At 37.7% G+C, this 72,089-nt stretch overlaps 1 pseudogene across 1 annotated transcript; it reads right to left on the reverse strand.

Moving 5' to 3' along the window:
• Positions 1-45,346: 45,346 nt before the first annotated feature.
• Positions 45,347-45,698, reverse strand: LOC308430353 (eukaryotic translation initiation factor 4E-binding protein 1-like; annotated as a pseudogene). The gene has a single exon. The product of its transcript is annotated as a eukaryotic translation initiation factor 4E-binding protein 1-like (transcript).
• Positions 45,699-72,089: the final 26,391 nt, after the last annotated feature.

The following is a 72,089-nucleotide window of genomic DNA, read 5'->3' on the forward strand; positions in this document are numbered from 1 at the left end:
CAAGAAAACTTTGACTATTTCCAGTTTGCATCTTGTTTTACATGTACTTTATGATCATTGTAACTAGTAGGATTTTAATGCATACTATCAAACCTTTAAAAAACTCAAGTACTGACAAAAATGTATTCATATACTTCTATGCAAAATGCTTTTAAAATCTGTACACTTATCTTTGTTTTTTAAAATAAAGTTGTTCAATTAAAAAAAGAAGTCTCAGTATAGACAGATACATCCTCTCTTTCAAAGAGGTGTCTGTCCTAAAGTATTAAATGTATGAGTATTTTAACTCACATGATGTTTGTTTACATGGCAGAGAGGAATGGTGGTGGGTATGCAGCCTGAGGGGTGAAATGGTATTGTGGGTTATCTAGGGAACTTCCCATGAAATCAGAATTCTCTGCAAAATGGGATGAAAGCACAGAGTTCGAGAAGGACACAGAGTATGAAAAAAGATTAGCAGGATGCATTATTCCTTGTTCTGAAGGTAGACAATGTGGACAAAGAAAACAAGAAACCAAGGAAATTGACTCCTGCTCCCCAAACCCTTAACCTTCACGAAGAACTGTATTAGTTCTGATGCCTACTCAACTTTAGCTTCATAAGATACATCTCAAGTGTCTAATACCTTAAGTCTTGAGACAATAATCAGTTGAAGTAGCAAAATGTTAACAATACAACAATGAATACGCTGACACCTATAGCCATTCCCAACAAGAAAGCAAACATACTATAATTTTGATTTTCATCTTTGGGGCTCCCCATGTGTCTCTGTGAGTTGAGGCACACCTTTAAATTTTCAGAGAATTATGGGATGTCGTATACTAGACAAAACAAGCAAAACAAGTGGCCTCTTCAAGGAGATTGTCTGAATCCGAAGGTGTTTGTCAAGACTGGATGTAGAAAGAACTGAATGATTTCTGTGTCTCAGTAGATGTGTACAGTATACAACCCTGATGAGAGGACTCACCTGACATTAATGCCATAGGACTTTTTGAAATCCTAGGAACCACTGACTGGAATTTCTAGTGGATAGAATATGAAAGACCTTTTAAAAGGATTCAGGAGGGAATATGCCAAGTTTTTCATGTGGCTTCCTCAAAGGGTCATTATGATTATGTATGTGTATATTCATGCTCTATTATTCTTCAATTTCAGCTTCACATGCATAAAATCTCTCTTTCCAGTGAGTTCTGCCATTAGAATATGAGGAAGAAGCCTTATGTAAAATCTGTGTGTTTATATAAAGCCTGCTTATGGCACATTGACATCCACTCGGATGATTGACAGCCACTATTATCAGAAACAGACAAAGCTGGTGTTTTGAAAAGTAATGAACTTCCTTCCATTGACATAAAGCCAGGAAGAGAAGATCCTGGGAGATCAAACTCTCTGGAAGCTGGACAGAGCTGTGAGTGCTTTCTCTTTTGGAGGCTGCAGTGTGCCTCTAATGATTGAGAGAGCAGCTGCTGGGCTGCTTAATGGCTGCACAGGCTGGGCATGCCTGAAGCAGCCCACACCTCCTTCCAACCTCTAATGAATAGCACTTTGGGCAGGCAAGGTGATTCACTGGGATCCTGCTTCATTAGAATGTCAACCAAGGCTCAGCTGCTGCAAATCCCCTGTGGAAACTGACAGACTGAAATTATAAATAAATACAATAGAAGAAGCTTAGTGTAAATAAACCAGTGTTTCCATATCTGTAAGCATTTGGTTTTGTGCTCTTCAGTACAGCTGTCATTTAGGAACATGTTTAAGTATTCAGTTGCCTCTCAACTTACAATGAGCTCACATCCCAGTAAACCCATAACAAGTTGAAATAAATGTAATGGGAAAAAAAAAAAAAAAAAAACTGGATGTGATCTGCCTAGTCTGCTGAGCATCACAGCTTAGCCTAGCTTACTTTAAATGTGTTCTGAACCTACAGTTGAACAAATTATGTCATTCAAACTTATTTGATCACATAATGTCAAATATCTTCTGCAATTTATGAAGATTGTGCTGAAAGCCAAACCATAGTTTACCTGAAGTCCTGGGTTCAATCCTAGCATACAGAAAAGAGGCAGGGAGAGATAAAAAAAAATGTATAGAATCTATTTGCTTCAAATATATATATATACAGTGGGTGATTATTCCAAATCAGGAGGAGGTTTGGATGAAGAAGAGGCAATATGCATCCAATATGGATACATTGTCATTTCGTGTTGTGGGGAGTATGGGCATAAATAACATCTTGGGGATGAAATAACCTTCCTCTGATGTAGTGTTGAGCTCTAAGTCCTGGCTCTTAGGTGATAAACATGAGAACAAAAGCTTCTTAGACTAATAATCATGAAATATTAAAGAACCTACTAAGACCCTAGGCAAACACAACCAGAGGAACATATGTTTGTATGACCAAAATAGCCTTGACATGACTTCTAGAAAGGGATACTTCCTCAAAGCTCAAAGAACAGGAAGCCAATTTAATGATAAACATTGATAACTGGCTAAGAAAGTAATATAATATTAGATATTGTATCATGTTCCAGAATCCCATCTAACAGTAGCAACCAGGGGTCTCCTTTTTCTAAGCATATAAGTCCCATGCAAATCCTACCCTGAATACCCAGAACAACCTTTAGGTATATCTGTTTCCTATAGAATCCTAAAACAAAAAGACAATCTAGACTTACACCTGGACTGGCGGCCGGCTACCACACAGATCCCTGGGTGCTTGGAAGAGCAGCAGGAACACTTTCCATCCTAAGTGGAAGGGTGAGTCAACTTCTTCTGCCCACATTCTACTGTGGGAAAGGATGTACAGAACTCTCAAGATTCAAGCAGAAGGACTGAATGGGGTTGCACACTTGTGGCCCAAGACCAGACCTGGCCCACTGTACCAGGACAGGCGACTTGCCTGTGCACAGATCCTTGGGAGGTTGGACGAGCAGAAGGAATGCTATTCATCCTATGCTGAAGGAAGACTCAGTAACAGGGTGTACACTGCTAAGCTCTCAGAGATGCCTTGCAAGCTCCCTTTCACCTGAGCCCATGCAAGAGAGCCAGGTTACTGCCATCAAGACTCTATACCCACCCATAGATGTCTGAGACCTCAGAACAGTCACTTTTCTGACTGAGCCCACAGAAAGCTTGCCACACACCCTTCAAACTGTACCTGGAGGGATAGATTGAAGCCCTTGGAGGCCAGCTAGCATGGTGCACTCCTGTATTGATTGGGTCATTTCTGGCCCACCATCAAGTCTCAAGGCCTGCCTGGACATGGCTGAGCTCCCAGAATAGCCATACAAGAGCTCTCCCACCTGAGCCCACAGAAACATAAGAGAGTCACTGCAATCAGAACTCACTGCCTACCTTCAAAGAGCCAAACACCCAGAAATAATTTTCTTCCTGAGGCCATGGATCCTCAGATCCACAGGAGAAATGGGTTCCACTCAGAGACTACAAGATCACCTATAATCACAGATAACAAGATGGCAAGAGGAAAGCAAAAGAACCTAAGTAATGGAAACCAAGAAAATCGGGCAACATCAGAACCCAGCTCTCCCACTACAGCAAGTATTGGATTACCAAATACACCCGAAAAACAAGTCTTAGACTTGAAATCATACTTCAGGATGATGATGGAGATCTTGGAAACGAGCATGAATAACTCCCTTAAACAAGTATGGGAGGACACACATAAACAAATGGAAGCTTCTAAAGAGGAAACACGAAAATCACTCAAGGAACTCAAGGAACTCAAGAAACTACAGAAACACACAACCAAAGAGATGAAGGAATTAAAAATGGAAATAGAAACAATAAAGAAAACACTAAAAGAGACAACCCTGAAGATGGAAAACCTAAAAAAGAAATCAGGAGTCACAGATACAAGCATCTCCAACAGACTAAAAGAGATGGAAGAGAGACTCTCAAAGGCTGAAGACAACATTGAAAACAGACAAAACATTCAGAGAAGATGCAAAACACAAAAACCTCATAACCCAAAATGTCCAGGCGATTCAGGACACAATGAGAAGACCAAAGCTAAGAATAATAGGAATAGAAGAGGGCGAAGAATATCAACTAAGAGGCACAGTAAATATCTCCAACAAAATCGCAGAAGAAAACTTCCTTCCCTACCCGTAAGAGTGAGATGACCATGAGCATAAAAAGAAGGCCACCGAACTCCAAGTAGGTTGGTCCAGGAAAGAAATTCTTCCCAACACATAATAGTGAAAGTGACAAGTGTTCAAAACAAAGAAAGAATACTAAAAGCAGTAAGGGGAAAGGTCATGCAACAAATAAAGGCAGACTAATTAGAATTACACCCAACTTCTCAACAGAGACTATGAAAGCTAGAAGATCCTGGAAAGACTTTATATATAACCTAAGAGAACACAAATGCCAGCCCAAGCTACTATATAGAGCAAAATTCTCAATTATCATAGATGGAGAAACCAAGATATTCCAGGACAAAACCAAAATTACAAAATATCTGCCCACCAATCCTGCCCTACAAAAGATGATAAATGGAAAACTCCAACACAAGGAAGGAAACTGCACCCAAGAAAAAGCAAAAAAAAAAAAAAAAAAAAAAAAAAAAAAAAAAAAAAAAAAAAAATTACGAAAAAAGAAGAAAAAGAAGAAGAATAAGAAGAAAAAGAAGAAGAAGAAGAACAAGAACAAGAAGAAAAGAAGAACAAGAAGAAAAGAAGAACAACAAGAAGAAGAAAAGCACACAACCATAAATCTAACAACAAAAATAACAGGAAACAAAAATTTCTATTTCTCAATATCTGTTAACATAAATGGACTCAATTCCCCAATAAAGAGATATAGAGTATCAGACTGGATATGTAACCAGGATCCAGCATGTTGCTGCCTGCAGGAAACTCATCTCAGAAGCAAGGACAGATACCACCTCAGAATAAAGGCCTAAGAAAAAAACCTTCCAAGCAAATGGGCGCAGGAAACAAGCTGGAGTAGCTCTTCTAATATCAAATAAAATAAATTTTGAACCAAAAGTTATCAAAAAAGATAAGGAAGGACATTTTTACTCACCACAGGAAAAATCAATCAAGTTGAACTTTTAATCTTGAAAACCTATGCTAGAAATGCAAGGGCACACATGTTTATAAAAGAAATCCTACTAAAGTTCAAAGGATAATAAAGTTCAAAGTTCACACACAATAATAGTGGGAGACGTCAACACCACACTCTCATCAATGGACAGATCATGGAGACAGAAACTGACCAGAGACATAGGAAAACTAGCAGATGTTATGAAACAACTAGAATTAACAGATATCTACAGAGGACATTTCATTCCAAAACAATATATATATACTTTCTTCTCAGCACCTCATGGTACCTTCTACAAAATTGACCATATAGTTGATCACAAAACAGGCCTCAACAGATACAAGAAGATTGAAATACTCCCATGCATCCTATCAGATCACCATAGACTAAGGCTTGTATTTAATAACAACAAAAACAATAAAATGCCCACATATACATGGAAGCTGAACAATGCTCTGCTCAATGATAACAAACATGGTCAAGGAAAAAGTAAAGAAAGAAATCAAGAGATTTTTAGAATTTAAAGAAAATGACACAACTACATACCAAAACTTATGGGGTGCAATGAAAACAGTACTGAGATTAAAACTCATAGCTTGAGTGCCTCCAAAAAGAAACTGGAGAGATCATACACTAGCAGCTTGACAGTACAGCTGAAATCACTAGAACAAAAAGAAGCAGATACTCTAAAAGGGAGTACACAGTAGGAAATAATCAAACTCAGAGAAGAAATCAACCAAATAGAGACAAAAAGAGCCATTCAAAGAATCAACAAAACAAAGAGCTGTTTTTTTTTTTTTTTTTTTTTTTTTTTGAGAAAATCAACAAGATTGAAAAGCCCTCAGCCAGACTACCTAGAAGGCACACAGAGAATATCTAAATTACCAAAATCAGAAACGAAAGGGGAAACATAACAACAGAAACTGAGGAAATTCAGGGAATCATCAGATCCTTGTACAAAAGCCTATACTCAACAAAACTGGAAAATCTGGAAGAAATGGATAAATTTCTAGAAAGAAACCAGATACCAAAGTTAAATGAGGACCAGATAAACCATCTAAACAGTCCCATAACACCTAAAGAAATAGATGCAGTCATCAAAAGCCTCCCAACCAAAAAAGCCCAGGACCAGAAGATGGGTTTAATGGAGAAATCTATAAGAGTTTATTGAAGACTAAATACCTATACTCTCCAAACTTTTCCACAAAATAGAAACAGAAGGAATATTACATAACTTGTTTTGCGAAGCAAAAATTATGTTCATACCTAAACCACACATAGATACTAAAACGAAAGAGAACTGTAGACCAATTTCTCTCATGAAAAAAATACTCATTAAAAAAATACTCAATAAAATTTTTGCAACTCAAATCCAAGAACACATTAATACAATCATCCACCATGACCAAGTAGGCTTTATCCCAGTGATGCAGAGATTGTTCAACATATGGAAATCCATCAATGTAATCCACCATATAAACTAACTCAAAGGAAAAAAAAAAACACATTATCCTCTCATTAGATGCTGAGAGAGAGCATTCAACAAAATTCAACACCCCTTCATGATAAAAGTCTTGGAAAGATCAAGAATCCAAGGCCCATACATTAATATAGTACATTAATATAGTAAAAGCAATATACAGCAAACCAGTAGCCAACACCAAACTAAATGGAGAAAAACTTGAAGCAATCACATTAGAAGAATCAGGGACTAGAAAAGGCTGCCAACTGTCTCCCTACCAATTCAATATAGTACTAGAAGTCCTGGCCATAGCAATTAGGCAACAAAAAGAAATCAAAGGGATTCACATTGGAAAGGAAGAAGTCAAAATATCACTATTTGCAGATGATATGATACTTTACTTATGTGACCCCAAAAATTCCATCAAAGAACTTTTACCACTAATAAACAACCTCAGCAAAGTGCCAGGCTATAAAATTAACTCAAACAAAAATCAACCATCTTCCTTTATGCAATGGATAAACAGGCTGAGAAAGAAATTAGGGAATTGACACCCCTGACAATAGTCACAAAGACTGTAAAATACCTTGTGGTGACCCTAACCAATGAAGTGAAGGATCTGTATGACAAGAACTTCAAAACTCTGAAGAAGAAAATTGAAGAACATCTTAGAAGATGGAAAGATCTTTTTATGCTCATGGTTTGGCAAGATCAACATTGTAAAAATGACCATCTTGTAAAAAGTACTCTACAGATTCAATGGAATCCTCATTAAAATACCAACTCAATTCTTTATAGAGTTGGAAAAAGCAATTTGCAAATTCATCTGGAATAACAAAAAACCTAGAATAAATAAATCTATTCTCAAGAATAAAAACACTTCTGGGGGAATCACCATTCCTGACCTCAAGCTATATTACAAAGTAATTGTGATAAAAACTGCTTGGTATTGGTACAGAGATTGACAGGAAGATCAATGGAACAGAATTGAGGACTCAGAAATGAGCCCAAACACCTAAGGTCACTTGGTCTTTTACAGAGGAGCTAAAAACATTCAATGGAAAAAGGACAGCCTCTTCAACAAATGGTGCTTGTTGAACTGGCAGTCAGGATGCAGAAGAATGCAAATTGGTCCTTTCTTATCTCCTTGTACAAAGCTCAAGTGCAAGTGGTTTAAAGATCTCCACATAAAACCAAGTTCACTGAAACTATTGGAAGGGAGACCAAAACCCAGGAGGAAATGCAAGGTCAAATAGAGGAACAGGAATTGAAGAAAAGTTCACTCAAAAGCTGCTTCACTTGGGGATCCATCACATATGCAGTCACCAAATCCAAGCACTAAAACTGATTTCAAAAACCACTTACTGGCAGGAACCAGACAGAGATGCCCCCTCAGGGACTATGCTAGAATAATATAGATACACCTGAGCATGCTTGCAGCTAACCATCGGTCTGAACTCAGGGATCCCAAGGAGGTTACTAAAGGAAGGACCTAGGGAGCTGAAAGGGGTTTCAACCTCATGGGAAGAACAACATTATCAAACAACCAAACCCTCCAAAACTCCCATGGTGTAAAACACCAACCTTTGTGCTCACTTTGAGAGACCTATTGATCTAGTTGCGTATGTAGCTGAAGATAGCAGTGTCTGGCTGCAATGTGAGAAGAGGCTTTTGTTCCAGAGAGGGCAGTTTTTCCAATGTAGGGGAATGACAAAGCAATGAGGTAGAGAGAGGGATCAGAAGGGAGTGCACTTCTGTGAAGGCAAATGGAGGGGGAGGAAGGATGGGAGTGGGGCAGGCAGGGTAAAGGGATAACATCTCAAATGTAAATAGAGAGTATCTAATTTAAAGATGATCTGATATCTGATATCTGATATCTGAATAGAAAATAAAAAGAATGCTGAGAGCAATACAGATGATGGAGACCTGACTGGTGAAGCTTCAGAGGTAAGCAAAGACTCTATGGGGTTGTTAGCCTGATATATTTGAGTTACAGCTTTGTGAATACAGAGAATATCCAATAAAGGTGATAAAAAGGAAAAAAAAAGGACAATTTAGCTAAGAAAAGCAAACAATTTTTTCTGCTTAAATTTATAAACAGAATATTAATGTATCTTACATTAATTATAAAATTAAAATTATAAGCAGTAAATCATTACATTGATATTAATCATTAACTCCTAAGGGTTATAAGGTTGTCTTAGGGTTTCACTGCTGGTAACAGGTACCAAGATTAAGGCAACTTTTATACAGACAACATTCCATTGGGGCTGGCTTATACCTTCAGAAGTTCAGTCCATTTTCGTAAAGGTGGGAGCATGGCAGCATCTAGACCCGCATGGTGCAGGCAGAGCTGCAATTTCTACGTCTTTACTGGAAAAGCCGCTGCTGGAAAACTTGCTTGAGGGTCTTAAATCCTACACCCACAGTAACACACCTATGCCAACAGGCCCACATTTTCTAATAGTGCCATTTCTTGGGCCAAACATACACAAACCATCACGAAACGGTAAATTACAAATCTTACAAAAAGTTAACTAATGAAAGGAAAGTCACAGCTTTGCCCACCTGTTGCCTAGGGAAGGACAGGGTCACAATTCCTGCAATATAATTGTTAATGGGACCCTGTAAGAAATCAGAAGGAAGGAAGAGAAGGCAATTTTCATTATTCAGTGGAAGCCACCTCTGTCCAAAGATGATTGAAGTAAGTGTAGTGTTAAACTGAGGATGTTGCAGGCAGAATACTTCATCACATCGGGGCTGCAAATTAACCTTTACAAATGGGTAGCTTTCTCATTACTATTAAGAAATCCCAGTGAACCCAACGAGAAAAGTGCTGAAGCTGATCTACACCCATATAAGATTGTGACCTTTGAATTCTAATTGTTTGCAGCTATCTTAATGTGACACTTGGAGTTTTTTAACCTTGCACATGGTAAAATAACACATTTGTAGAAAAACACTGTTGAGGGTAATGAGATTAACCCCAACAAAGCTAAATTCCCTCTAGTGGAGTAAAATTATAAACAGATTCTTAGGCTTTCTGTCCTTCATTCTATGTGGATTTCTTCATTGGTGAGTGGTGTGGGCTGTCGAATTGACTTCTTCCTACAATTACACTTATTGCCCATTGCTTAACTTGAGACCACAGTTATAAAAAAGAGTTGCTTAACTGTTTTCTGTCATTTGATGTTTGATATGCTGAAGAGAGTAGTCAGAACTACTGGGGTCTAGTACTGAGCACCATATTTAGCACCTAAGTGCATTCATCTTCTGTGTGATTCAGTTCCTGCTTCTTTAAAACAAAGTGATAATATGCTAAGGACTGAATATGAAATCCACCCCATTCCAGGCTTATGTTTCCAGTGCTTGGTAACCTTGGTCACATATGGCATTGTTATTTTGATTGTGGAAAGTTTAGAAAGTGGATCCTAGTTAGAGGAAGTAGGTTGGTGGATAAGGTGGTTCTAGGGAGCATATTCATCCTTGGCTATTTGCTATCTTACACTGTTGACGGGCAACCAGGAAGTAACCTCAACTCCTTGACTGCATACTACCTTCTTTGTGACAGTCTATCCAAGGACATGGAACCACAGAAACTGAGTCCAAATAAATAACTCTTCCTAATCTTTCCTGTCAACTTGTTTACACCTGGAATTAAATTAATCTAAAACTTCTGGGAACTCATGAGGGATTTTCTTCATTGGATTATTTGAGGTGGGAACTAACACCCTAAATCTGCATACTTTCTGGTAGCAGCCCACATAAAAGGACATGGGGGAAAAAAAGCTTTGGCTTTTTTCCTGCTTATTCTCACTCTTCTTGGAAAGTTAATCTATCCTGTTGCTATGGAATTCATTCACTGGTCACAACTTGTAGGAAGAACAGAAAGGCCCTGCTGGCAGGGAGGTGGCCACTTCAGCATAAATTCTGTAAACAGGCAGTGGGGCCATGCTGCTGGGGAGGCAACTTGCATGAGGGGTGAACTGAAGGTTGCCTGAGAGCCTAAAGACTGTTGAAGCAGACAATGACAGCCACTCAGAAACTGCCACTTGGAGGACAAGCTGGCTTAGGACCAATGGGACCCAGGTGGGGGGTGTAAAAGGTGCTTCCTGAGAATTAATAAATGAGCTTGCTGCCACATTCTTATCTGCCTGAATCTAAGCCATTGATTCTACACCTTTTACCTGCTGTCCCCAAGTGGGTTGCTAGGCAGAATGAAGGACCCAGGCTATAACTGACTTCTTCAGGAGCCTAACATAAACTGAAGAACAGAAGCTCTCCAGGAACCTCAGGGATTCCAATGCCAGATTTGGGATGTTGAGATATTCAACTTTATGGACTGGATAACTACAGGATTCTTGACCCTGTCATGAGGCAGCCATTGTTGTGCTACTTGGAGCTCAGCCGGTAAACCACTTTAATAATATTCCTGTGTTTGTGTGGGCATGCATGTGTGATGTGTATGTGTGTGTGGGGGGGGGTGTGGGTGTGTGTGTGTGTGTGTGATAGGTTCATGTAAGTGTACCTCTCCTTTAGGGAACTCTCTTGAATACTCTCTCCTAACTTGTTTATCTCAAGTGTTTTAGAATGATGAAAAGCAGCTAATCCAGCTTTGTCCAAATCCTCACACACAGTTGCTATAGGAAAAAAAACTAGATTAAAAAAAATGCCTGTAATATTAACTACATAGGGCTTTAACATGAATTTATTTAGAATCCATGGTTCAGAAATAGGAAAATTGGACTAACTAATTCCCTACATTTTAACCTGTCTGGAGCTTTTATAAAATAGGATAGTCATCATTGCATTTTTAGATCTGTTGGTGAATGTTACAGACTGACTGACTTCAGTACACAGGCCTTTGTTGACCAAATGAAGGCATATATATTACGTATATTATATAGCACATATTTCCTGGGATTGACCACATGCAATTTTTGTTGTTTTCCTTGAGGGTCTTCTGTCATGCAAATCTATATGCTTAGGGATTGCCTGAGGAAAGACAAAATTCTCAGGCAAAAACTCTGAAATAGGCACGGCAAATCCAATAAAGAGAACAGTCCTGTAGGGTAAGAGGGTAGTAAGTAATTCTCATACCATTACCGATGCCTTGCTTTTATTTAGGACTTTATATACTTTAAAGTGATTTACAAAGGAAACATACATTATCTATTAAAATGTTTGGTTTGGAAAACTAGGTGGATGTTTTTTTTTTTTTAATCTGCTCCCTCATTAAATTCATTTATTCATTTAATCATTTAGTCATTTTTTATTACAAAACTTACTTCAAGCTTTTGTCTTCTGGTGGAAGAATATATTCTTTGCATTTATTGGGAGGTTGTACATGTAAAAACATTAGGCTGACAACTAGTACAAGTAAGTTAATTTATAAATTAAGAACTTTAAAATAAATCACCAGACGGCTCAGTATCTGGAGTGGAGTACGGGGAGGATCCAGATGAACCACATTACATACAAGAACATTGGCAGAGTCAAGAAGGGGAAATGAAGAAAAAAATAGAAATGCCAGCAGGGTCCTGAAAGAAGATTCAATGGCTGTCCATGAACTATTACAAAAACCCAAACTTTGTATTATGGGCTTTTATGGACAGGATGAACACATTATGTGTCAGGAGGGCTAGAGAACTAAAAGAAGTCTTTCTGATCCTTCTGGCTCCACACTTCACACACTAGTGATTTTCTAAGGGAACAGCAGTGTGATGGCTTTTCTTGGTTATCAACTTGTCTATATATGGATTTAATTAAAACCCAGTGTTTGTGGGTATCTTTGAGGAAGTTTTTTCTTTTAATTAAATCGTTTGAGGTGAAAAGATATAACTTCAGTCCTTGTCCTTTGACATGGAAGATCTACGTTTAATGGCAGTATACACACACACACATACACACACACACACACATATATATATATGGCAGTATATATATATATATATATATATATATATATATATATATATATATATATATATATATATATATATACATATATATATATGTATATATATATAGAGAGAGAGGGGGGGGGGGAGAATAAGTTCTTTCTATACTTCTATTCCTTTAGGGAACCCTGGCTAACACAATAGGACAGTAGGGTGGGATGGTCTTGCAAGAATCAGAACAGTAAAAGAAAAGTTACCAGCAATCCAACAGCTGACAGTTGAGAGGCAAAACATTAAATGATCTCTAGTCTCTTTCTGGTCCTTGATCTCAAGCCTTTGTAGAGAAAAAGTACTGGTCACCCTCCAAAATCACTGAAGATGTGAAAAACTATATTCAACTAAAGTTACAGGAGATCAACTGAGGCTACACAAATAAACTGAAGATTAAACTGGCTTAGCCTAACCCTCTTCCAGAATTTGATGGTATCTTTTTAGGATATTCCCTAGTGTTTATTGAAACAAATGATAATCAAGACTTTAATACACAAAGCGAAGTAAACAATAAAAATTAAAGGATAAGAAAATATGTGCCACAGTCAGGAGACAATCAAGTGGAATATATTGAGAGATTACAACCTGGTGCAGATGTCAGAAAGGGGGCTTCGACTGATAATAAAAGTGTGAAAAATAGAGGACATAATGTGTTACTGAGTTGAGGGGAATGCTGAAACAATATAACATTAAAGGAAATAAATGAAAGTGAAAGCCATGATAAATGTAGAATTTATCTAATGGTAAATTCTAAGTCAAGTCTAAGCAAAGGTACATTTTCATTACTCAGAGACTGATAAATGGAAATAATGCAAACTGAAATGCTGAGATGTTTAAAAAATATAAAACATAGCACAAAAGACATGCAAGACAATATAATATCATCCATACAGGTGCAATTTGAATCACCCCATGAGAAGGGGTGAAGATACTTTTGAAAATGGTCAAAAATTGATTATTTATTAAGAGTAAAAAATAATAAAATCAGAGAAGTTCTGTTAATTGCAGAAATATAATAAAAGCAGAAAACCATATCTTGGTGTATCATAAAATTAAAAACAAAATTTTCTGTTAAAAATCAAAATTAAAGCTTTTTAACATGGCTAGACAAAGGAGCCATATGGGAAGTATGAAGCTTGCTGTACAAATATGCAGAACTGAGTCTCAATCTCAGCATTCATGTAAAAACTTAGCACTGAGATCTTCATTTGTAACCCTAGTGCAGAAGGAAGTGTGTATGGACAGAGATGGGTAAAGCTTGAGAGCCAACGAAGATAGCAAGTTCTTTATTCAGTAAGTAATCCTATCTCAAAAGATAAAGTAGAGACACACAGATACATAATTAAATGATAAACTTTCTCCATAGGATCAAAAAGAAGAGAAAAGATTATGCATAGTAGAGTGTCGAAGACTTATGTAATGCTATCCACAGAGTGCTCAAACAAAGGGTAGAAAAAGCCACACTATAAACAGGTAACAAATAAAAAAAAAAATACTAACATGATTTCATCAAATAGCAAACTTTCTGCACAGCAAGAAAAGCAATTTGTAAAGTGGTAAGCTATAGAATGCAGTAAAATAGTTTCAAAAGTTATCTGACAAGAAGTCCTATTACAAATTCATGGAACTCATAGAACCCAATAGCAAAAACCAAAATAACCTGATTTTAAAATGGGTAATGATAGATCCCCAAAGAAATACTAATGGCCAGTTGGCATTGAATCTCCAGCATCCAAATACAAGTTCAAAATTGTTAATTATTGAATATGTTAAAAGTCCACACTGGGGCAGAAGAAAATGTGTAAGCAAAGAGAATCACTTCTAGAGGCTATTGCTAAGAATGTGAATTACTACAGTCACTATATAAAAAGTTATAGGGTATCTAAAGCTGGAGTCACCTCTCACTGAGCAATCTATTTCTGGGTAAAGATACAAGATCTGGGTATAGATTCACCCTGTTGAAGAGTTATCAGAGCAGTCATAGTCATTGTAGTATTCATTATTAACCACAACCAAGATATGGAATCAGATGGGTCCATCACCAGTTAAATGAAATGTGCTTCTGTCTTAAAAAAAAAAAAAAAAAAAAAAAAAAAAAAAAAAAAAGTGAAAAGTGACCAACTGTATATGATTAAAACTGAAAGATTTATTCTGTTGAAAGAATTTTTTATAAATATCAACTATCTATTTTTTAAAAAGCCAATGGACAATGAGCTGAGGCAGGTGGGACACTGGGAGACAAAGAGAGAATTCTGGGAAATAGGAAGAGCTAAAGGGAGATCTGGAGAGAGAGCATGGGGACAAAGTGATTTGAAAGACAGACCGAGGAGAGGGACATAATCTAGCAGGTAGATGAACTCAGTGAGATGCTCAGAGAGAAAATGAGAAGTGGGCAAGAGTTGCAATAATGAGAGAAGGACTGGGAAAAATAAACAAAATTAAAGTTCTTAAAAACATTATTCCATGTGAAAGGACTGACACACAAAGAGAAATTTGAATAACTTCCATTATACTTCCTATGTTAGGAATCAAGGTCATAGAGGAAAAGGATGGAGTAACAGTTGTTAGGGACTAAGATATGAGTAACATGGAGGCAGAGTTGGTTAAGGACAATTTCTGTTTCCTGGAAGAATTAAATTCTACAGTGTTGATACTCAGCACAAAGAGCAGTGTTAAAAATATTTGAAAATTAAAAATATTTGAAAATTATTAGGGGAGGATCATAAATATTTTCATCTCCACAGGTTCCTATGAAGCTGTGAAAGTGTTAGTTTGATTATAATTTTTTTACAGTCTTCCCTATGTCAAGACATCCTATTTCACATCATAAATTGCACATGCCCTATTTATAAATTATGCTTCAATAACAATGATAGAAAATGAAATTACTAACTTTATATCCAACTAAATTGTATTGAAGTTTGAGGCAAAATAAACATATTAATTCAGATAAACAGTGAGAAAAAACCACATGGCAATCAATGCCAAAACAAATGAAATATTAAAAGATGTATTACGAGGGCACAGAACAGGGCGCAGCCCATCTTCCACTCGGATCAGCAGCTCCTAAAGCTTTAAAGACTGGTGAGTAGGAGATCTGGGCAAAAAGGGAGCAGAGAGATCTCTGCAGAGTTTGCAAAGTAAGCGCACCCCCAAGCCTGCCTGATCCAGGGACCAGGAAGACAACTTTGGAACTTCTGTTTCCACCCAGCGGCGACTTCAGGGCACAGAACAGGAACCAGCTCACCTGACCCCCCTCCCAGCAGCAGCTCCTAAAGGCTTAAAGACTGGGACCAGGAAGACAACTTTGGAACTTCTGTTTCCATCCGGTAGCAACTTCAGGGCTTAGAACAGGGCGCGGCCCATCTGCCACTCGGATCAGTAACTCCTAAAGCTTTAAAGACTGGGCAGCCAGGGAGCAGAGAGATCTCAGTGGAGTGTGCACAGTAAGCGCTCCTCCAGCCCTGCTTGATCCAGGGACCAGGAACACAACATTGGAACTTCTGTTTCCACCCTGTGGTGACCTCAGGGCACAGAACAGGGCTCGGCCAATCTGACACCTGGACCAGTGGAGATCCAGAGACACAGACCAGATACAAGGGAAAGGCAAGAACATATCACTGAAAACAAGATGGTGAGAGGAAAGCGAAAGAGTACTTCCAAAGGAAACCAAGACAACCTGGCAATACCAGAACCCAGCTCTCCCATAACAGAAAACATTGGAATGCCAAACACTCCAGAAAAAGAAGACGAGACCTGAAGTCATATCTCAAGATGCTGAGAGAGATACTTAAAAAAGAACGGGAAGAAAAGCAAAAAGCTTCAGATGCTTTTAAAGAGGAAACAAGAAAAACACTCAAAGAACTCAAAGAACTAGAGGAAAACAGAACCAAAGAGATGAGAGAATTTAAAACAGAAATTGACACAATAAAGAAAACACTAAAAGAGATAACCCTAGAGGTAGAACACCTAAAAAAGAAATCAGGAGTCACAGAAGCAAGCATTTCCAATAGACTACAAGAGATGGAAGAGAGAATCTCGGGGGCAGAAGACAACATTGTAAACATAGACAAAAAAGCCAGAGAAGATTTAAAAAACAAAAAGCTCCTAAGCCAAAATGTCCAGGAAATCCAGGACACAATGAGAAGACCTAACTTAAAAATAATAGAAATAGAAGAGGGAGAAGAGTATCAACTAAGAGGCACAGTAAATATCTTCAACAAAATTGTAGAAGAAAACCTCCCTACACTCAAGAATGAGATGACCACGAGCATAAAAGAAGCCTTCAGAACTCCAAATAGGTTGGACCAGAAAAGAAATACCTCCCGACACATAATAGTCAAAACACCAAGTGCCCAAAGCAAAGAAAGAATATTAAAAGCAGGAAGGGAAAAAGGTCAGGTAACATATAAAGGCAGGCCAATCAGAATCACACCTGATTTCTCAACAGAGACTATGAAAGCTAGAAGAGCCTGGACAGACATCATGCACACCCTAAAAGAGCACAAGTGCCAGCCCAAGCTGCTATACCCAGCAAAACTATCAATCACCATAGATGGAGAGATGAAGATATTTCAAGACAAATCAAAATTTACACAATATCAGAACACAAACCCAGCACTACAACGAATTATAGGTGGAAAACCCAATACAATGAGTGAAAATACAGCCTAGTAAGAACAAGAAAACTCCTAAACAAGAAAACTAAAAGAAGAAAAAAACACAGACACAACTCAACCCAAAAGAGCAATAATGGCAGGAAACAGAAACAACTATTCCTTGATATCTATTAACATAAATGGACTCAACTCCCCAATAAAGAGACATAGGCTATCAGACTGGATACATAAACAAAATCCAGCCTTTTGTTGAATACAGGGAACTCATTTCAGAGACAAAGACAGACACTATCTCAGAGTAAAAGTGTGGGAAAAAATCTTCCATGCAAACAGCCCCAAGAAGCAAGCTGGAGTGGCTATTCTAATATCGAATAAAGTAAATATCCAACCGAAAGTTATCAAAAAAGATAAGAAAGGACATTTTTTACTCATTACCGGGGAAATCTGTCAGGAGGAACTCTTACTTCTTAACATATATGCTCCAAATAAAAAAGTACCCACATTCATAAAAGAAACCCTACTAAAGCTCAAAAAATACATTTCACCCCACACAATAATAGTGGGAGACTTTAATACCCCACTCTCACCGATGGACAGATCATGGAAACAGAAACTGAACAAGGACACTGAAAAACTAGCAGAGATTTGAACCAACTAGAATTAATAGATATATACAGAACATATTATCCTAAAGTAAAAAAATACAACTTCTTCTCACCACCCCATGACACCTTCTCGAAAATTGACCACATAATTGAACACAGAACGAGCTTCAATCGATATAAGAAGATTGAAATACTCCCATGCATCCTATCAGATCACCATGGTCTATGGCTGGTGTTTAACAACATCAAAGACAACAAAAAGCCTACTTACATATACAAACCAAACAACTCTCTATTAAATGAAAGCGGGGCCAAAGAAGAAATAAAGAAAGAAATTAAGGACTTTCTAGAATTCAACGAAAAAGAAAACACAACATACCCACACCTATGGGAGGCAATGAAAGCAGTACTGAGAGGAAATCTCACAGCCCTAAGTGCTTCCAAAAAGAAACTGGAGAGAGCTTACATCAGCAACCTGACAGCACAGCTAAAAGCCCTAGAAGAAAAGGAAGCAGATATACACAAAAAGAGTAGACAGCAAGAAATAATCAAAATTAGGGCAGAAATAGACCAAATAGAAACAAAAAGAAGCATTGAAAAAGCAACAAAACTAAGAGTTGGTTCTTTGAGAAAATCAACAAGATTGATAAATCCTAGCCAGACTAACTAGAGGGCAAAGAGAGAGTATACAAATAAAAAAATCATAAAGGAAAGTGGAGAAATAACAACTGAAACTGAGGAAATTAAAGAAATCATCAGATCCTAATACAAAAACTTATACTCCACAAAATTTGAAAATCTGGAGGAAATGGACAAATATCTACACAGATACAAGACCCCAAAGTTAAACCAGGAACAAGTAAACCATCTAAATAACCCTATAACACCTAAAGAAATAGAAGAAGTCATCAAAAGCCTCCCAACCAAAAAAAGCCCAAGTCCAGACAGATTCAGTGCAGAATTTTATCAGATATTTATTGGGGATATAACACCAATACTCTCCAAACTATTCCAAAATGTAAAATCAGATGGAATACTACCCAATTCATTTTTTGAAGCTACAATAACCCTCGTACCTAAACCACACAAAGACCCTAAAAGGAAAGAGAACTTCAGACCAATCTCACTTATGAACATTGACTCAAAAATACTCAACAAAATCCTTGCAAACCGAATCCAAGAACACATCAAAACGACCATTCATCATGACCAAGTATCCTTCATCCCTGAGATGCAGGGATGGTTTAATATAAGGAAATCTATCAACGTAATCCACCATATAAACAAACTCAAAGAACAAAATCACATGGTCATCTCACTAGATGCTGAGAAAGCTTTTGACAAAATACAACACCCCTGGAAAGTCCAGGGAAAAGTCCTGGAAAGAATAGGAATCCAAGGTCCATACTTAAACATAATAAAAGCAATATACAGCAAACCAACAGCCAACATCAAACTTAATGGCGGGAAACTTGAAGCAATCCCACTAAAATCAGGGACTCGACAAGGCTGCCCACTCTCCCACTACCTATTCACCATAGTACTGGAAGTCCTGGCTGGAGCAATTAGACAGCAAAAGGAAATCAAGGGGATACAAATCCAAAAGGAAGAGATAAAAACATCACTCTTTGCCGATGACATGATAGTATACTTAAGTGACCCCAAAAACTCCACCAGAGAACTCCTACAGCTGATAAACAAGTTCAGCAAAGTGGCTGGATACAAAATCAACTCAAACAAATCAGTAGCCTTCCTATACTCAGAGGAAAACATGTGGAGAAAGAATTTAGGGAAAAGGTACCCTTCACAATTGTTACAAAAACTATGAAATACATTGGTGTGACTCTAACTAAGCAAGTGAAGGACCTGTACAACAAGAACTTCAAACCTCTAAAGAAGAAAATTGAGGAGGATCTCAGAAAATAGAAAGATCTCCCATGCTCATGGCTTGGAAAGATCAACATTTAAAAAATGGCCATTCTACCAAATGCAATCTACAGATTCAATGCAATCCCCATCAAAATTCCAACACAGTTCTTCATGGAATTGGAAAGATCAATGTGCAATTTCATATGGAACAACAAAAGACCTAGAATAGCGAAATCCATCCTCAACCACAAAAAAACATCTGCGGGCATCACTATCCCTGACCTCAAGCTATACTACAAGTCAATTGTGCTGAAAGCTGCATGGTACTGGTACAGAAATAGGCCTGTGAATCAATGGAATAGAATAGAAGATCCAGAAATGAGCCCTCACATATATGGTCACCTGATTTTTGACAAAGGAGCCGTGAACATTCAATGGAAAAAGCACAGCCTATTCAGCAAATGGTGTTGGTCCAACTGTCACTCAACATGCAAAAGAATGAAAATAGACCCTTTCTTATCTCCTTGTACAAAGCTCAAGTGTAAGTGGATCAAATATCTTCACATTAAACCAGATACACTGAAACTATTAGATGAGAAAGTAGGGAAAACTTTAGAACACATAGGCACAGGAGAAAATTTTCTGAACAAAACACCAATGGCTCAAGCTCTAAGGTCAAAGATTAACAAATGGGACTTAATGAGATTGCAAAGTTTCTGTAAGGCTAAGGACATTGTCAAGAAAACAAAATGGCAGCCAACAGAATGGGAAAAGATCTTTACCAACTCCACATCAGATAGAGGCCTAATATCTAAGGTATACAAAGAACTCAAAAAGCTAGACACCAGAGAATCAAATAAAAATGGGGTACAGAGCTAAACAAAACATTTTCAGTTGAGGAACACCGAATGGCTGAGAAATATCTGAGGAAGTGCTCCACATCCTTAGCCATCATGTAAATGCAAATCAAAACAACCCTGAGATTCCTCCTCACACCAGTCAGATTGGCCAAGATCCAAAACTCAGATGACAGCAGATACTGGTGAGGTTGCAGAGAAAGAGGAATCCTTCTCAACTGTTTGTTGGGTTGCAAACTAATACAACCACTCTGGAAATCACTCTGGGGATACCTCAAAAAATTGGACATAATACTACCTGAAGATCCAGCTATTCCACTTCTGGGCATATACCCCAGAGACACCTTAGTACACAACAAAGATATATGCACCACAATGATCATAGCAGCTCTATTTATAATAGCCAGAAGCTGGAAGGAACCCAGATGTCCTTCAGAAGACGAATGGATACAAAAATTGTGGTACATTTATACAATGGAATACTACTCAGCCACCTGAAACAATGACTTGACCAAATTCTTAAGAAAATCGCTGCATCTAGAGAATATCATCCTGAGTGAGATAACCCAGTCACAAAAGAACAGACATAATATGCAGTCACTGATAATGGGATGCTAACCCCAGAGGCTTGCACTCTCCCAGAAACAACTCACAGACTGTATGAAGTCCAAGAAATAAAGAAAACAAAACAAAACAAAACAAAAAATCTTTATACAACAAGAAAACTTTGACTATTTCCATGTTACATTTTGTTTCACATGTACTTTATGCTCATTGTAACTATTAAGTTTTCAATGCATACTATCAAACCTTTAAAAATATCAAGTACTGACTAAAAAATATATTCATACTATTTTAAGTAAAAATTATTTTAAAATCTGAAAAAAAGTACTGACAAAATTGCAACTAGTACGTTTTCAATGCATACTGTCAAGCCCTTGAAAAAAATCAAGTACTGACTAAAAAACATATTCACATGGTTTTATGTAAAATTTATTTTAATGTCTGAAAAAACAGTACTGACAAAAATGTATAATTTTAAGCAAAAAATGTTTAAAATCTTTACATTTATCTTTGTTTTGCAAAATAAAGTCGTTTAAAAAATGTATTGTATAATTTTATGCAAAAAATGCTTAAAATCTGTACATTTATCTTTGTTTTGTAAAATAAAGATGTAAAAAAAAGAAAGATGTATTACATGGGATGGAAATGATACTTAAGCATGGTTAACTTTATACGAAGAAACAGAGAACAACCGTATAGAGCAGATGAAAGAAATAAAATGGAAAATATTTTATAAAAAGCATTTAAAGTTGATAAACTTCATTCTCATGGATGCTCATGTAATCATAAACATGGTTGCAAAGGTTATTAATACTGTAATGCAAAATTTAAAGTGTGTTTTGAGTCTTGGAAAGAACAGGAATCCAAGGCCTATACCTAAACAGAATAAAAGCAATATATACCAAAGCAGTAGCCAACGTCAAACTTAAAGGTGAGAAACTTGAAGCAATCCCACTAAAATCAGGGATTAGACAAGGCTGCCCACTCTCCCCCTACCTATTCAAAATAGTTTTGGAAATCCTGGATGGAGCAATTAGACAGCAAAAGGAAATCAAGGGGATACAAATTAGAAAAGAAGAAGTAAAAACATCACTGTTTGCAGATGACATGATAGTGTGTGTAAGTGACCCCAAAAATTCCACCAGAGAACTTCTACAGCTGATAAACCAGCTCAGCAAAGTGGCTGGATATAAAATTAACTCAAACAAAGCAGTAGCCTTCTTCTACTCAAAGAAAAAACATGCAGAAAAAGAAATTAGGGAAAAGATACCCTTCATAATAGTCACAATTGATATAAAATATCTTCGTGTGACTCTAACTAAGCAAGTGAAGGACCTGTATGACAAGACCTTCAAATCTCTAAAGAAGGAAATCGAAGAATATCTAAGAAAATTGAAAGCTCTGCCATGCTCATGGAAGGATCAACATTTCAAAAATGGCCGTCTTACCTAAAGCAATCTACAGATTCAATGGAATCCCCATAAAAACTCCAACCCAATTCTTCATAGAGTTGGAAAGAGCAATGTACAATTTCACCTGGAATAACAAAAGACCTAGAATAGCGAAATCCATCCTCAACAACAAGAAAACATCTGTGGGAATCACCATCCCTGATCTCAAGCTATATTACAAGGCAATTGTGCTAAAAACTGCATGGTATTGGTACAGAGATAGGCACATTGATCAATGGAATAAAATAGAAGATCCAGAAATGAGCCCTCACATATACTGAAACTTGATTTTTGACAAAGGAGCTGTAAACATTCAATGGAAAAAGGACAGCCTCTTCAACAAATGGTGCTGTTCCAACTGGCAATCAGCATGCAGAAGAATGAAAATAGACCCTTTCTTATCACCTTTCTCAAGTACAAGTGGATCAAATATCTTCACATTAAACCAGACACACTGAAACTATTAGATGAGAAAGTAGGGAAAACCTTAGAACACATAGGCACAGGAGAAAATTTCCTGAACAGAACACCAATGGCTCAAGCTCTCAAGTCAAAGATTGACAAATGGGGCTTAATGAGATTGCAAAGTTTCTGTAAGGCTAAGGACACTTTCAAGAAATCAAAATGGCAGCCAACAAATTGGGAAAAGATCTTTACCAACCCCACATCTGATAGATGACTAATATTCAAGGTATACAAAGAACTTAAGAAGTTAGTCACCAGAGAATCAAACAACCCTATTAAAATGGGGTACAGAGCTAAACAAAAAGTTCTCAATTCAGGAATATCGAATGGCTGAGAAGCATCTAAGGAAGTGCTTGACATCATTTGCCATCAGGGAAATGCAAATCAAACATCCCTGAGATTCCACCTCACACCAATCAGATTGGCCAAGATCAAAAATTCAGATGACAGCAGATGCTGGTGAGGATGCAGAAACAGAGGAACACTTCTCCACTGTTGGTGGGGTTGTAAACTGATACAACCACTCTGGAAATCAGTCTGGAGATTCCTTATAGTACTACCTGAAGACCCAGTTATTCCACTTCTGGGCATATACCCCAGGGTAGCTCCAACATACAACAAAGACACATGCACCACAATGTTTATAGCAGCCCTATTTATAATAGCCAGAATCTGGAAGGAACCCAGATGTCCTTCAGTAGTTGAATGGATACAAAAATTGTGATATATTTACACAATGGAGTATTACTCAGCTATCAGAAACAATGGCCTAACGAAATTCTTAAGAAAATGGATGCATCTAGAGAGTATCATCCTGAGTGAGGTAACCCAATCACAAAAGAACAGACATAATACACAGTCATTGATATTTGGATACTAACCCCAGAAAGCTCTGAACACCCCAGAATCAACTCACAGACTATTGAAGTTCAAAAAAAAAAAAAAAAAAAAAAAAAAAAAAAAAAAAAAAAACAAAGGCCAAAAAAAAAGAAGAAAATGAAAAACCATTATGCTTAATCTTTACACACCAAGAAAACTTTGACTATTTCCAGGTTACATCTAGTTTTACACGTACTTTATGCTCATTTTAACTAGTAAGATTTTAATGCACACTATCAAACCTTTAAAAAATTAAGTACTGACAAAAATGTATTCATATACTTTTATACAAAAATGCTTAAAATCTGTACATTTATCTTTTTTTAAAATAAAGTTGTTCATTTTATAAAAAATAATGTGTGGTTTGAAATAACGTTGAGTTTCTGTGAGAGGAAGCTACTTAAAAATACATGGGCAACAAAGGAAGTAAAACAAACTGTCAGATTCTACATTGGTCATGAAAAGTTGCATTATTAGAAGACAGACTGTAAAGTGATAGGAAAGAGTGTGACTTTTCTCACATCACTAGTACATAAATGAAAGCAGCAGTGTAAAATATAGAAACTCCATAAAATGGGTAAAATGAGATACTTTCAATAATTGGCTGAAAAGAAGGTAGGTACAATGGACGAATTAATGATCAAAGCAAATAAAATCATTTGGGAGGAGAAAACCTAGATTAATTAAATATTTTCATTAGATTGTCCAGTAGGTCAAGCCTTTGGGGCATTTCCTTGATTAATGATTGATGTATGAGGACACAACCTGCAGATGATCATGAATTGTGAAAAAAAAAAAAAGAAGAACAGGTTATGCAGGTCAGTGAGCAGCAATCTAGCAATCTTCCATGGTCTCAGATTGACCTCCTGGTCTGACTTCCTTCTGTGACAGAGTGTGACCTGGAAGTATAAAGTGGAATAAGTCCTTTTCTCCTGTAAGCTAGTACTAAAATTACTGGTGTGTACTACAGTAACAAAAAGCAAACTAGAACATAAAGTAATGGAAATAAAATATATCAGATATATTAATAACTGCATTAAATATAAATGGATCAATTGATGTAGCATTAATCAGTTATAAACTTAACTAAGAAAAAGTTTCCTGAATGTTTTACACATGGTAGACATGCTGCTAATCTAATTAGATTATTTAGCATATTTCATCTTGACAAATACACTATATTCCAAATGTTATTTGTATCTTTATTTATTACATTAGACAATTCAGACTAAGTATCAATTCTCCATTGCCATGCAGCAGTAATGGTGAGATCAGAACTTGAATCCAGGAAGTTGGATCCCTGAGGTTATCTGGAATTGTTATGAATATGATGTTGATTGTAGAGATTATCGTAATGATGACAGTAGCAATAACATTGTAGTTGGTAGTGGTGATGATGGTGGTGGTCGTAGAGCCAGCGATGGTAGTGATGACAATGGCGATGATGGTGACAGAAGTTGGAATAATGAGATGGCTCAGCAGCTTGGGGCCATTATGTATAAGCCTGAGAACTTGAGGTCAATCACTAGAATCTGAATGAAAGTGAAAAGAAAGAACTAACTGTACGAAGTTGTTATTTGACCTCTATACATGTACCATGGCACACAAATGTACACACACACACACACACACACATACACACACACACACACACACACACACACAAACACACACACACACATACAATGATATATTAAACAAGAGGTTAAGTTATTCACCCATGCAATGCAGATATGAGTTAGTGTACTCTGTGAAGTCAGCCGTCATGAAGTCATCTGGAAACACATGTCTCAGAAAGGTCCTTGCTGTATTCAACACCCCCAAATCACAAATTATAATGATGCAACAAACCAGTCACTGCTCCAAAAATGCAAAGGGGAAATGTCGTCCTGCTTTCAGATATCCACATGTTGTGCATCATAGTATAAAAGAGAAACATCATATAATTTTCACAGAGAGATTTGCTTTAATCTGGCTGTCCCAAGAGATAATAAATGCAATTTGTGTTTAGACCCTTAGCAGACAAGCTGGGAGCTGTAGCAGCAAATTAGCTACACTGCTTTGTGCTCCTCATGTGTGCAGCTGCCTAAGAGCTATCTGAATTCATGAATGAAACTCTTTCTCCCCCCCCCACCTCTCTCTCCCTCCCCCTCCCTCTCCCTTTCTCTCTCTCTCTCTGTTTCTCTCTCTCTCTGTCTCTTCCTGCTCACTCTCTCTCTGTCTCTCCCTGCTCACTCTCTCTCTGTCTCTTCCTGTGATCTCTCTCTCTCTCTCTCTCTCTCTCTCTCTCTCTCTCTCACACACACACACACACACACACACACACACACACACACCAGGTAACTTTTAGTATGCCTTGACTATCTCAAAGACTGGGCAGTTCTAATATTTCTGAGGCTATCATATATTTCCCTCCTGTAATCTTGGCCCAATTTCTTCTAATCTATATTTTATCTTTGTTGCCCTAGCTCCTTCTGAGTGGATCCCTAGTCTTTGCTGCCCAAGCTTGTCTGGGTTTACATTCTTTCTCATCTACATTTCAGATGATTTTCCTTCTACAGCTCTAAATCTGATCCATCTATTTCCCAATCTTAATGAATCTCCTCTTCTCCTTCCTGTTCCTAGCCTGTGGAAATCCAAATGGACCACCTCAGTCTACCTGCCCAACCACTGGCCATTGGCTTTTTATTTATCTATAAAAAAAAATTGGGGACAAAGTCCCTCAGCCTCTGGACATGCAAATTCACAATTTTGTGGGCCAGATTAATTCAAAGTATTGGGACCAATCCCCACCAGGAAGCAGCTTCATAGATACCAGCAGCTGATAGCCACCTTTCTCACGATAACTCTGTGGAAAGCTGAAAGTGCCACATAAACTCACTGGTGAGGGTGCCAACCACACATTATCACTGATTTAATCTGATCTCTGTGATCTAGTACTAAATATAAGGTATAAGAATTTGTCTGGCCACAGTCATCACTCTATAATTACTTGAATAGAACTGTTAGACAGAGGAATCTGTGTTTCTTAACCAGAATCTGTTGCCCTTTCTTCTACTTTGCTTTTCTGTTGCTGTGATAACACACTGACCAAAAGCGCAAAAACGCCGGGCAGGAATTTGAGTGCTACTTAATGGCTTACTTGGATAATTTTTAAAAATTATTATTCCTGGTAATCCCTCCCACAATCCCTTGCCCATTCAACCTACCTTCCTAGGATGGCAACATTCACAGTGGGCTTACCCCTCCAACATTAATTAACACAATCAAGAAAATATTCCCAAGGTATGTCCACAGGTTAATTCTGATAGAGCCAATTCTTCCATTGAGAATTCTTTTTCTCAGATGACTCCCATTTGTATCAAATTTACAGTTGAAAGTATCCAGCTTATTTCCCATAAAGCATCAGAAAGCATGAGATCTATCCTTGTGTTAGGTAGCTGTGTATGCAGGATTGTTAGAAGACAGAGGATCCAGCTGTAGATTTGTCTGCCAGGAAAAAGAGACATTTCTTGGGAAAGTCATGGGAAATGGTCATTCGTTCTGTTTCCTATGTGGTTCAAACACATTCTTTCCAGAGCAGATACAGGTGCAGCGTTTGCTGAACCAATGAGTGAGTTCCTTTTTAGGAACTGCAAGAGGACCAGCAGCAGAAATTGGATTTCGCTTACATTTTTCTACAATTATATCTTTAACAAAAATGTAAAGCTGTGGTACTTGAAAAAGACCCAGGAGTTTGACAAAATAGGTTTTCTAAATCACTCTATTTGTCAACAGACACAAAACGTGGACTAATTAAATTGTCTGCTCCATTGATTTTGGGGTCTGCTGAAATTCTCTGGCTCTGAAATGCTTCTATTCTTACAGAATAGCATGTCCTTTCAGCACTGTTATTTTAAGATCATTTTCCCACCCCCATCTCACCTCACAAATACCTCTGAAAGTCACAAGGAGAGGCTGTTTTAGGGAAGGAAAAATAGACCTTTCAATAGCAACAGTATATGGGATTTCTCATGTTTTTATGTTTAGAGCAGAATTTTGAAAAAATGAAACTTTGAAAATGCACATGAACGACTTAATTGAAATTATCCCTAAAATGAACAGGGAAGTCAAGAACCAGAGTGTTTATCAGTTGTCCTTTGCTGTATAACATCCATCTTCAAGTTTTGTGGCATTTTTTGGGTGCTGAAGCACACAGACAGTACTTTAGGCTGAACTCAGCTGGGTAGATCTGGTCTGAACCTGGCTTGATTATTCTTGCTGAGCTTCCTTGGTGGAGATTGATAGTTCATTTAGAGCTGGCTGGTAGATAATTCCTTCTGAATGATGAGCTCGCTAGAAGAATGAGGTCTGCTCTCACTGTGGTCTCTCATTTCTAAGCAGTCTGTAGAGGAGTCATGGAGTCTTAAAAGCAGTAAGCAAATCTCCTCATCTCAGGTCACTCTGAGAGTCAGCACACAATGTGCAGAGATGTGATGGGGGGGGGCTGTGATTGTATCAGGCTCTATTATCATACATCTCGTATTTTAAACTATGGTATAGGATATATGAAGATCCAGACGGCCCAGGCATGTCACTGTAAAGATCCCATGTTGGACACTGAATTCTAACTAGGACTAAATTATTCCTAGTGTTTGAGGTGCCTGGCTCTTTACTTCCACCTACCTCCCCTTTTCTACCCTCTGTTACTGGCAAAGTCTGCATAATGTTGTTGACACTGCTTGCTTTGAAACACTTTCTTCTCAGGAAGCCCTTCAAGATCCTGGCATAGATGGTACACAAGATTGAGTACTCTAGAGACATGACTGTCTATGGACAACCCAGTACAGCAGATTCCAAGGTACAGTGCAAACATTGGATCACGCTGAGGAGTCAGACAGAGGTCATGGGAGCGGTAACATGTATTTCCAGGATAAAGACAAGTTTGCTTACTTAGCAAAGAGGTATGTATCCAAGGAGTGGTGTCTGGATCATTTCAGCAGAGAAATATGTATAATAAAAGAGATTGTGCACAACTAAATAATTTCACTGTGATCTGGCCCTCTGGTTTAGTTCACTCAAATTATACATAAGCCATCAAAGAATCCCGCAGTAAATCCAAAGCATGGGTTGCCATTATAAATCTGATAAATGTCTTTGATCAGGAAAAGCTTTTTTCCCAGGCAGGCTTTGAGCTTCTGATTATGTATAGATATATTTGCTAGAGGAAAATGGGACTACATTAGCCTCAATTACTATCTTTCGAAATAAAAAGATCAACTAATCAGTGAATCATGCTGGCAGAGTTCAGTAAATAAGATGATGTAGACTTTGAGAGCTGATGTATAAGTAATGTGTGCTGGTATAAACAAAGCAATAATATGAAAATACTATATTTGACACTGAGTTCAATAGAGCTCCCTAGTCTAATTAGGGCTGCTCCAGGTACTTTACACAAATTATTTAGCTTAATTCTTAAAGCTAATAAGAAGTTTTCATTACTACTTTGATTTTGAAGGGTTGGGGTACCAATTAGGTCTCTAATAAAATCTCCAAATATGCAGAGTCACAAAGTGAAAACTGTTTTGTGCTGGAATAAAACTCAGGATTCCCAACTCTAATCATTTCAGTGTGATAGCCTTTCCCTTGTGAAGCAGAAGGCAAGGCAGACAAGTCTTCAACACCCTTTCAGTCCAAATGACTTGAGCCCTGCATAGGGCCATGAACAAAGTCAGTCCTTAGGTTGCAGAGTCCAGAGGGGAAGGCAGGCAGGTACTCAGAGTAGCACTCAGTTTGTTATGTATGGCTACACATACTGAAGTAACACAGAACAAGAAAAATGGCACAGAGCAAAGGGTATTTCCTGTAGCTCAGGTTCTCAACATCCCTAATACTTTAACTCCTTAATATAATTCTTCATTCTGTAGCAACCCCAAACAGAAAACTAAAATCATTGCTACCTCATAACTGTAATTTTGATACTATTATGAATTATAGTGTAAATATTTTATATGCAAGATTTCTGATATATGACTTCTTAAAGGGATTGCAACCCACAGGTTGAGAACCACTGCTCTCTTTCTCTAGCACAGACATAACCTTTCCTTCTGAACAAAGCCTTAAGATTGTCAAATGTGTCACAAGTATATTAAATAAGATCAACCTCACAGATTTTCCAGCATTAAAATCTAAATAAATACACTAGAGAAACCAAAAACAACTACTGTGACTATTTTAAAATATTCCCTGGTTATAAATGGATTTTATTTTGAAATAATTTTAATGATTTTTTTTACCTTGTTTGGTTCTTTGCCCATCTAAGTTGTCATACATGTACAGATGAAAGAACGAACATAATAAAATTATTAAAGTAGCTGTGTTGGGTTACTAGGGGTATCTTATTTAGAGATTCGATTACAGTAATGAAAACACCATGACCAGAAAGCAAGTTGATATGGAAAGAAAGTGGTTTCTTTTCTTACAATTCCAGATCATAGTCCATCATTGGAAGAAGTAAGGAGGTAAATCATGGAGGTAAATATGGATGCCATGGCCATTGAGGGATGTTGCTCACTGGCCTACTTTCTATGGCTTGCTTAGCCTGCTTTTTTAAAAGAATTATTAATCAATTAATTTGCGTTCTGATCCCAGTTTCTGCTCCCTTCCATCCTCCCTGACTGACATTCTCCCCATTCACTGCCCCTTCCTTTTCGTTCAGAAGAAGGGAGTTCTGCCATGGATATCCAACAGCCTTGGCATAGCAAGTTGCAGTAAGAGTAAGATTCTCTTCTTGAGGATAGATGAGGCAGCACAGAAGGGAAAAAGGGTTCCAACAGCAGGCAATGTAGTCAGATAGCCCCTGCTCCTGCTGTTAGGACTTCATCATGAATACTAAGCTACACAACTGTTACAGATGTGCAAAGGACCTGGGTCAGTCCCATGCATACTCCCTGGTTGGTGGTTCACTCTGTGAGCACTCATGAACCCACTTTAGTTGATTCTGTAGGTTTTCTTGTGGTATCCTTGAACCACAAGGCTCCTAGAATCCTTCCTCCCCCTCTTCTGCATCAGCCCATTTTTCTTATAAAACCTAGGACTATTAACCCAGAGATGTCACCACCTATAATAGGCTGGGCCCTCTCTCATTGACGGTTTAATGAGAAAACGCCTTATAGCTGTATCTATTGGAGACATGTCCTCAATAAAGGCTTCTTTCTCTATGACGACTCTAGCTTGTATCAAGTTGATACACAAAACCAGCCAATACAGGGCACATGCATTAAAACAGCACATTGGAAGTCTTCAAAGCCGTATGGATATTTCTCTTCTATTCTGCAGACAAGAGTTTCAAGGTCAAGGTGTTGGCAAGTTAGATTTCTGCTGTATACCTCCATCCATGTCTTTTACAGATCACCTTCTGGAATGTCTCTTCATGGGTTCTGTTGCTTTCCTTCTTAATTATTTTGGTGTCTTTTTCAATGTTCCCTAATCTTATTATTCAAAACACCAGTATAGGGCCCACACTAACAGCTGTGTACTAAGGCAATCAGCTTGCTAAAGCTCTCTAAACATAATCAAAATTTTAAAAAAACTTATCCAATATATATATGGTTGATTTGCCTGCATGTGTGTATATGTACCATGTTTGTACCTAGTTTGTACCTACAAATACCAAAAAAAAATGCATTGGATCCCATTTAACTGGAGGTAAAATGGTTCTGAGCAGTCATTTTAGTGCTGAAAATGGAACCCAGGTTCTCCGGAAGTGTTAAGACAGCGTGCTTAACTGCTGAGCTATCTCTCTAGCTCCCATGATTACATTCTAAAGCATTTAAGGTTTCAGCATATGAATAGAAGGGTTCACAAGAGAGTTTATCACATGTACATCACAGTACATGTGTTAGAACCATTTTAGACTCTATCTGAAGTTTTTCATTCTAATCTGCGTAAAAAGAAAAAAGCTCTTTCCATGGTGAAATTGAAATGATACTTTTGATAATGTCATCTAATTTTAGCTGCAACTTGTCTTCTCCAGTAGGAATCATCACCAGCAATTTCACTTTCTTCTGTGTTTTATAGAAAAAACTCATATTTTATTTCTTGATCTAAACAAGTGGGTTCTCAATTGTATCAACTCATTCATTTTTGAGTTTGCAATTTGAAGAAAGATTAGTTCTAGGTACTAACAAGAACCAGATAAGAAAAAACATTTTGTTTATTTGTTTTCTAGAACTTATATTTTAATTTACATATATGTAATATGCAAGTCAGTAACCATATCAAATAGACCTCTCTCTTTCTCTTTCTTCTCCCTCTCCCTAACTCTCTCCTTGCACTGTGTGTGTGTGTGTGTGTGTGTGTGTTTATACAGATCAAATTCAAGTTACCACTATGGCATCCAAGATTCTACCACAAAATTATATTCTCACCCCATCCCCAAAACTATATGACGTTTAAGTAGTGTCAATTCCTAAGGTGAAAAGAATACAGAAGGGAGTCTTGAAAAATTTTAGTAGATGTATGTGCTGAATTTCACAAAATCTCTTTTCTGTTTAAGGACAGAAATGATGTGTCTATTTATAAAACAAATAAGAAAACAGATGCAAAGATAGTCCCTAACATTTAGGTTAGTCCTGGTAATCAGGCTGATGGCAATTATTTATTAATATGAGGTATCTCTCCAGTGCTATTTACTAAATATCTTCAAATATTAATTAAGTTAAGCCTTTCAGGATTTGATGGCTCTGATAATTTGAGTAAATGAATCAACATGAAAACAGGGATCATGGCTAATAACACCGCACAGCCTTTGCACCAATTACAAACTAGATTTTTTACTCAGTTGCAAGACTCTAGATCAAACGATTCCCCATACCTTTGATAAAGAGTCTTATTTTGTTATTGTTGAGTGAGGTAACATCATTAAAGTTTTACTGATTAGCTGAAGGCTTTAAGATAGCACTATTTTAAAATATTAATCCTCATGATAATAGTTAAATGCCTCCTAAATACCTGATGGGCAACATCCAGGATTCCTCTCCAGCACAAGATTTCAGAGCTTGATTTCACAAAAACAAAACAAAGAAAATAAAAACAGGAAGAAATTAAAACAAAAACCAAAGCAGCACACACACACACACACACACACACACACACACACACACACATACACACACACACACACATACTTTCTGGTGACTGCAACAGCCTATTTGATTATCCATCTCAGAACTGAAATATCTTTGGTACTTGGCATGACCTTCATTTCAGGATGGCTATAATTTTGTTAGGGAAGGCAATGTGAATGCAGAAGGGTTATTGGGAGAAATAAATCACAACAACCTCTATTCTCCTCAGCACGAGAGAAAATATACCATAGAGCAGACATTAAGTCTCTTCTGTATGTGGGTGCAGCTGGAAAAACAAAGGCATAGTTTCCACATTCCAAGTCATACAGCTTCTTTACTCTTTTCCATAACCCTACAGAAGTGTCCATAGAAGATCCCTCACAGGCAGAGCTGCAGGGTTAGTGATGCTGAGATCCTCAGGAAGAAGCACAGGTTTAGAGAACGTCTTTATGCATCTACTTCACCCAAAGAGAGAAGTTTGTACATTGTCTCATTTTCTCTAATTTATCTTTCTAATCACAAAAATAATTTTTCCCTCATCATGACAATTTTGCAACCAACCAATCATTTAGATTTTAAGAGGCATTTCGTGTGTAGATGTCATTAAAAATGAAGATAATAAAAAAACACAAAATAAAGCATTTTATCTTTATATGCTTTCATCCAATTACACCTACTTAACCAGACAATTTTTACAAGTCTGTTTACATGCTACAGAGGAAAAACAGTGTGAGCCTTTCTTGTGGTCAAGAATAACAAATTAACCAGTCCCCATTCAAGTGTAGGGCTTCTTCAGTAAGTGAAGTTTGTTTTTCATAAATAAGATGAAAAAAGAAAATTAGGCTATTGCAAAAATATTAAATCAGAGTTACAAATTAAGTACAAATGAAGTGGGCACAGATAGTGATCTTTTTAGTTTCTATTTTATATACTTTGCTAAATTTTTTCTATAAATATATATATATTTTTTATATATGTTTTTACTACAAGAATGTACAGCATGGCAAGATATCCACAGATGTGAAATAAGTCCAACTCATGTCAGTGGCAACCCACAGCTGCCTAATTGGACTGAAGGCCCACTCAACAGGAAGACACTCATGCCTGGTACTAGAAACATAGGTAGATTCCCAGGGATTGTGTGGTCATGGACCTTAGAAAAAAAATCTATTATCCCTGTAGTGGGTGGTTGAGAATTTGATTTGTACTTACAGGGGATTCACATGCAGGTCTCTTTCAACAGTTGATTTTTTGACTGGTCAATAAATAGGCAGCAGTCAATGGCTGGGCAGGGGGACAGATGTGGGACTTTGAGAATTCCTGGAGAGGAAAGGCAAGAAGACAGGGAGAAGGAATAGCCAGGGAAAAAGGAAGAGGATGCAAACATGAGAGCTGTGGAAGACAGAGAACCAACCATGTAAGAATCAGGGAAAAACAGCTCCTAGGGTCACTCTTTTAATTGGACCTGGGGTGGCAAAGATAAGGTATAGATTTTATAAAATATAAACTTAAGAATATTGGTTGAAAGTGTGTTAGCCACAGGGAGATTCAGGAGTCGCCTAACCATTGAGCTAGTTAAGGCACATTAAAAATGATGCTATACATGTGTCATTCATGGACTCCAGAGCGTTGGGGCAAGTGGAATCATTCTACCCTAGACAGGAAATAAAGAGCAAATTAACAATTTACCTCTACAGTGGGTTGGCCTGAAGCTGTTTGCATCCTAATGCTAATGCTGGTTCTTTAAGAACTGGTTGCCCCAGAGACTAGAGAGTCCACTTGTTGACACAAGCATGTCTATGTGACCTTACCCCCAAGTTATTTCTGATTGGAAAATAAAGATGCCAACAGTCAGTAGATTGGCAGAAGAGGACACAGGCTGGGTTTCAGATTCCCTGGGCTAGAAGTTCAGGTTGAACCAGGAGGGGGAGCTGCTGAATAAAGGGTGATGCCAAGATTTAACAGTCAAGAAAGAATGTCCCTGAGTGCTGGTCAATTGGACATAAGAGCATCTTAGATGAAACATAGTAAATAATAATTCAGGGATATTGGTAGGAAATAAATTTTAATAGCATAAAAGGCAGGTGTCTGCTCAGCTTTAGTGTTGATTAAGGCTTATTGTAAATAATAAAAGTTGTATTCTCTTTATCTAGGAACTGGATGATCAAAGGCAGGGTAGAAACCAAGATTGGGATTAAAAATTTCTACAACATAATCCAGTATAATTTTTCTAAATCAATATATTTCTTGCTATATTAAATTTTACCATTATACCAACAGAGAAGTGAAGCGACCACCCCTTATCAAAGAAGCTTCTCTGCAAAAGCAGATTATCACAGAAAACTACAAATGGACAAAAAAAAAGGTGCCAAATGGATCATGAAGAGTTCAGACCCAATGAGTACATCTGCATCACAATCTCTGCATTTATGGTTCAGCAAATATCAAAGAAGAAGGGAAAGACTCTACGAACCAGAATTCTAAGAAGTTCTGATGTGAAATATTTTTTTTCTAGAAGTGATTGCAAATAAGATTTGAACTGTGGTAATATCAGTAGACATACTAATGGAGAATGGAGAATTCTCACAGAGTCCCACCCCTAGGTGAAGAATTACAGGCAATTAGTAGTTTCTGAGAGAGTGAGAATTAGTTCTCTCAGTGATGGGCACCCTTACTGGTTACCCAATAATACAAAGTAGTTACTCTTGATAAAATTTTTAATAAACCTTGCCCAGTGATGACTAATCTTCAATATTTCTCCCATGTACAAATCACTGTGTTTCTTGTGCCACCTAGTTTCAATTTGTCTGCATCTATGTCTTAGGGTTTTACTGCTGTGAACAGACATCATGACCAAGGCAACTCATAGACAATGTTTAATTGTGGTTATCTTGGAGGTTCAGAGGTTCAGTCCATTATCATCAAGGCAGGAGCATGGCAGTTTCCATGCAGGCATGATAGAGGCAGAGCTGAGAATTCTGCAACTTCATTGGAAGGCTGCTAGTGGAAGACTGGCTTCCAGGCAGCTAGGATGAGGGTCTTAAAGCCTACATCCACAGTGACACACCTACTCCAAAAATGCCACACCAACTCTAAAAGGGTCACACCTCCTAATAATGCCATTTCCTGGGGAGAGCAAATATAGACATTGCAATCTACAAATCCTTACTGCATAGACCCTTCCTACCAGTGTATATGCCAGCCCATGAGAAGTCATTGTGCATAGAAAAAATGTTGAAGTGCAAACAATAAAAGCAAAGATCAAAGATTCTTGCTTCTCAAAGCCCACTCAGGTTTTAACAATGGACCTGATGTGAGTTTGACAGGAGCCCAATACTCAGTCCACCATTTCATCACCATACCATCACTGCAACACCTTCAGTGAATTAATTGCAATGAGAATGTGAAACTAGTTCAAGAAGCATAGAAAGAGTTTGGGCAGATACTGTATTGTTATGATTTTTTTCATAATAGACCAGCAGTGTGATTTTAACCTCACTAGCATGGCAAATGTGAAATCTCACTTGAAATTTAAAAAATAATCTTTTACATTCATTAAATAATGTACCTAAAAGCATTTAAAGTTCATATATAGATGTGTGTATGTGTGTTTTATTGGACATATAGATGTAAATATGGAAAAGGGTGAAATTAAAACAATTTGAAACATTTCAGAACATTGAGTGCAAACTGAGAAAGAAAAATATCATAGAATGATATACAAAAGGAACAGAAGGTTAGAGCTTTCTTGGACAAAAGGATTGAAAAACTATAACAAAGCGTAAGAAAAAAATTCTTTCCATATATTCCTGTCCAGTAGCATAAAAAGCTAAGAGTCACTGCTCAGATTGCTTTGGGCAAGAATAAATTTTATTTATGCTTAAAAAGAAAAGAAAAGAAAAGAACCACAGGCCTTGAGTTTATATCATGTAACCACATAAAGAATGTTACTGCTGTTACTTTTAAGGAAAGATAGACAGACAGATATCAAACTATATCTTAATCTGTAAGTGTTAACGCCACTTCTATATTATATAAAATTAATTAGCTAAATGATTGTGATGACTTTTTAAGGACTGAGCAGAATTTCTGGAAATTTAAATTTGTGGTGGAGATACATATTACTTTTCTCCAAATAAATATCTTGGGTTGACATTTGTCTTTTTAACTTAAGAGGGATAATTAAATTGTAAGAAGTTGAAGATGGTCAAATAATTAAAATTCTTTCATCCTTTTGGCTCCATGCCAGCCAATGAGTGTGCAATTGATGGGAGTAGGAAGGACAGAGAGCTGAGGGAGCAAGAAACCTCGGAGCTTCTTGGAAGTGTGTTCCCACTTCCACCCCGTCTGTGCCTGGAGTTCACTTCTCCCTGTGTCATAGAGATTCCGAGATCCATGCAGCAGAGGAGCATGATGGGAGAGTGCAGAATCTACATATTCAGAAGAGATGGGTATAAAGTAACTTGAGGACACTCAAGATGACTCTTCAAGTTCAAGTGCAGTAAGAATACTTCCTGGCTGAAGAAACTGTAAGATGATTGCTAGAATTATGCCAGCACTTGGCTTCGGGGACTGGGAAAGGACAAATTATTCTAATGGCTTCCAGATATCCACATATATTATATATTCAAGAACCTGGTGAGTTCTGAAAAGGTTCTCAATAGGCAAATAGTTTGGATCTTTCTCAAGTGCATCAGATTTAACAATTTGATATGCATATTTGTATATACACAAATAGTGTATACAAGTACATACTTATGCTAAGTGTGTCCTTAGGGAATTGCTATTATTCAGTTGCCATAGCTTGTTCAACGTTTATGAGACCTGTTTATCGTGTTTGCTTTCACTACCTTTCTACCAAATGTAAAATGTTGTACCTGACCCCTTGCCTAAAACCAAGCAGTTTGCTCTGATCCCTTCCCCAAAATGATTGCTGACCCAAAGTCATTTCCCTTCACCTGTGTACCCATTGAGAATTAGACATGAAAGGTGATAGCAGGCAGATGATGGGACCTACCAAGCTCACTGTAGTCTTTGTCTTTTTTTAGGCAGATAGATAAACACACACACACACACACACACACACACACACCACACACACACACACACACACACACACACACACACACACACACACACACACACAAGAGGAACAGGCATCCTTCACCATGAACACAGAACACTAAGGGGTCAGGTTAAATTCCAAACTGGTCATCACTTCTTGCTTGGTTCTCAAGATAGAAATCAGTCTTAGTTCAAACCTAGTTAACTCCAACATAGCTCATTCTGCTCACTTTTCCTCCAAGAGCCTTTAAGTTTACCATGAGTCAAAATCTAAATAGAAGGACTAAGTTTCTCTACCCTCCTTGGCCACAATATTGACAATCTGGATTCATTTCACTTCAATTTTTCTATAAAAATACTTGCTATTTTCTTCTTTGTTTCTGAATTGTTCCCAGGAAACTGATCCTCAAAAGAATACTGGAGTAATTTCCATAAACTTGGGATAATCTATATGTTCCTAAATTTCTTGCTTGTGTTTTATATATATATATATATATATTTTCCCTTGTCTTTGACTATAAATTTATGCATTTAGTATGAAGTGGAATCCTAAGGGTTCTTTAGAAAGTCAGTTAAATGCTTTGTTCTTAGGGCAAACATGTGAAGAAACATTTAGCTGAAACAGACACAGGTAAAAGGATGTTCTGTAAAGTAAGCACATGAAAGAACACATAATGAGGGATTTTTTGCTGATGACACACATGTATTGGTCCACCTTACATTCCATAATTGAACTACATTTGTCAAGACTCCATAGAGAGAAATGCACAAAAAAAGAAAAAGAAAAAGAAAAGAAAACTTCTGGTGGTGTGCTGCAGTTTCTTGCTGCTTCCAAACACTCAGACTGAGTGGCAGAGAGATGTCAGTTGAGAAGACACATTTGCTGAGGTAAGACCCATGGAGAACACATGATGTTTGAAGGGTATAAATAGGACTTGACAGACAGTGATGAAGACTGAACTTTGCTGGCACAGCTAGCTGTGAAATTGTGTATGGGTCTCGAGTCTCAGCTGATCTTTGCTTTGCTGAAAGAGGTAGAGAACTTCTCCCCCTGGTACCTCCTGCTGACTCATGTAAGGGCTGAGACATGTTTGCCTATTTGTAATAAGTAGTGCCACAGCTTTTGTTTCATATTTGCTATCCTGAGTCTACTGAACTGCACTGCTGGTGTATCCATGAAGTGTTTGTGAGTGGACAGAGCTGCTACTGCTGACCTGTGAACCGAACTACTAATTTCCAGACATCACAGACGGGAGTTGCTCTATAGAACCTTTCTAAGGAGGTCTGCTCCCCAACCTATCCTTTCTTTCCCAATACCTCTGGTAGGAAGTGGGCCTAGATTTTCCTTCTGTCTTCTCACTTTGAAATGAGTATGGACAGATGGAAGAGGACTGAAGTAGAGATATGGAGACCATAGATCATGAAGAAAGGTAGAGCTGGTCAACGTTGCCATAGATCGAGCCTTGGCTCACTGGGTCTCTGCAAATACCTTCTCTTCAGAACAAGACAGAGTCAATCCAGCCAAGTTGAGCTTTGAGAATTTTTCTTATGAGACCTCCTATAGTATTACTTCACTAGGCTATTGGTGAATGTGATCTCTCCTGTGAAATGTGTATTCTTATTAAAGATCAAGTGGAAGCCAGAAGCTAGTGAGTCAATCAGAATGTTGCTAATTATGACCTGTATGACTTTGCAGAAACTAATGAGGGAAGGTTTCTTTCTACAGAGACTGTTTATTCTTTCTCTACCATTGTGCTCTATTAAATCAGAACCTTGCACTCCATTAAAGCAGAACTCAAGGATATAATAATTAATCCTTCAAAGACAAGGGACCTTGAGTCAGTTCTTTTGTACATAATTCATTCCTGAAAGTGTGTAAGAATGCTACATATAAAACATATTCTGTGATGAGTAGAGTCTTCATGCTTATAACTTTAAAAATAATGAAAATTTCTAAATAGCATATGGTGCCACAGGATTATTTGAAATAATAATAAATTGTATTTGACCATCATATATGAACATCACCAATACAAATTTATCACCTAAGAGAATGTCTTATTTCAATAAGAATTAGTATTTAGAAGACACATAAATCCCTACACTAATTTTATGAAAAGAATAAAGTGTCTGTTGCTTTAATTGATCAATTAACAATATATTTTTCTTATGTTGAAAATATCAATTAAAAAAGACTTTAATCCTTATAGGAAACAGTCATATAGCACCTGAATTTAGAATTTTTTTTGTCTGTAGTTTGGTTTAAAGCTTAATATTTCATTTGTTATTATTTTCATTTTTGCCACATGGTCTTATTGTGTATCCCAGTCTATTTTGGAACTTGTCATGTAGATTAAACAGGCCTCAAACTCAGAGAAATCTTTTGGCATTTTATCTTGAATACTGGGGTTAGAGGTATAAACTTCTGTGCTCAACCTCAGTTTACAACCTTAAATTTTTATGACCTTGAATAATGTTTCTAAAAGACCCACATACACACATGCCTTTTATATTTGCCTCTTTTCCTTCACTAGTAAACAACAAATTGTCTTTTTTTGCATCAAAGTTTGATAGATGCCAGACTGTGGTGTTTTGAGTGAGAAATGCCCATAAGTTTAGGCACTTAACATGAGATCACCAGTAGATGGTCATGTTTGAAGAAATAATGGAACTTTTATGAGGTACTGCCTTAAAGAAAAAAGCACTTTATTTGGAGTAGGTTTTGTATATTTTTATTTTTGTGAATGTGTGTGTGTGTGTATGCATGAATTATTTGTGCTCTATATGTGACTGAAACCAGCTCAGTCAAACATCAGATTCCCCAGGGCAGGAGTGAGGATTAAAAAAAAAAAAAAAGACAATTAGACAAAACATGACTCCAGCCAGTTCTGAGGCTGAAGCAAAATTTTTATATTTCAGTTCTCTTTTAAATCACTTCAATTATATGCAGAAAGATAAGATCAGTTCTGAGTCAAGGAACAAGTAAGTCAATAAACAAAAATCCTGTAAACATCTTTCTGGGGGCTAGAGTGAAACAAAAGGGACTTCCAAGAGACAAGGGGGCTACCACATCTACATTCCCTGAACCTACCCCAAGAGCTTCAGTTCTAAAGTTCTGCTCTGAGCTTCAAATGTAAATGTTCTTAATCTGGGCCAGTTTCCTGAACCCAGGGCCAGAGTCAAATTCTTGCCTTGACATACTCCTAATTGTCCTGGTGATGTCAAAATTCCTGCCACCAACTGTGCAGTGGAGCAAAATTCCTTTTCACATATATGTGTTTAGGTGTCAATGGACACTAGTGGTGTCAGATACCCTGGAACTGGGGTTGCAGGCATGAAACAGCTGATAAGAGTTGTGAGAACCAATTCTACATATTCTTGAGGAACAATAAGAATTTTTAATTATTGAAACATCTTTGCGGTCCACTTATAGTATTTAGAGGTGGGGCTTTGGTGAAAGTGATTGGCATTATGTAAGATTATATTAGAGTGGGGTCCTGTGGTGGTTTCAATAGAATAGCCCGCCATAGAATCATGTGTGTATAAGGACATATGGTCTTGCTGGAGGAAGTGTGTCACTGAGGAGGCAGCAGTTGAGGTCTTTTATATGGTCAAACTGTGCCCTGTATAGTTCACAGAGTAACACAGTCCCCTTGTACTGCCTGAGGACCAAGATGTGGAGATCTCTGCTCCTCCAGAAACATGTCTGCCTGCTTTTGGCCTTGTTTCTCATCCTGACAATAATGGATTAAATCTCTGCCAGCCCCAGGTTAGAAGAGTTGCTGTGGTCATGGTATCTCTTGGCAGTAATAAAACTCTAAACAAGACATAAGTTAATACCAGGGACTACACTATTACTATGATAGGCATGACAATGCTTATGTTTGGAGGAATGTGGGCTTTGGTTCAGAAAAGCAGTTGAACATGTTAAGTGTGACTTAGTGGACCAGCCTAGCAGAAGCATGGACGAGAGTGATGCTGAGGGTTATCTAACTGTAGGGGTCTAACTCAAGAGGTTTCAGGGAATAATAATGGTATTATGTTACCTAAAGAGTATTCCTATTTATTTTGGTGAAGATTGTGGTTTGTTCTTTGCCATTGTCCAAAAAGTCTGGGTGAGGTGAAAATGACAAGTTGTGGATTAGCAGCTTTAGCAGAGGATGTCTTGAGACAATCTAGTGCAGGCTCTGTTGCACAAATGATCTAGTGCAGGCTCTGTGGCACGGATGTTAGTGTTCATTCTTGAAAGCCTAGAAAGGAGCAAGATGAACAAAAATAAACACTAAATATAATTAGTGGAGAGAAGGGACACCAGGAAGTGGAATGGAACTAAACCCTGTGTTCAAAGAGATTAACAGATTAAAGAAATGCTTGATGTTAAATGGAAAAAAGGGAGTGGTGACCTCAGGGTAAGATCCCTTTCTGGTAATATTCCAACTTATAAAAAGGAATTAAAGAAAACTGCGAGCCAGCTGTGGTGCTGCTCTTTCGTCCAGCACTTCAGAGGCAGAAGCAGGAGCATCTCTGAGTTTTATAAAGTAAATTCCAGGAAATCCAAGCTTAGGCAATGAAGGAAACCATGAAAAACAGAAAGCTGGTGAAGATGTAATTAAATGAGGAGGCCATTTTCCAACTCCAACAAGCAGCAGAACTTGGCAGTGTCAGCCCAGCTTTAGAGTCAAAGATAGAAAAAGGGGGTTATGAATTCTCCCTCCACAACTACAGACGGCTACTGGGGCCAAACATATGGCAGTGGAAGCCCGGAGAGACCATTGTGTGAAGCTATAAAGGTGAAGTCTAGATTTCCCTGGAGACCCCAAAATGTTGGAGATGATAAAAGTGTGCAACAGCTGCTAGAAAGAGCTGCCTCAGGGAGTGTTACTAGCCCAAGAGGAAAAAAAGTGTGTGGATATCAACTAAGCTGAAAGGAACTGGAGATCTGAAGAGCAGTTTGACATCATACATGGAGATGTCATTTGGAGTTTTCCAGCTAGTTATTGGTTTTGCTTTAGTTCAGTATTTCCTCACTCTCCTCCATTCCCCAGCTGTTGGAACAGTAATGTATACCCTATGCCATTATATGTTGTAAGTATGTGATCTGCTTTTTCACTATGGTGACTTTTGAAATTTTACTGAGTGCATTTCCACATTAAGGTTTGGCTACAAGCCTATAGGGACCAGACACTAAAATGCAGTGGTTTGAATATGAACCCCATAGATTCATGTAGGAATGATTGGTCCATGGCAAGTGGCATCATTAGGAGGCATGGCCTTGTTGCTCTAGGTGTAGGGTGTTGGATTACCTTTAAACATTCAATTGTCACCTGAAAGTTGATGCATACCAAAGACACTGTACCTCTTCCAATTTAAAAATTTTGGCATTTTAACAAGGCAAAATTTTCTTTTCTACATGTGAAAACTACTTCTCTATGATTGGATAAATAATGGCCATTATGCCTATTTTAGTTCTCTTTATAAAAATTCAGTCTTTAATGTCCTGGGACATTTTAATGCTGCATGTCAAGATAATGTGCAAAATGCAAACCCATTATTACCTATTTACTTGAATTATTGTTCTGGCTAAAGTGTAATTTTCCACCAGCTATTTGTTTAGAAATTTGGCAGTACACTGAGAACATTTCCATACTCAAAAAGCATCCAGAATTTAGAATGACACCCAATGATATTAAGCAATAGTAGATAATTCTCTCAAACTTCATCAAATATTCATGCTTAATTATGGTCACAATATTAATGTTACTGGGAAAATTAAGGTTGGGAACCTCTTGCACACAGACTAAAAATACAACCTAACAGAACATGCTGTTGCTTATGTATTTCACTATGAAATTTTCTCATTGTCATTGACTCAAGAGGCATGTGTGGTATGGTGTTCCTTGAATCTCTAATCCACACTGCAAATTTGATCCTGCCCTCCATAAAGTAACATGTGCAATAAGCCAGCCAGTCATCACCACAGGAGGAACATGTGATTAAAAATACATTAGCCATATTTTGTAAAGCAACCCCTAGCACACATGGAATGGTAATTCCAGAATGTGTTGGGAAGCCAAACACAGACTCTTTTCAACTCAAGGATTCATAGGAGGTATGAAACACGTTGTCCCCAATATGAAGTGAAATAGAGTTCCATGCCTCAAATCATTTCATCTTCTTTCATCTCTTTCTTTTAACTCTTGTTGGGCAATAAAGTGTAACTGTAAAATCATTAAGATGGTTGTTGGAAACATTTGCAAATGTGTATCTTATGCCTGTCTCTAGAGACTATCAATCAAATAAGGAAAGGTGCTACCAGAAAAACTTACTTTCTTTCCTGGCTCATCTCCTAATCTCTGCCATGCATCTGACAGATCATTCAAAACAATTATGACTCTCAGTCTGTCACCTCTTAACCTTAAAATTTTTCTTCCTTCCTTCCTTCCTTCCTTCCTTCCTTCCTTCCTTCCATTCTTCCTTCTGTCTCTTCTTTCCTTCCTTTCTTTCTTTTTTCCTTTCTTCTTCTTTTCATCCTTCCTTCCTTCCTTTCTTTCTTCCTTCCATTCTTCCTTCTGTCTCTTCTTTCCTTCCTTTCTTTCTTTTTTCCTTTCTACTTCTTTTCATCCTTCCCTTTCTTTCTTTCTTCCTTCCTTCCTTCCTTCCTTCCTTCCTTCCTTCTCTCTCTTACTTTCTTCATTTTTTCCTTTCTTCTTTTTTCATCCCTCCCTCCCTCCCTCCATCTCTCTCTTTCCTTCTTTTTTTTTTCTTTCTTCCTTTTTTTTCTGGAATACTCATTTTCAGTATGGTATCCCATTCAAAGTTCATTTCCTTTTTAATTATCCCTGTTTTGCTCTTCTCTTCACGTTATAAACTATCCAGAATCTAGATAGCTCATGCCTAGTAGGGACATGTTCTATGAAGTTCCTCAAATACTCGGTCCATCTTTTTTTTTTTTTTTTTTTTCAGACAGGGCCCAGCTGTGGGCCTAGAGTAAATGTGGTTTTTATTTCATCCCAGGGAAAGAAGTAAAGGGGTGGATTTCCCAGGTACCCCAACCTATGGAAAGGTTTATATGCTCCAGAGGTTGGGGTTTATCTAGAATTGCCAGATCTTTCCCACAGACTCATCTGTGTCCGCACTCTGGCGCTAGATGCAGGGAGGGTGTGGGTGTGTCGTTCCCCTGGAGTAGCAGCTCAGTATCAACAAAGGCACAAGGACGTATGTACTGGTGTTCACAAAATGGAAGGCAGAACAGCTGCCCTGAATGAGGAGCAGGACTGGGTGGCCGATCCACACCCAGTGTCTGCCAGAGATACAAGGCCTGACTGCTGTGGCTCTCCTCCCAAGGGCCCCAGAGGCCCAGAAGCATCACCGCGTCCTATGGCTGGTCCCTTAAATGTCCATCTCAAACTCTGACTCTTCACCACCGGCCCGCTTATCTTCCGGGCTGCCGTGCAGGTGGCTCTGGCTGGCTTGCATGGGAGGCTCATCACTGGTAGGGCTAGTGACCCCGGGAATGGTTGGCAGGTCCTTTGGGGGCGTTTTGGCTATAGGTGAGTTCCGACACTCTATCAGGAATTTCCGGTCATAGATGATCCTGGTTCCTCCCGGGGTGCTGCTGAAGAGTGTGCCGCCCGGGTTGGTGCCGTAGTCCCTGGGCAGGAGCTGCTCACCATCGCTGATGGCTATGAGGCGAGTGGATGGCCCGAGTGGGAGTCTGGCTGCAGCTACTGCCCGCCGACATGGCTCCTGCACCCTGCGGCCTACTCTGTCCATCTTAACTAATTTGTTTATTGCATTTCAATCTAATTAAGGTTTATATGTATGTCTCTGTTGTAGGTTGAATCTAAAATACCATTCTTTCCTCAAATACTCAAATGCTTCTTTTCCCAATGGGTAGTCATATGTTGAAAGCTATAAAACATTTGGGAACAAAGGCCTATAGGATGAATGTCTAAAGGAGTCTGGTCTCTGGATATATAGAGTATGTTCATTTTAATGAGAGGAAATAAAGCAGGTACCTGATAACTGTTTTTAACTTAACTATGTCAGAAAAAAAGAGGGATTATAGCCGTTAGTAAAAGGATCAAGAGAGTGGGGGGTATGGCCTATGGAGGTGTGGTGAGGCCTAGGGGCAAGGGAGATGCCTCTGGGGGGCCCATGTTGGGAATTCTTAGCGACCACTTACAGGACAGAATAGAGTTTATTCAGGTCATGGGGGAATTAAGAGGGTAGTAGAGGCAGAGAGAGAGAGAAGAGGAGAGAGGTAGAGAAGTAGAGGCCAGCCAGGAGCACATAGAGGGAGGGAGGCAAACAAAGGGGAAGAGGAGCAGCAAGCGGGGGAGAAGAGCAGGAGAGCAAGAGAACAAGAGAGCAAGCCAGAGGAGGAGGCAAGCAGCCCCTTTTATAGTGTAGGGTCACTGGGCTGAGCATACCTGGCTATTGCCAGGTAACTGAGGGGTGGGGTTTACCTGGCTGTTGCTAGGTAACTAACTGAGGGGTGGGGTTTTACAGAAGCCCAACAATAGAAAAGGCTAATGAAATAAGGTTGGGCACACAGCACTCATATGGCTATGAATACACACACACACACACACACACACACATACACACACACACACACACACACACACACACACACACACACACTTAACCACCACCATCACCACACACAAAGACTTTTTGAACAATAGATTCATGTAAAAAGAAAAACTGGCTAAAACATCTCCTAGCCATAAAATTTAAATACCACATATTGAGATTTAAACTGGAGGTGACTTGTTTACTTATATTTGAATTTCTGTTTGTATTTCAATATTTTTCCATCACTCAAGAAATATTTCTGAGTCAACTGTATTCTTTATCTTGTAAATACTGTTAAATATGAGCATTTTAAAAGTATGTTCTTGAGCCAGAAATATTGGGTAAGTAATTGCCACCAAGCCTGATGGCCTGGACCTGCCGGAGTTTGAGCCCACAGATTTGAAGAAAAGAACTGAATCCTGCAAGTTTCTTCTGACCTTTGCAGGTCTATCTGGGTACCTTTAATCATGCACTCACAAGACAGATGGTGATAATAATGGTGGAGGTAGTGATGATGATGATGATGATGATGATGATGATGATAGATAGATAGATAGATAGATAGATAGTAGATGAGTATATGATAATAGATGATAGATAGGTAGGTGACAGATGATGGGTAAATAGACACATGATAGATAGATAGACAGACAGAGAGACAGATAGATATATGATAGATTGATGACAGACAAGTTAGATTATCTGAATACATTGATGACAAATGAATAAACACTATATATGTTGGGTAGATATTGGTGATAAATGATAGATCAGATATGTAGAGTAGATAGAAAATAAATATATTGATATAATTTATATTGAAAAATAGATCCTTGTAGATGGATGTCACTTTAGCAGCTGAGAGATGAGTCAAAAATCACTTCACTACGACTTTAGATATTGAATTACAGAAGATATGTTCAAGGGAGAGGAGGAATAAAAAAAACTTTAAAATGGTTTTTCTAGTTTGGTTGATATACCCTGATGAGAACACAATAGGGAAGACAATTTAAATAGAAGAAATATATACACAGAAGTATGCCTCCAAAACAATAGGGTGTACATGTGAGGGAATTTTCACCATTTAATTACTGAAGCAAAAGTTACAGTGAGCTCCGAATGGGACACAACAGGGTTGTTTGGGGCTTTGTATGAAGATTTTATTTAATAGGCAGCAGTTCTCTGACTTCCAGCTTTCAAGGTGATCTTTTTTAAATGTAAAATCAACAAAGGTGACTAGGTTTGCATTTTAACATCAGGCTATTAAAAGACATTTCTTACTTTAAATATAATTTCTTTAGGCAAGGGTCTGTAAAAAAGTTAGGGGGAATATACTTGAAGCAAATCGCAGTATTTTAAAAGAAATAATTTGAGATTTATGTTACATCTATACAAATTCTGTCACTAGAGTAGTTTAGAGAAGCTCATCCAAAGGTTTGTAATCAAAGTTTCCATGTCATTAAACAGCAAATACTTTGTTGCTTGTTGTTGGTTTGTTTTGGTTGATGATTTGGATGTGTAGCTTAGGCTGACCTCAGACTCACTAAGTAGTCGTTACCCTTTAGTCCTTATCTTTGTGCCTCAGCCTCTTGAGTACTGAAAGTACTGGTGTGTACCCCAATGCCCACCCAAGCGGTTCCACTGCTGTTTTACTTGAGGTTGCAGCCAGGTAGTGGTTAGGGCTTGGGACATCTCAAGAGTAATTTTGTTCTTCTTACTTGGAATGTATAGCAGGCTAAATAGTATTTCCCAAATAATCAGGTCTCACCCAGATACCTGAATGTAAAGTCAGTAAGACTTTTGTGATAGAAATCAAGTTTTTAAAATGGTGAGCTTATCCTGGCTTATCTAGTGGAGCCTCAAAGGCAATTACACATGCCCTTCCCAAAAATAAGCAGAAGAAGATTTGCCTTTGAAGGCAGACCATATGACTAGTGCCTGAGGACACAGTTTAAGATAGAACAGAGGTTCCAGCCCCATGCATATTCTCTAGAACTAAATTATCACCAGAGCTTCCAGAGGAAACAGAGCTTCACTGTCACCTGATATTAGCCTATAAGAAATGGTTCCAGCCTCCTGACCTCTAGAGAGGTAAAAGAAGAATCGGGTTTGTAGGGCTATATTTTTAGTACCTCCTTTAATAACAGGTTCTTAAATTCTTCAATCCTCCTCTTGTAGCCCAGTGTCCAAAGGTAGAGGAGAGAGGATGGCGAATAGGACAAGGTGACGTGGATTTGTTTAGAAGTAGTTCATTGGGGGTAATTCCAATCTCCGTTTGTCAGGAGATTAATATCCAGTTTAAAAGTGTCATCAAACACAAATCAGCAATAGTGGCATGATCCAGGAGAAACCACTAGGCTTCCACTGAATTGGCACAAGTCAGCAAGAGCAACCAGGACCAGCCAGAATGCCAGGCCTTCTATGCCATGCTTCTCTAAACAAAGTAAAGACCAGTGAAGACTCAAGACCAACAAAGTATTGCATGGCTAGCTATGCAAGCACCCCATCACTGTTCACTGAGTCTTCCTAATACTTTCTCTAAACATCACGTGTCCTCTAACAGCCCTTGATGCAAAACATTACATGAGTCTATATCACATGACACAACCAGAAATATGTACTTCAAGGTTAAATTGGAGCCATGAAGCATGGAGAATTTTTTAGGACAGCCATCCTCACCTAATACAGCAGGAGGACTCAGTTTCAGTGGGGTGAGGTTTTCTTGCCTGATTCTTTGTGAAAGAGACCACAGAGTGCCTACAGCATGAGTTAGCCAGTATTCTTCCCTGGTAGCTCAGGTATGCAAAGGTGTATGCCCCCAGAAAAGAGAAAGGACCGGTGAGATTTGTTTATCTAGTTATTTACTGAGAAATTGTCATTAAGGACATGTACTATACGACTTATTTCATTCATGAGAAACCAAGTGATGATTTTTGGCTCCCTTTGGAGAAAGGAAATTTGACTTTGCCTTTTTAAGTGGAGAATGTTAAAGAACAGATGGACATTTTCAAATTATAATCAATAATATTAACTATTTCCTTTCAGATATGTTATTATCTCACCTCTGAATTTTGAGTATGTGATCAAACGCAAATGTTTGTGTATTGTGTAAGGGCCACATGTGTCTTTTTAGACCCTCAATTGCTGAAAAGAAGACTTTTATTTTTACAGCACTGGCTTGGTTAAAATCGTAACATCAGGCCTTATGTCCTACCCCTGAAGCTTTCATTCCTTTCCATAGACCCTTGCCTGTCCTTGTCCAACACTGACTGGAGCAGTGAGTTTTGGTACTGATGTGTTCCTTAGATGTGTTCTTCCAGATCACTCTGGACTGTCTAGATTCTTTGGATTGAACTCATACTTTCCAGTGCATCCTCAGGAGACAATATACTCAGAATCATCAAGTGCTCTCAGAGAACGTGGCAGCCAGAAACTGTTCGCTAACTTGAGAGGTGGTTATCCTTCTTTGGAACTTCAGACCCTTTCATTCCCGTTTTAAACTGTTTTGTTCTGATCTTTGGGATGGATTCAGTATTTTATAGTATTAACAGAAGAACAATTTACCTGCTACTAAGCCACTGTATCCACTCTTAGGCAAAGAGCCTGATTCAATATTACTAGTGCTCCTGCCTCCACTACTGGTAGAATGCAAAGACAGAAAACAAACACACAAACAAAAAGCAAAATAGAAACATAAAAACAAAACAAGACAGGCATATAAATTGGAACAAAACAGCTAACAAGTTTCATCTAATTTACATATATATAGCTTTCTATGTGGAACATTAAATAAAACTAACATTCTGTGTTGAATATATTAGAAAATTATAAAGGGTAAAATTAAGTCTTACCTTTTCTTATCAAGGCAGAATTAAAGTAGACATAAATAAGAGATAAGCAAAGGGGGATGGGATGGGAATAATCCCACTGGACGCTGGTAGCATGAGCAAGCTTGTTGACTCCCTCCTTCGTCATCTTCTCTTGCTCTTATCCCTGTTTTTCAGTATAATGCTCAGAGTGTCTTTGGTGAACCATTTGCTGGCTAGGAGGCTCTTTAAACCTTTTTAACCTGGAAATGTCTTTATATATTTTTTCTTTAATGACAATTGAACTTGGTATATAATCATAGTGTGGTGGTTTCTCTTGGCATGTTAAAGAACTAATTCTGCTATATGCTAGATTTTGCTGTGGTTGGTGTTCTTTCCTGTAGAGGCTCTTTTTAATAGAGATTTTCTTCTGCTTTTAAGATTTTTCTCATTATGTAGCAGCTTTACTTGGGTATTGGTTGCCAACTTGTCTGATTACAGTGACAAAGAAACTCTTGTGCAATGAGTTAACTAAATTAAACTCACTGAAGATTAGGCAAAAGGAGCTGCAGAAGCCAAGAATTCATTGTGGGCCCTAAGGAGAGCTGACTGGGGTGGATGAAGTCTGGACAGTACATATCCCATGTCTACCCTGGAACAGCCCTCCTAAACAACAAACCTAGTTATAAAATTCACTAGATTAAAGTGTCCAAGGACGTCCTGCCATTCCAGACACTTTTTTATCTTCAGGTGTTGCATGTGGTTTTTCTCAAAAATTCAAACCAAAACCAAGGTAAATCTGAACTGTGGTAAGGCGACCCTGAGAATTTCCCTCGACTGACTGCTGAGAAGGTTCTGAAGCTTCGTAGGAGTGTCTGCTGTGGACTGTGCTGGGATTCCTAATAGAAAAACACATTGCAAACCAGATGAGATGGAGTAGTTATAGTAATCCAAGTGCTTTGGAGCTGAAGCAGGAGGATTTCATGTTCAAGGCCATCCAGAGCTATACAACAATGCCCTGTCTCAAGGCAAAAGTAAATTATACCCAATCAATTTCCTTTGTTGCCTGGAAAAGTACATACTTAATATTGATCTTATCAAAACCGTTCCCTTTCCTGGTACTTTATGACCTCAGCTTTCTAAGTTTTTTTCTACTACTCTTGTCTTTAAGTTTTCTTTTCTAATTATTATCCATAAAGATCTCTATTTCCTGAGGAAATTTTGGGATTAATTTTTAGGTCTTTAATTTTACTTAACTCGGTGAAGGCCATCTACTCAATCTTTTAAAAATAATATTTATTTACATTACATCCTAACATTAGCTTTCCCTCCCTCCTTTCCTCCTATGTACCCCTTTCCCCTCTCCTCCTCCTCCTCCTCATTATCTCTTCCCTTTCTCCTCAAGATAGGAGAAGCCTCCCATGGATATCAACCAGCCTTCCACATGATTCTCCAGGTTCCACTTAATGTTTGACTGGTCTCTGCATCAGTTTCCGTCAGTTTCTAGGTGCGACTTTTCTGATGACAGTTATGTTAGGCTCCTGTCTGAAAATATAGCAAATCTCAAGCTGGGCCAGTCATTGCTTGGCCCTCCCTCAAATTTTGTTTCATCTTTTACTTGTGTACATCTTGTAGGCAGGGCAATTGTGGGTCTCAGCTTTTATGGCTGGGTTGGTGTCCCAATCCATCTATTGGAAGTCTTGCCTCATTTCAAGGAGAGGGCCACTTCAGACTCCATATATCCTATTGCTAGGAGTCTTAGCTAGGGACACCCTCATAATACACCTGGGCTTTTCCATTGTCCTAGATTTCTAGCTCATCCCAGAGATGCACCTTACTTAGTCAAGCTGTCTCACCCAGTACTCTCTCCCTTTGTCCTCCCTCCATTTGATCCTTCCTGTTCCCATCACCACCTCCTCCACCATCCTGACCCCTACTTTCATCGACCCCAGATGTCTCATCCACTCAGTCTTTCCATTCTGTTCTTATACTCCCCATATCAGAAAGCTCTTGTATTATTGAAATTGCTGAACCTTTTTACTTTGCTATTATCTTTCTTCCTGTAATTTGTCATGGATGTTGATATTTTGTTTCAAGATGTGCATCTAGTGCTTTTGTTTCTCATTTAACTTCTGATAATTTTTTTTAAAAAAATGAATACATGAAATTCTATTCTGTCACTGGCTATTTTGTATGATACAGGTTTTCTCCCATATTTTCTGTGTTCTGCATTATAAATTAAAAACTGCTGCTCATTGTGGATTTATGCTTTTGGGAGACTGAACTGGCTGGTATTAGAGGCTATCTTCCTCATACAGTTTGGGATGGGCTGTTCCTGACACTTTTGCTGCTTTCAAAATTACATCTTTCTCAACATATAAAAATTAAAAACATACTACTATTATTGTGCTAAATTGACATACTATTAAAATAACTCTTAATGACTGCATTATTCCCATAGATTGGTTTGTCTCTCAACCCTTGTCAGAGAAGCTTCTATTTACAGAAGAAGGTTTTTAACTCAGATACTGACAACTATTTGAGATGTATAAGCCTAAGCTCTAAGAGCATTTATATTGCATGACATCCTCTTGAGTCATTTTAGGAGACCCTCATGGGTCATCTTAGGAGAGAAGATGGAACGATTGTAAGAACCAGAGATATTAGATGACTATAAGGAAACAGTGTGTTAAAGACACAGTAAGACAGATCCCTCTCTATATCCCTAATTGTATGAACATCAGTCATGATAGCATGCACAAGGCATGCACAAGTTCAAGAAAGACCAAATCCTTGCATGGAGAAAAGAGGTGGGCATAGAGTTTACCCCTTGACGGGCTGTAATTGGCACTTGTTGGTGACTGGAAGCGGGATAGTTGGTTTTCATTAGGAGTGTGTCTCTTGGTGGATGTGCCATCCTCCTGCAGAAGGCCAACCATCTACAAGAGCCTGGGCAGCACAAATTGAACATGCAGGATGTTACAAACAAGAACATGGTGTTGAATGGATAGGGAAAGGGTTGAGTACGGCAGGGTTTCAGGGATGGAGTGAATATGACCAAAACATACTCTACAAATTCTCAGTTAATGAAAGACAAAAACATTACGATTGAAATATGAAAGAAAATGTTCCATCTCAACTGTGTGGAAGCATGCAACTGAACTGTTAGCTATTTTACAATATGGTGAGTCTTCACATTACAGAATTGATCTCTGTCCAATTAGCAAGGTACTTCCTCTCATATCCCACGCTGCCCGGGTAACCAGAAGGCCCTACTATGAATTTCACTTGAGATCCTTCTTCAAGATTTGTGGAACATTTCTTTTATGTGGGTGTTTTTCAGTCATTATAAGATATTTGGGTTTCATTAGTTTTACCATGCTCTATAATTTATTTCACCTGAAGACTGAATAACAGCACATGGTTGATATATACTACCTTCATTTTTATTTTGTGTATATATGTGTTTTTCCTACATGTGTGAATGTGTGAAGGTCAGAGGAGGTGTCAGATCCCTGTAACTGGAGTCATAGATGGTTTTAGGCTCCCATGCAGGTGCTGGAAACCCAAGTCCCCTGTAAGATTAGCCAGTTCTCTCAAATTCTGAGCCGTCTCTCCAGCTCCTATATCACATTTGTAAATTTAATTCATTCATCCATGGATATGGGGATCATTTTCACATGGCTATAGAAAAATGTTTAAGGTATGTAACACAATGTTGAATAATATGTATAAAAAGGGTTTCTTTGGTAAAACAATGTAACATATAATAATAATTTCACATAGTTATCTTTTTCTCCCATTGTGGCAATGGCACTATACAATGCCCATTTAACAAACATACTAAATATAGTATGGTGATTATAGTAAAAGTTCTCCTGTTGATAATTAGATCCTTGGATTTGTTTACCTTCCTATCTTCTCTGTAAACTGACATATTCTCTATTTTATGTTGTTAATCACTTGTATTTTAATATTCTTTCATGAAATAACTATCTCTGTGTGTCTGGTTTAGCTCCTTTAGGGTAATTTTGCTCCAGTTTCTTTGTTTGCCATTGTAGAGGATGATAATATTCCGATCTTTTTACTTTATATTTACTTTAATTTTTCCTTCTGTGGAAAATAAATTATTTTCTCACACAACCTATCCTGATTTGGTTTCTCCCATATATTCTCCCAATTACCCTCCACCTTCTCTCCCATCCAGATCCACTTATTTTAGGTCTCACATTAGAAAAAAATAGGCCTCTAAGGGAAAATAATAAAATATAACAAAATATAATAAGTAAAGCAAAAATTATCAAATTGGAGTTGAACAAGACAAAAAAACAGAAGTAGAAGAGCCCAGTATAAAGAATAAATATGTGAGGCCCACTCATTTACACACTCAGGAATCTCATAAAACATTGAGCTGGAAGCTGTAATATGTACACAGCGTACCTGGTGCAGATGTGTGTGGCCGTGTGCATGGTGCTTAATCTCTTTATATACACGTGACCCCAATCTTGTTTGTTCACACATTTCAGAAAATTGGAACATAATTGAGAAATTGCCCTATGAAATTGGTGTATGAGCATGTTTGTGGGAAATTTCTTGATTGCTAGTTGGTGTAGGAGAGCCCAGCCCACTGTGGACTGTGCCATTCTTAGTCAGGTGATCCTGGCTATATGAGAGAAACAACTGAAGGTCAGCTGGGAAGAAGCCAGTATGCAGCATTCCTCTTGGGTCAGTCTGCTTCATTCCTGTTCTCCATAAGGATGTCCAGTGACCTGGAGATGTAAGTTAAATAAATCCTTCCTGCTTGAGTTGTTTTTGGTTGATACAGCAACAGAAAGCAATCAGGAACAGTATGTATTGATCAGTTTCTTTTACCAGACATTCCTACTTTTTACCAAAACTGCAACTGCATGTGCGATAGCCCAGCTTTCCCAACATTCAGAGGGGAGATATGCTTTAGAGCACACTGTAAAATGAAAAGATTCACGTTCAAGTGTTAGAGCGGTCACCAGGTTTTTGGGTTTTGTTTTTGTTTTGTTTTGTTTCCCTGTTCTTAAATTCATGGACTCTTAGCTTCACCATTCTGGTACTTAAAGTGTGTACAACAGATTGCAGCCTTCCTATCATAGCTATAAACATTTTTTGTTATTGTTCATTTGCCTAATTCTTTGCCATCTGTAGATCTTACCACTTCAGCGGAAAGAAGAATGTCTTTTGAATTCTCCTTGAATTCACCTCAAAATCAGGCTTCTCTATGTAGGCTCCTGTCTTTCACCCATGAATGTGTGGCCATTTAAGCTGTCTTATATGTCATCTGGACATATATTGTATATGTTCTCTGATCCTTTTGGTGCTTACCTGGTGCACATGATGGAAAACTAGATAACTGTCTTTCTTATTCATTGTTCACAAATCATAGAGGACAGACTGTAAAGGCATACCAATATGGGGATTGCATGAACCAATTATTTTTAGTTCAAAACAGATACGAGAAAGAAGAAAGAAAGGAAGGGAAGGAGGAAGAGAGGAAGGAAGGGTGAGAGGGAGGTAGAGAAAAAAAAATGGAGATATTCAAAAGAAAGAAAGGACTGGAAGAAGGACCAGCAATCACTAGAAAGTGATTCAGTGAAGATAGAATAGCATACCTGGTCTATGTAAGGTTCTTAGCTCGATTCTCACCACCACAAAACGAAAACAATACAAAATGACATGAATGACATTTTCTTGTTTATCTTGGAATTCAGTGAAAACATTTACAGAAGCATTAGCTTTTCCAGCAAGAAAAGATAATCTATATTCTGAACTGGTCCTTCTCTCTCAATAATGTTCAATCAAATATCCTGATGTCGATTTCAGGAGGGATTGTGTTATTAATGGGATCAGAGTCACCAATTTTTTTCCTCCTATATTTTTAATTCAATTGAAAGAGGTACCCTCTTTTGCGAAGAAACCTTCCATTCCATTATATTTTTAGTCACTCATTTTTAATGTCTCTAAAAATAAAATAAACTATACACTTAAATGGTTTCCACTTTCATTAAATGATAACTTACCAAAGTAAACTTTGAGCCAATAAAACTGTGCATTATATAGTGAGGAGGGCAAAGAAGAGAACCTGCCCTTGTTGGATGACACAGCACTAATTTTAATGAGCTGGGAGCTTTCCTCACTTATCATGACTTCTGCTCCACTGGGTTGACCCTGCCAGGGTTTGAGCTGATGGATTCTAGGATGGGTTGGGGGGTGCGGGGATGGTGGCAGCACTTCAACAACTATTTTATTCGAATTCTTTAATACTTTATAATTGGCTCAAAAGAATGAAATTGAAAGAACTTTCTATCCAGAAAATATAAAAATAGTTGTATTTTAAAATTTTGACCCTAAAAATTCATACTGATTTCAGCATATCTCAAACAGCCTTTTCCGTAGAGGTAGGTTTTTGGATAGCTGATACTCATAATGTCCGACTATTTATAAAGTCATATCTTAGTAAAACTGCAGTTTTAGTAAGGAGATTTTAGCTTGCACTGATATCTATAAAATGAATCACTATAAGGAGTTATAATAAATATGTTAGAATATATGAAACCAAACAATAAAGCATTGATCAAGAATGGAAACACAGAATGTCCTGGACTAAGAAGAAATCTACAGAAATTTCTCAGAGGAGAGACTTGTTCACTTTGACAAGATTAGTTGATGAGAGACAGAGCAAGGAAAGAAATGACCTTCATTTTGCTTCTGTCTGTATACAATAAATGAATAGGCAACATCATGACACATCCATTATTTCTGGAACATGTTTCACTACTGATGGAAACTCACTGGCATTGGGAACTCTAGCAATTATGACCAAGATCTGAAAACTTCAATTTGCTAAAAGGTTTACTTAATTTCAAGCTATCTTGATGTTATTAAACTCATCATCTTTAATGTATTTATGAGATAAACAATTATTATTATTTATTTTGGCCAGTTACACTCATTTGCAGAGTCCTAAAATATAAACTACACACATTTATTTATTCACTCAGGGGACCTGATTAATTGGCTCATCTCTGCTCTCCCTCTGTGTTTGTGTTTGTGTGTGTGCATGAACTTTCTAAATGGTCATAATTTACTTCTAATCGTACAGATATAAAATATGGTCTTGTAATCTTATTACATTCAGCTTGATACTTTAAAAGGTGGCAATGTTAAGTAATAGCTCGCTACTGTATCAGACCTATGGATGAGACAGCTCTTTGTCTCAAATGGCTATCTTGTTGACACCAGCGTGCAAACTCAGATTAAATGTTTAGCTACTGAACATCTTTAGGGCATATCACTACATTCTACATAAGCTTTCCTTCTGTAACTACTGTAACCCAGTCTCATTGCTGAAGTACATCAATTCCAGGGAGGTCACCAGGGAGAGCAAAAATCTCTCAGCAGGAGGGTATTTTAATTAATGTTTAAGCCTAGAATCACAGCAGAGCAGAGCACTGAATGACTAGAAGGTACCTAAATTGACTTTTAAAATTACATTTAATAAGATGTGAATACCAGGTATGTCAAAAATTTGAAACACCCAAACATTTTATATCTGTGTATAATTTAAAGACTAATTATTTCATTTCTGAAGGCCAACTAGGTTGAAAAAATATAATAAAAGTGGAGGTTCAGTGACATCACAGACTTTTATGAGCTACCTCCTTCATGCTCTCCCTAGTATAGTCATTTATTAATGAACAAACCCATAACGTTTATAATACCAAAGGTGAATTTTATGGACTCAAACAGAACGACACTGTTGGTTCTTGTACTTTTCAAACAATAAAATGTCTTTGAATACACAGAATATCATATGTATGAGAGGATAACCAAGCTGTTTGATAAATAGCCATCAGCACTATAGTGGTCTTGTTGTCTGAAAGTCAAAGGGAATTCAATGCTGAGAAATCAGGAAGCATATTCCTAAGATTTTATCAATAGTATCTTGCACAAAAAATCCAAGGCTAATTCATGGTTTCTGAGCTGGGCTAGGCAGAATTGAAATAATTCAGGGGTGGGGGATACAATTTTCAATATTTTGAGTACTAGCAGCCAAGATGGAGATATCAAGACATTTATTTATTTATCTGTTTGTTTGTTTGTTTGTTTGTTTTAACATACATGATAGCTGTAGGCCAGAAACATACAGTCCAAAGTCCCACAGTTCATCAACACAGTTCAAAACTTTTTCATCACATGCACTTAAAGCTAAATGATTTGTCAGATACTTAAGAGTGGAAGCCAAATCTCTCGCCACATGTTCCTCCTTTGTTTAGTGGTTTCTAAATCTGTGCTTGTAAACAGAATCATTCTTAGTCTTTTGACAACTGCTATTTTTCCTCAAGGAAAATTACTCCCTAAGGAGATACAAATGGTTTGGTGGTACTTGATGACTCTGTGGTAATTACTACATGATCAGACTGCTCAGAATTAAGATAAGCCTTAACATCAAAATCCCATACGCTTCATCTAAAATAAGATGCTTAGACAGGCTGAATACTAAACAACACGCCTTGGATGAGTAATTTTAAGCCAAGTTCATCTCAGAGCTGTGGCACTGCCAGTTTTATCTGAGATCAAACAGAGGTCAGTTGAATACTTCCAATAGTCAATAAATAATTAAGAAATACAGTTTTAAGGATGATCAGGTCAATACTTTTAATTAATGCAAAGTTGCTGTTACTATATTTGGGGGACTCTATCAGCATACCAGTCATAATTTATGAAAATGAAATGACAGTAAGAAGATGTTAAAAGTGTTTTAGTTTGCTCATGTAATCAACAGTGGGAATCATGCAGCACTAACACAGCCCTTGTGTGCACATGCTGTGACACACTTCACCAATTGTATGTCTGTTCCCTCCATTTTATCAGGCTGTGTTCCTAGCCCTACTCTCTAGACTTAGTTCTTTACTTGACATAAATAATTTATTCTTTTGTATTTTGTGAGCATTTATTAATTATACATAATAATGGGTTTCATTCTGACATTTTTTAAAGATATGTGATGCACTTTGGACATGTTCACAATGATCACTTTCTCTTTAAAGTTTAGTGCACATTTAAATATATAAATGAAAGGAACAGTATTGTATGTTTTTCCCCTCTCTCTCTGTCTCTCTCTCTCTGTCTCTCTCTGTCCCTCTCACTCACTCTCTCTCTCTTCTTTCTCTAATAAAAATTACCTCATGTCTACGCACCACTTGCATGCCCGATGACCTCAGAAGTCAGAAGTGGGTGCTGAATCCAGTGGAACCAGAGTCACAGGTGGTTGTGAACTGTCATTTTATGCTTGAAGCAGAATAGATATAGGGCTGAAAGAGCGTTTCTCTGGCCTCAGTGTTTGGCTTATTTGTCCATTTCCTTTACTGTCCACCGATCTGAAATAATTCCTCAATCTTTCCTCACTTTCATAGTTTTTAAAGAGTTCTAGGTCATCACTTTGCAAATGTCCCTCTGTTTGGGCTTGAAATATATTTCCTCAGGATTAGATTAGGAGTATAATGGTAAGAATGACACAGAAATAAGGGGAATCCATAATGTGTTATGTGAAGTTCTATATGTCTATTTGATTTCTTGATTAGTAAAATCTGTCAGATGTTCCCAGGCAGAAAGTTCATTATGGAAAGATTTAATAAACTACAAATGACATGGTGTGTGACTGAAACATTATACTCATTGAACAACAAGACTCCCTCTCATCTTCTGGTAGGCACCAATTGACTGTTCCTATGAATTTCACTAATTGGGACACATCACTGTGGTGAGTTACATAGCATTTCCTTCCAGTAATTGACTGCTTTCATTTAGCATAGCATTCTCTAGCTTCATACATATTGTGCTACATGTTGATAATACAGAATTGTGCTCTTAAAACTTTTCTAGGAGTACAAATCTTATGCCAGTGTTTTTTGCCACAATTTAAAAACAACCTTCATCCTCACTGGTTGTTGAATCTCAGTCTGGAGTTCCTTGAATCAGTTTCTCTCTCCCATCTAACCCATTCTCCATTCCTCCCTCCCTTTCTCCCTTCTTTCCTTTCATTTCCCTCTTTTTTAATCTCCCTTCTACCAAATGCCTTGGGGATGGCCATGCAGAAGGATAGGATGCCACAGAGTGCCCTGGGTAGGATGCAGTGTTTATCTCTCTGACCTGAAACATGCTTGATTCAACATTTTGGTGCATTAGCCAACCTGCTTGCATGGGTTGGGCTGGTGCCCCTGCTACGGTAACACTTGGTAGTTAATGCATCAGTTTATGCAGAAAAACCTTCTCTGCCCAGCTTCTCTTTAGCTAAGCACCCAGGGTTTATCGTCCTACTCACCTCTTATCTTATCTTGGAGATAAAAAAACCTCCCAACCTCCCTCACTGATTCGCCTTCGATATCTCCTGAAATCAGAATGATAATATGATTCCTTCTTTATACCAAAACCTATAAAATTAGAGACGTGAATACCACCAGGTCTACTAATAGGTCAGCAGGGCACAACTATCTCAAATGCAGCAATAATAATGAATGGAAACAATTGATTCATTGGGTAATTACATTTGTCAAGTCTGGCCTGGGCCTGGTCCAGCACATGTGACAAGAGCCTTGATCTTGCTTCAGCAGGAAGGACATTTTTCATTGTCAGCAAGCTTTTCCTCCCTCAGCAACAATGATAATGTAGTTTTTATTACTCTGTATAATTTATCCAAGGACTGCTAACATGGAGATTGTTATTTAAAAATTCCACAAATTCAGAATAATAGAGCATAGCAATAAACCAAACTGCACACAGCCAATACAATCTCTCCAGAACCAGAACTTGCACGATGTTTTCTAACATGTTTTGATGTGCTGCAGAAATGATACTGTATTAGTTATTGGTTTTTCTATTTTAAGAATATTCATTCTATTTTGCATCCTCAGGATCCTGTGCTTTCTTTACATAATCTATTTGAATCACAAAAGAACTTGATAAATGTGAGGCACTTGGCAACCTAAATTAATTTCAGATAGAATTGTGTGCGGTCATTTTTATTTAACATAAAATGGACCCAACCATATTTCCATTTTCTTTTCCCCTTGATGGTAATTTGCTTGCCTTTCACAAAACCAGCAATGAAAATACATATGCATTTAAATGTGAGTTTTCACTAAAATGGACAGGAAGGCTGTGTGAATCCTTTGCATGAATTGGGGTATGAGGATATTTATGGTTTTGTTTACAGGAGATACTGAAAAGAAAAGTGAAGACACAGAAAGCAGAGGTAGCCAAGGCAGAAAGTAGACGGAATTGAGAACTTAAAATCAAGGCTTATCATAAACAAATACTTAAAGAGGACACAGACACTTACTGCATTTAAATGCTTTTATTCTGTTTGGAGGGTGAAATAAAATACTTTTAAAATGCAAACAACTTGTCCTCAAGGAACTTCAAATGTCATCAAGAGAAACTACTGTTTCCTCTCATGTATAAAATGCCTCTAACCTTTCCAAGGCATTTCCAGGTTATGTGACCTTATTTTGTTTCTCCAGCTTCTGGTCCATGAGTGGAATGATGCTGCCTCAGGAGACTGTGGTCTGTGAGGAGGGTTATAGACTGGCCCTTATTGAGCTGCCATCATTCCTTTCTTTCTTTCTTTCTTTCTTTCTTTCTTTCTTTCTTTCTTTCTTTCTTTCTTCCTTCCTTCCTTCCTTCCTTCCTTTCTTTCTTTCTTTCTTTTCTTTTTTTATTTTTTTCTGAACAAAGACATTTTAATGTGTTTAAATTTGATTTTAATGTCTTTTTATATTGGGTAGTTTATGTGTTTACATTTCAAATGTTATCTCCTTTTCTGGTTTTTCCCTCCCATCCTCCCTCTCCCTGCTTTTATGAGGATGCTCCCCCTTTTACCCATCTACTCCCAACTCAACACCTATGTGGCATTCTCCTACACTGGGGAGACAAACCTTCATGGGACCAAAGATTTCTCCTCCCATTGATGCCAGACATGCCATTCTCTGCTACTAATGCTGCCATTGTTCCTAAATAGCTAGTCATTGGGTCTCTTAATTTCTTCTTATTCATTTATACTTATACATTACATTAGATCTTGTGTTTCTTTTATTACTTGTTTGTTCATTTATTATTTATTATTCTCTCAAAGTGACTACAGTTTTTTCTTTATTCCTCCAAGTTCTCCTCTCATCTCCCCTCTACCTCAGATCCTCCATTTCCCTTCAGAAAAGAGACTGCCTCCCATGGGTATCAATCAAACATGGCATAAAAAAATTTCAATATGACAAGGCACAAACTCTCATATCACAGCTGGATAAGACAACCCCATAAGAGGAAAACCATTTTAAGAGCAGTCTAAAGAGACAGAGACATCACCACTCCCACTGTTAGGAAATCAAACTAACTAACTAACTAACTAACTAACTTAATTCATTAATTTATTAATTCATTAATAAAATACGCCAGCTCACAAACATAACATATATACAGAGGGTCTGGCACAGACTCATGGAGGCTTTGTTCAGTCTCTTTGAGCCCATATTTTGAGTCTTGCTTGACTGTTCTGATGTCCTTGACTGCTCTTGCTTTTAAAATTCGTCCTCCCCCTCTTCCATACAGTTCCCCAAGTCTGTCTAATGACAACTGGGCTAGATACCAATCTATGAGCATAGCAGAACATCATTAGGAATCATTTTATTGGTTTTTTTCAATCCTAGATCTCAACTATCCAGCTTCCGAATCATCCAGACACTGTCAATCATGTGCTCCTTTTCATGATGTTTCATCAAATTCCACCAGTGATTGCTTAGTTACTCCTACAACTTCTAGGTCTCCATTATGCCCTCCAATATGCACATGCACACACACTTTTGCAGGCACTGTAGATATTAAGTTTGACAGTTTTATGGCTGGGATGGTGTCCCAGTCCCACTACTAGAAGTTTCCTGGGTACAGAAGTGTCTGGTTGAGACTCTATATTCCCTCTTACTCAGCAGCTTCATCCTGATAGAATCCTTTGGGTTTCTACTGCATTATGATTCTATATTGCCCCCAAATGTCCTCCATCTTTCTCTTTCCCTTCATTCTTCCCCATGTCTGACACTCCCATCTGACCTCACTACATTTACAAAATCTATTCTATTTCCTCTTGTCAGGGAGGTCCATGCATCATCATTACAGCAATTCTTATTACTTAGTCTTTCTGGATCCGCAGAATGCAGTATGATTGTCATTTACTTAACTGCTAATATACACTTTTACCTGAATCCATACCATGTTTGTCTCTCTGAGTCTGAGATAACTCATTCAGTATTTTTTCTAGTTCTATCCATTTGCCTGAAAGTTTCATAATATCATTATTTTTTAACAGCTGAGCAATATTCCAGTGAGTAAATGTAAAAGTAAGAAATACCCTCTCTTTTTTATCCATCCTTCAGTTGATAGATATGAATGTTATTTCCAATTCCTGACTCTTGTAAATAAAACTGCTACAAGAGTGTTGAGCAAGTGTCTTTGTGGTGTGATGCTGTGTCATTTGGAAATGTGCACAAAAATGATATAGCTGGATCTTGAGATAGATCAATTCTATACTTTCTGAGGAAATGCCACATTGATTTCTGTAGTGGTTTTATAAGTTTGTATTCCCATCAACAATAGAGAAGTGTAGCACTTGCTCCACAGCCTCATCAGCATGAATTGTCACTTATGGTTTTGATTTTCATCATTCTGAAAGGTGTAAAATGGAATCTCACAATAGTTTTTATTTGCATTTCTCTGATGGCTAAGAACGTTGAACATTTCCTTAAGTGTTTCTCAACCATTTGAGATTCTTCTATTGACAATTCTGTTTAGATCTGTACTCCAGTTTTTAATTTAATTATTCTATTGACAATTCTGTTTAGATCTGTACCCCAGTTTTTAATTTAATTATTTGGTTTGTTGATTTTTAGTTTCTTGATATTTTCATATATCTTGGATATTAGTCTTCAAGGGGATGTGAGGTTGGTACAAAATATTTTTCTATTTTGTAGGCTGTCATTTTGTCCTATTAAAATGCCCTTTACCTTTCAGTTTCATGAGTTCTGATTTATTAATTGTGATCTTTGTGCCTGTGCTATAGCAGTGTTCTATTCAGGAAGCTGTCTCCTGAACCATTGTGTTCAAGGCTTCTTGCCACTTTCTCTTTAGTCATATTCAGTGCACCTGGTTTTATGTTGAGGTCTTTGATGCACTTGGGCTTGAGTTTTGTGCAGGGTAATAAATATGGATCTTTTTGCATTCTTTCACATGCAGACATTCGCAGTTATCAATAGCATTTGTTGAAGATGTTTTTCCCCCAATTGTGTCTTTCTGGTTCTTTATTTAAAAACAAAAATCAGGTGTCCACAAATCTATACACTCATGTGTGGGTCTTTAAATTTATTACAGTGAATAAAACATCTGTTTTATGCCAATACCAATACCATGGGGGCTTTATTACTATAGCTGTGTAGTATAACTTAACATCTGGGATGGTAATAGTTCTGTTGATTGCCTTTGGTAGGATGGCCACTTTTACTATGTTGATCCTACCAATACATGAGCATGGGGGAATCTTTGCATTTTCTCTTATCTCTTCAATATATTTTAAAAACTTGAAGTTTTTTATCATACAATATTTTACTTGCTTTGTTAGAATTTTCTCAAGATATTTTATATGATCTGTGAAAGATATTTGTTTTCTGATTTTTTTCTCAGTCCATTTGTCATTTGTATATAAGAGGGCTACTGATTCTGTTTGAGGTCATCTTTTGCCCAGCAACTCCACTGAAGGTGTTTATTAGCTGTATGACTTATCTGATAGAATTATTAGGCTCACTTATATATGCAGTCTTATTATCTACAAATACTGCTATTTCCATTTTGCATCTCTTCAAGCTCCTTCAGTTGTCTTATTGCTTTAGCTCTAACTTCGATTGTTCTATTGATGAAGTAGAAAGTGGGAAGCCTTATCTTGTTCCTGATTTTAGTGGAATTTCTTTGTTTCCCTGTATTTAAATCTGTGTTGGTGATAGGTTTGATGAAAATTGCCTTTACTATATTAGGGCATGTTCCATATACCCCTGTTGTCTCTAAGCCTTTTATCATGAAGCAGTGTTGGAATTTTTCAAAGGCTCTGTCTGCACCTAAAGAGCTAAAGAAAATGCCCTTTTCTTTTTCCTTTCAGTTTGTATGGTGGAGAGTTTCATGAGATGCTGAGAAGGAGATATATTGTTTGGAGTTTGGGTAAAATGTCCTATAGATTTTTTTTAGGTCTATTTTGTTTATAAAGTCTGTTATCTCCAATAATTCTCTGTTTAACTTTAGCTGGATTAATTGTCTGTTGGTGAGAGTGGGGATATTGAAGTTGTTCACGATCAGTGTGGAAGGTCCAATGTGTGATTCAAGCTTTATAAAGTTCATTTACAAATATGGGTTACCTTGTGTTTGTGGCATAGATGTTAAGAATTGAAAGATCAATGGTGGTGTTTTATGTTGATGAACATAAAGTGTCTCTTATTAATTTTGGTTTGAAGTCTCTTTTGTTAAATATTAGAATGGCTACCCAAGCTCATTTCTTAGGTCTGTTTGCTTGGACAATCTTTCCCTAACCCTTCACTCTGAAGTAATGTTTAGCTTTGAAGTTGAGTTGTATTTCTTGTATGCAAAAGAAAGGATGGAGTCTGTTTTTGCATTATTCCATTAGTCTGTTTTTTTTTTTTTTTATTTGAGAATTGAGACTATTGAGAGAGATATCAATGATTGTTAATTCCTGTTGTTGTTGTTGGTGGTGGTTGTGTGTGTTTGTGTGTGTTTGTATACATATATCTTCCCTTATTTTTAGTTTTGCTAGTGTCAGATTACTTTCTGTGCTTCATGGATATAGTTAAGCTTCTTGGCCTAAAGTATTTCTTCTAGTACCTTCTGTAGGAGTGGATTTATGAATAGATATCATTTAAATTTGACTTTGTCATGGAATATCTTATGTTCCCCATCTCTGATGATTGAAAGTTTGCTGTGTATAGTATTCTTGGTTGACATCTTTGGGTTCTTAGTCTTCAGGACATGTGCCCAGGCTCTTCTAGCTTGTAGAGTTTCCATGGAGAAGTTGGATGGAACTCTAATAGGTCTATGCTTATATCTTAGTTTGCTTTTTCCCTTACAGAATTTAGTATTTTTTCCCACTGTTTGTTCTGTATGCTTAGTGTTTTGATTATTATGTGCTGAGGGCCTTTCTTTTCTTGTCCCACCTACTCAGTGTCCTATATGTGTTTTGTAGCTTTATAGGTATTTCCTTCCTTAGGTTCAGATTTTTTTCTTCTATGGTTTTGTTGAAAATGTGTGATGGGTCTATGATCTGTGATTCTCCTCCTTCTACCATTTCTAATATTATTCAGTTTTGGTCTTTTTATTGTATCTCAGATTTCCTAGAGTTTTGGTTTCAGGAAATTTTAGATTTCATATTTTTTTCACCATTGTGTCTATTTCTTCTATCATTTCTATAGTGGTCAAGAGTCTCTTATATTTCTTGTATTCTATTGGTGATACTTACCTATATTTTTCATTCCTAGAGATCCATCTATAATTTCTTTATGACTTCTATATCCAATTTTAGTAATTGGACAACTTTATTTGTTTCTTTAACCAGTTAGTCTTTCCTTGCTTTTTAAATAAGGAAATTTATTAATTTCCTTTCATTTGTTGTTTGATCTCTTCCTAGATTTCTTTAAGGAATTTATTTATTTCCTCTTCAAAGATCTCTGTCTTTATAAAGTTGTTATTAACAAGTTTTTTCCTTGTGCTTCAGGTAGGGTGAAATATTCAGAGATTACTTCAGTATGATGACTGGGCTCTGGTGGTGAAATATTGACTAGGTTGTTGATTATGTTCTTATGCTGGCATATTGGCAACTGAGTTTGTGGTGGTTATAAATTTGTTTTTGTTTGATAAGGTTTTTTTCATGGTTTTGGTTTCTTCTTTGATTTTCTTACTGGTGTGTCCTATGGTTGAGTAGAGATCTTTGCCCACATTGTGTATTGGGAGATAGAAAAGAGGACATGTTGGCTGAATAGGATGGAGGGTACCGAGAGAGTGAGGAGGTCCATAGGAAGAAATTCTATCTGCAGTCCTGGCATTTAGCATGGCCTCTTGTCAAGCACGGGGTCTCTGCCTGAGTCAAGGTATGGGCTAGGAAATGGTTTCAATGATAAGGGGTTGGAGGTTGGGGAAAGAATAGGTGGGCATCAAGAGAGTAGAAAAATTTTGCGGGTGGGCAGCCAACCTGGCATTCTGGTGGCTGTCATGGCCTCTGATCGATCAGGGGCCTAATATCTTAATCTTCAAGGTTAAATTGAATACTAGATACTGTTAAGATTTTTTAATTATAATAAACAAGTCTGGCGCAGAACAGAACACGGCCCATCTGCCACAGGGAAGAGCAGCGCCTAAAGCTTTAAAGACTGGTGAGTAGGAGACCTGGGCGGCCAGGGAGCAGAGAGATCTCTGCGGAGTGCCCGCTGTAAGCGCACCCCCAGCCCTGCCTGATCCAGGGACCAGAAACAGAACTTTAGAACTTCTGTTTCCACCCGGCGGCTCTGAGGCATAGAACAGGGCTCGACCCATCTGCCTCCTAGACCAGTGAAGAACCAGGGACACAGACCAGATACAAGGGAACGGCAAGAACATATCACTGACAAAAAAATGGCAAGAGGAAAGCGAAAGAGTATATCCCAAGGAAACCAAGACAATCTGGCAACTCCAGAACCCAGCTCTCCCACAACAGCAAACATAGCAATGCCAAACACTCCTGAAAAAGAAGATGCAGACCTGAAATCGTACATCAAGATGCTGATAGAGATACTTAAACAAGAACGAAAGGAAAAGCAAAAAGAATCAGAAGCTTTTAAAGAAGAAGCAAGAAAAACATTCAAAGAACTAGTGGAAAACACAACCAAAGAGACTAAGGAATGGAAGAGGGAATTTAAAACGGAAATTGACAGAATAAAGAAATCACTAAAAGAGATAACTCTAGAGGTAGAACACCTAAAAAAGAAATCAGGAGTCACAGAAGCAAGCATTTCCAATAGATTACAAGAGATGAAAGAGGGAATCTCGGGGGCAGAAGATAACATTGTAAACATAGACAAAACAACCAGAGAAGATGCAAAAAACAAAAAGCTCCTAACCCAAAATGTCCAGGAAATCCAGGACACAATGAGAAGACCGAACCTAAGGAAAATAGGAATAGAAGAGGGAGAAGAGTATCAACTAAGAGGCACAGTAAATATCTTCAACAAAATCATAGAAGAAAACTTCCCTACCCTCAAGAATGAGAAGACCACGAGCATAAAAGAAGCCTTCAGAACTCCAAATAGGTTGGACCAGAAAAGAAATACCTCCCGACACATAATAGTCAAAACAAGAAGGGCACAAGGAAAGAAAGAATACTAAAAGCAATAAAGGAAAAAGGTCAGGTAACATATAAAGGCAGGCCAATCAGAATCACACCCGATTTCTCAACAGAGACTATGAAAGCTAGAAGAGCCTGGACAGACATGATGCACACACTAAGAGAGCACAAGTGCCAGCCCAAGCTGCTATACCCAGCAAAACTATCAATAACCATAGATGGAGAGATGAAGATATTTTAAGACAAATCAAAATTTACACAATATCTGACCACAAACGCAACACTACAACGAATTATAGGTGGAAAACCCAATACAATGAAGGAAAATACAGCCTAGTAAGAACAAGAAAACTCCTAAACAAGAAAACTAAAAGAAGAAAAAGACACAGACACAACTCAACCCACAAAAGCAATAACCACAGGAAACAGAAACAACTATTCCTTGATATCTATTAACATAAATGGACTCAACTCCCCAATAAAAAGACATAGGCTATCAGACTGGATACATAAACAAAATCCAGCCTTTTGCTGCATACAGGAAACTCATCTCAGAGACAAAGACAGACACTATCTCAGAGTAAAAGGGTGGGAAAAAAACTTCCAAGCAAACAGTCCCAAGAAGCAAGCTGGAGTGGCTATTCTAATATTGAATAAAGTAAATTTCCAACCAAAAGTCATCAAAAAAGATAAGGAAGGACACTTTTTACTCATTACCAGGGAAATCTGTCAGAAGGAACTCTCAATCCTTAACATATATGCTCCAAATAAAAAAAGCACCCACATTCATAAAAGAAACCCTACTAAAGCTCAAAAAATACATTTCACCCCACTCAATAATAGTGGGAGACTTTAATACCCCACTCTAACCAATGGACAGATCATGGAAACAGACACTGAACAAGGACACTGCAAAGCTAGCAGAGTCTTTGAACCAAGTAGAATTAATAGATATATACAGAACATATCATCCTGAAGTAAAAGAATACACCTTCTTCTCAGCACCCCATGGCACCTTCTCGAAAATCGACCACATAATTGGACACAGAACGAGACACTCAATCGATATAAGAAGATTGAAATACTCCCACGCATCCTCTCAGATCACCATGGTCTAAGGCTGGTCTTTTAAAAAAACAAAGACAACAAAAAGCCCACTTACACATGGAAACTAAACAACGCTCTGTTAAACGATAGTGGGGTCAAAGAAGAAATAAAGAAAGAAATTAACGATTTTCTAGAATTCAACGAAAACGAAAACACAACATACCCATACCTATGGGATGCAATGAAAGAAGTACTGAGAGGAAAACTCATAGCCCTAAGTGCTACCAAAAAGAAACTGGAGAGAGCTTACATCAGCAACCTGACAGCACAGCTAAAAGCCCTAGAAGAAAAGGAAGCAGATATACCCAAGAAGAGTAGATGGCAAGAAATAATCAAAATAAGGGCAGAAATAAACCAAATAGAAACAAAAAGAACCATTGAAAAAATCAACAAAAGCAAGAGTTGGTTCTTTGAGAAAATCAACAAGATTGATAAACCCCTAGCCAGACTAACTAGAGGGCAAAGAGAGAGTATACAAATTAACAATATCAGAAAGGAAAGTGGAGACATAACTGAAACTGAGGAAATTCAAGTAATCATCAGATCCTACTACAAAAACTAATACTCCCCAAAATTGGAAAATATGGAAGAAATGGACAAATTCCTAGACAGATACAAGATACCAAAGTTAAACCAGGACCAAGTAAACCATCTAAATAACCCTATAACACATAAAGAAATAGAAGAAGTCATCAAAAGCCTCCCAACCAAAAAAAGCCCAGGTCCAGAGGGGTTCAGTGCAGAATTTTATCAGACATTTATTGCAGACATAACACCAATACTCTCCAAACTATTCCAGAACATAGAATCAGATGGAATTCTACATAATTCATTTTTTGAGGCTACAATAACCCTAGTACCTAAACCACACAAAGTCCCTACAAGGAAAGAGAACTTCAGACCAAACTCACTTATGAACATTGATGCAAAAATACTCAAGAAAATACTAGCAAACCGAATCCAAGAACACATCAAAACGATCATTCACCATGACCAAGTAGGCTTCATCCCTGGGATGCAGGGATGGTTTAATATAAGGAAATCCATCAATGTAATCTAACATATAATCAAACTCAAAGAACAAAACCACATGGTCATCTCACTAGATGCTGAGAAAGCATTTGACAAAATTCAACACCCCTTCATGTTAAAAGTCCTGGAAAGAACAGGAATCCAAAGTCCATACTTAAACATAATAAAAGTAATATACAGCAAACCAACAGTCAACATCAAACTTAATGGTGGGAAACTTGAAGCAATCCCACTAAAATCAGGGACTCAACAAGGCTGCCCACTCTCCCCCTATGTATTCAACATAGTACTGGAAGTCCTGGCTGGAGCAATTAGACAGCAAAATGAGATCAACGGGATACAAATCGGAAAGGAAGAGATAAAAACATCACTCTTTGCAGATGACATGATAGTGTACTTAAGTGACCCCAAAAATTCCACCAGAGAACCCCTACAGCTTATAAACAAGTTCAGCAAAGTGGCTGATTATAAAATTAACTCAAACAAATCAGTAGCCTTCCTATACTCAAAGGACAAACATGTGGAGAAAGAAATTAGGGAAAAGGTACCCTTCACAATTGTCACAAAAACTATGAAATACCTTGGTGTGACTCTAACTAAGCAAGTGAAGGACCTGTACTACAAGAACTTCAAACCTCTAAAAAAGGAAATTGAGGAGGATCTCAGAAAATGGAAAGATCTCCCTTGCTCATGGATTGGAAAGATCAACATTTTAAAAATGACCATCCTACCAAAAGAAATCTACAGATTCAATGCAATACCCATCAAAATTCCATCACAGTTCTTCATGGAATTGGAAAGATCAATGTGCAATTTCATATGGAACAACAAAAGACCCAGAATAGCGAAATTCATCCTCAACAACAAGAAAACATCTGCGGGAATCACTATCCCTGACCTCAAGCTATATTACAAGGCAATTGTGTTGAAAACTGCTTGGTACTGGTACAGAAATAGGCATGTGGATCAATGGAATAGAATAGAAGATCCAGAAATGAGCCCTCATATATATGGTCACCTGATTTTCGACAAAGGAGCCGTAAACATTGAATGGAAAAAAGACAGCCTATTCAACAAATGGTGCTGGTCCAACTGTCACTCAGCATGCAAAAGAATGAAAATAGACCCTTTCTTATCTCCTTGTACAAAGCTCAAGTGTAAGTGG

This window comes from Micromys minutus (genome assembly GCF_963924665.1).
Source record: "Micromys minutus genome assembly, chromosome: 15".
NCBI lineage: Eukaryota > Metazoa > Chordata > Mammalia > Rodentia > Muridae > Micromys > Micromys minutus.